Source organism: Gallinula chloropus (assembly GCF_964237585.1).
Source record: "Gallinula chloropus genome assembly, chromosome: 5".
Lineage (NCBI taxonomy): Eukaryota > Metazoa > Chordata > Aves > Gruiformes > Rallidae > Gallinula > Gallinula chloropus.
This window is the reverse complement of record NC_140090.1, coordinates 28551639-28618339: the sequence shown is the minus strand read 5'-3', so window position 1 is coordinate 28618339 and position 66701 is coordinate 28551639. Positions and strand designations below refer to the sequence as shown.

Below are 66701 nucleotides of genomic sequence, written 5' to 3'. Positions count from 1 at the left end.
CATCCCTGCCCTTGCCCCAGGGGAAGGTAAGAGCAAGGCCAGAGCATCCTCTTCCTGCACCCCTTCTGCACTGCTCCTGCTCCTCTGTCTGTGGGGGTGTCACTACCACAGCATCACTCTTCACAGCAATGCTCTCCTCCATTTCTGTAGCTTCCTCCACGACCATCTGACCAGAGGAAGGAAGGCTCGCCATCTCCAGAGGTGGGGAGGTCGAGGTTTCACCCCCTGGGCACTGCTCTTCCTCAGAGGCTGCCTCTCTCGCCTCAACGCTCACTGCTGGTGCTTCTTCCTGTTGCTCTTCAGTGGCTGTTTCTTCTTCTGCACTAGAGCTGGCAGACTTTTTCCTTTGGGAGTACAGCCACCAGCAGCCAGCAAGTGCCAAAAGATTTCTTTGCAGAAATAAGTGTCAAGGCATCCAAGGCATCGCTAGGAATCAAGCTGCTGAGCTAGTCCTCTTTCTACCAGAGCTCTGTTCACTGACAGCACCTAAAGAGAGGGGAAAGAAGTAGAAAGGCAAACAAGCCACAGAGAAGAAACATCAGCGAGTTGCTATTCAACAGTCTGCAGCATCGTCGTCAACTCTAACAGCGTTGAAAAAACAGGTATGTCACCAGACACACCTCATCTCCCATCAAGTTCCAGAGCTCTAGCAGTGGCAGACCTGTTGCACTGTCGTAATTTGTGGCCTGGAAAAGACAGACTGACATCAGCGTGCAGACAGACACCAGTCCTGATCCCAAGCGTGAGCGATTCTCAGCAGTGCCCTGCCCTGAGCCACAGAGCTCAAGGCCAGCGTCAGCCACTGCGCTGCCGATGCTGCCCAAGGAAGGTCTCAGCACCAAGGTTTCTCCACAAGAGCCCTGCCCAGCAGCTGGGTGTCCAGGCTGGGCCTTTGTTCTGTCCTGGAGCACACACAGGATGCTGGGGGAGAGAGGACCACAGCATCACTCAAAGCAAGGCTTTCCCAGACAGCTCCCACTGACCTGTGCCACCAGGACTGCGCCTTTGGTCCGCTTGGGATGAGGAGTGATCCTCGTCTGTGGAGAGAGCAGAGCGGGAGAAGGCAGATGAGATGGTGCCAGGCTTCACAGGCCAGGAGGGACTGGAGGCATTTGCAGGACCCAGCCTATCAAGCTGGAGGTCACACAAATATAATCCCTGCTGTGCTGCTGAATGGAAAGGATTGAGCGCTTTCTAAAGACAGAATCAGGGCTTGTACACAGCTGGCACCCCAGGGAAACCTGCTGGAGCAGCACCCAGGGTACGTCTCGAGAGCTCCGTTACCTGCCAGCGGGACCACGTTGTCCAGTACAACTTCTGCTGCTTGGAAAGGCAGCGATAAGAAGTCAGACCTGAGCAAAAAGGGAATAAACCCAAAGAAGTTGGATTTAAGTTCCTCCTGTGTCCTTGAAGGTTACAGCAATTAATCAGTTGCTTTAGCAGCAATTCAGTTTAAAAGTAACTCAGACCCCGCTCTCAGCAATCCAGGCGGCAGCAGCAGAGGAGCTACAGACCTGATCTTTCTGAGCTGGTCGGTCTTCACTCTGTCATAGCCTCCGTAGTCCACGTGGCGGAGCTCCACTTCACCGGTCCCTTCAAAGTGCCCGTTAACCTGAGCCCGTAACCATGCCCCGTCCAGACGCGGAGCCGCGCAGATAGTACCAGCTGCAAACCAGAAGAGCTCAGGGTGAATCCATTCCCAGAAACGAGCCCTTTGGGCGGATCAGCCGCGCTGTGCAGCGACCTCTTGAGAGCCAACAGCACTCCTGCTGCTGCTTCCATCTCCCTTCCACACCCCTGCCCCTCCATCACACCCGCCTGCAGCTGCGACGCAGCAGAGCTGCCTTGGACTCTCAACTCTGTCTGCCACCACCATGCTCAGGGGCATCAGGCTTTTGCACGACCCTACAAGTTTCTCAAGCAAACAGCGTGTGAGCAATTGAGTTACTTGCCTTCTACTGGAGCTGCCAGGGTGGGAATATCCCGTTGAGAGTAGCAGGCATTCATCTGCTGGTCTAGTCTATGCAGGACATGGAAAGTGGGGTGTGTATGCTGCTGTAAAAACATGTGGCCAGCATCGACTTGGTTTGCCACGACCACTTCTACAGGAACTCCCTCTGGGAGGTACAGCTGTCACATGGAAGACAGAAATTCTTGTTAGTGTTCACTGCAACACAAGCTTCAGTCCCAGCCACTCCATGGTCCACCAGCGTGGCCTGAGGCTGAGAGCCATGGGTGCAAAAGTCCTGCCACTCCAGCATTTGACTTCCAAAGGCTGCTCTGGATCAGGAGCATAAAGCTACTCCATGCTGCTCTCAAGGGCATCAGACTTGGGGCAAGGCCCTCCTTCAAACAGGGAGATCAGTCTCACCCGTTACAGTGACACAAGCCAGGCAAGAGTGAGCTACACAAAACCAGCCTGGCTGTGAGGGCCTCTCTGAACCAGCCACCTGCATGGAGAGTACTATGACAGCAGTGACCAACAACAGCCTTTGCCCCCGACATCAGCGCAGCCAGAAAGCTGGGACTTACCCAGCAAGTCGTTGGGAGAGAATGAGGCGTTGGTGGCGTTGGTGAAGGTGGAGCGTAGACGTTGGTGAGGCGCAGACTTTTGAACTTCTTTCCAATCAGGCTCAGTGCTGTTTCTACTTGCTGAGAGAAGCCTGCTTTCCAAGTGTTGGGCTAACAGATGGGGATGGAAGATAACAGGGAATAATGAGCCAGACAACCAGTGTTACACTGGGCGCAGCCCTGAGACGCCTCTTGCTTACAGCTGGGACTGGCTCTTCCCTCTTGTTGAGTCTAACGCTACGCGAAATGCTTCAATCCTTGTTATTGGCTGTTGATCTCCCTGGGATGGCACTGAGCCGGTACCAGCCTGGAAGAACCAGCAGATGGGTACGGAACGCAGGGCAGGGTGTGTGAGCAGGCCAGCAGCTACTTCCCTTTGGGACCTCTATTTCCCAGCTAACTTTGGGGTTGCATGGTAGAGAGGGCTGACAATGAGAATGTAGTTGCATTTGCCAGAAACCCACCGTGCCTAGGAAAGCTTGTGTCTCATTTTGCTTGGTCGGAGGAGACATGGCTACTATTTTATTAATAATGTCCATGGGGCTCTGAAAACGCCCACCTTGCCATTTTATTCCTAAAAACTGGATTTATTACTCCTCAAAACTGAGCAGGTCCCTTGACCTTACTTTGTTTGATGGCAAAACCAGATCTTAGCATCATCTCAATTATTTTCTTTCCTCTCGCAAAACCTTCCTCTGCCATGTTGCCCCATACAGTGATGTCATCAATGTACTGTGGGTGCTCTGGGGCTTCACCCTGCTCTAATGCAGACTGGATCAGTGCATGGCAGACAGTGCAGCTGTGTTCCCAGCCCTAGGGCAGTCAATTCCAGGTGTAGTGGATTCCCTTCCAAGTGAAGGCAAACTGTGGTTGCACTCTGCCACCAAAGCACTCAAGAAGAAAGCATTTGCAATATCCATTGTGGCATACCACTGCTGGCTGCTTTGGACTCCAGGTCATCCTGGAGTTCTAACATACCTGGCACTGCAGCACTCATAGGCGGCGTGACTTCACTCAGACCACGATAGTCCACTGTCAGCCTCCACTCTCCATTGGACTTCTTCACTGGCCACATTGGACTGTTGAAGAGTGAGCGGGTTCTACTGATCACTCCCTGTCCCCAGTGCTGGCTGCTTCTGGGGATTAACTGGCCTGGCCAGAACCAGGGCACAGGCCTTGAGCCGGCTAGTGTTTGCTCTGTGGAGCCTGCAGAGAGCTTCTGTTGCAGCAGCCACCCCTGCAGCCCCCCCACTCTGTGCCAGTACCCAGCTACGCAAAGCTGCAACAGGCAGTTGTGAGTGTGGCTTGGAGCCCCAACACAAAGGACTCCAGTCTCTGTTCCGAGCTCCAGGACTGGCCCCATGAGCTGGGTTTCAAGCCCCCAACACGCCAGACTTGGGCTCTGCTCTGAGCCTGTGGATGTAGGGCCAGTCTCTGCCTCCCATGGGGTTGCCCCGACCCTGTCGACCTGATCCCAGCCCCACCACACACAGCCGCTGTTCCCGTTCTGACCCCACAAAGCACGGGCTGGGCTCCTGCCGAGCTCTAAGTCTGGACCAAGGCTCCTGGGCGAGGCCTAAGTCAGCATGGGAGCTGGGCCCAAAGCCCCCCATGCCTGCTCTCAAGGCCCCGGCAGCCTGGAGCTCGCTCCCTGCCACCATCATCATCATTGTCATCATGGTGGTGACACCACGTTGGTCCTTTTCCTCCCCTCCTGACCCTGGGCCAGAGCTCAGTGCAGTGGGTTTCTGCCAAAGACCCCTCCCTGTGAGCAAAGCTTCTCCCCTCCTCCCTGAGAGCGCAACTCAGAGCAGCCCAGGCCCCTGAGGCCCAGCGCAGCCCACGGCTGCCAGCCCCCAGCTCAGGCGCAGCGACAGGAGAGCCATGTTTCATTTAGTGGCAGGCTGTGCTGTCCTGGGGCAGGCGGCCTCCGCTTCCTGGGGACTGCGTGCCACCTCCACGGCGCAGGTCCATCAACGGCTGGCAGGGTCCTGTGCTGCAGGGTGCAGACACTGTGCTTACATTGCTGTTGTCCTCCTCCGCCGCCTCATCCTCTGCCTGGGGGTGCAGTGGTGTAGGATGGAGCGGTGACCTGGGGAAAAAGGGAGTCTGTGAGTCCCTTGCCCCGCTTCCTGCTGCCTGGCTGCCTTTCCGTCACCCACCACCCACAGCCCCAGGACGTCCTGTGGCACCTGGGGATGGGCCCCCGTTTCCATCTCCTACCAGTGCGTCTACGCCTGCAGCTGGCAGTTCCTGGGGCTGCCTCCCTCTTCTCCGGGTAGTTCTGTGCCTGGTGTGCCTGGAGCGAGGTCTCCGCTGGTGGCGGCTCCAGTTGTGGCTGCTGTGGTACCTGGCCATGGCTGCTGCTACTGTGGCTGGTCTTCAGCTTCTGGTAGCCCCAATTTATAGTGGGGGTGTGTGTGATGTGTGAAGAAGCCAGCCCCGGTCCTCCAAAATGCCCCCAACCCCAAGATTTGAAAAAACCCAAGTGGAATAGTTAATTCAAATAAAGGTTCCTCCAAGGTGGTAAGGAACGGCCCTTCTTCATCTAGGAAGAGACAGAAGCTGGAAAGGGAAAGGCCCGACCCCCTGCCCAGGAATCAAACCAGAGGGAGACTTGTCACCGCTAAAGGACAGTCGGTTGGTTCTTGCAGTCGGGCAGCCCTCTGTAATTGTCAGGTCAATAAGGTACTCTGTGTTAGCACTGGGTGTGAGTGTAATTAGCCATTATTGTTCTATATTCATGGGGATTATTGGCAGTAAACTGTTCTTATCCCAACCTATGGAGGCTCTGCCTGTTTCTCTTCTGGGAGTGAGCGAGCGGCTTTGGTGGGCATTTGGCCTCTAGCCAGGGCCAAACAACCGCAAGCTGCTTTTTGCCCCCAGAGAATCATAGAATGGTCTGGGCTAGAAGGGACCCCAAGGATCACAGAGCTCCAACCTCCCTGCCACAGGCAGGGCCACCAACCTCCAGGTCTGGAGCTACACAAGGTTGCCCAGGGCCCCATCCAACCTGTCCATGAACAACCCCAGGGATGGGGCATCCACCAGCTCTCTGAGCAGCCTGTTCCAGCTCTGCACCACTCTCTCTGGAAAGAACTTCCCCCTAATATCCAATCTAAACCTTCCTTCCTCTAGCTTTAATCCATCCCCCTTGTCCTGCCATTATCTACCCTTTAACAAGCTGATTCCCCTCCTGTTTCTCTGCTCCCTTCAGGGACTGGAAGGCTGCAATGAGGTCCCCCCGCAGCCTTCTCTTCTCCAGGCTGAAAAAGCCCAGCTCTCTCAGCCTCTCTCCACAGGGGAGGTGCTCCAGCCCTCTGATCATCTTCGTGGCTCCTCTGAACCCTCTCCAACAGTTCCACATCTTTCTTGTATTGGGGCCCCAGATCTGGACCCAGGACTCCAGATGGGGCCTCCCAAGGACAGAGTAGAGAGGGACAATGTCCTCCCTGTCGCTGCTGCCACCTCTCTTCTGATGGAGCTCAGGATCCCATCGCCCTTCCGATCTGCCAGAGCACACTGCTGACTGCTGAAGAAGGCTGAAGAAGGGAGTGAGAAGGTGGAAGAGCCTGTTCTTTACTTCAAGTGCTCTTTAGAAACACACCAAAAGGAACAAGTGACGCTTCCAGGTGCTGTTTAGCTGCAGAGTATTCAAACAGGGGCATGCAGGCGGGCAGTGCGGCGACCCAAGAGCTTTGGGGCTCCATCACCCGGTCCCTCAGGCGCCGGCTCAGCGAGACCTACCCCGTCCGCCGGCCGGTTGCTATGGCCGCGCTGTGCCTGGCAGCCGCCAGCGCCGGCCCTGCGCTTGCGCGGTGGGGCCGGCTGGGAATGCTGGGAGCCGGCGGTGGCGGCGCGGCCCCGCCGCCGCTATGAACGAGACTGTGTTGCGGAGGACGCAGGAGAGTTTGGGTCGGGTGATCCGTAAGCCGCCGTTGACGGACCGGCTGCTGAGTAAGCCGCCCTTCCGCTACCTGCACGACGTGATCACCGAGGTGGGCCGGGGACCGGCCTGCGGGCCCGCTCGGCTGTTGCTAGGCAACAGGGCCTGCCTGTGGGCCTGGCCGCCCCGGGGCGGGGGGGGGGGGGGACGGGGGAGAAGCGGTCTCCCGGGCCTGGTGCTGGGGGGGAGCAGGGAGAGAGGGGGTCTCCCAGACCTGGTGCTGTGGGGGAGCAGGGTGAGACGGGGGCTCCGAGCCTGGTGCTGCGGGGTGTCAGAGAGGGGAGTCTCCTAGGCTTGGTGCTGGGAGGGAGGGGCAGGGACAGGGGGGTCTCCCAGGCCTGGTGCTGGGGCGGGGGGAGAGCTGAGGGGAAGAGAGAGGCTCTCTCAGGCCTGGTGCTGGGGGGTGGAGGTGAGTGGAGATAGGGGGTCTCCCAGGCCTTGGTGCTGGGGGGAAGAGAGAGGCTCTCTCAGGCCTGGTGCTGGGGGGTGGGGGTGGGTAGAGATAGGAGGTCTCCCAGGCCTGGTGCTGGAGAGGGGGGGAGAGGGTATCTCCCAGGCCTGGTGCTGGAGGGGGAGAGAGGGGGTCTCCCAAGCTTGGTGCTGGGGTGGGGAGGAGAGGGGATCTCCCAGGTGTGGTGCTGGGGATGGGGCCTTCTCCAAGGGGCACCCGGGGGCCTGAGGCTTGTCCTGGGGGTCTGCACAGGGCTGCATGGTGCACAGAGGTCACCGCTACAGGCGGTATGCTCAGAATAGTGGGTAAAGCTCAGGGGGTTCATGGTAGCAAGCAAACCCCAGGGGTTTTAGGGTGTCATGCAGGGGGCCTGGCTCCTGCCTTCTGGCTGCTATGCATGTGGTCTTCCCTGAAACCTACTCATAGGTTGTTGTTTCAATTCCTGTTTAAAAATAAAACTAACAAACAATATCTGCTGAGGTGCTGCTTTTATATGTAGCCACACATGACGATATCAGTGATGGCATCAAGCAGAAGTGGGTTTAAAACTGATCCGCTGGTGTTTGTACTGCGACTCTCCCAGGTTTGCCAGCCTCAGGGTTAAAGAGAGCATTAAATGGGAAGGAGGCCTGAGCCCTAAGCACAGATTAAGTCACGTTGTTCCAGAGACAGAGCAGAGCTCTGAACCTGCTCTAGAAATAGTACTAAACAGGGTGTCACCTCCAGGAACAAATAAGACTGATCTGTTTCCTGTTACCACCCAAGCTTTACTGAACAGGCGCCTTCAACTGCCCTCAACTTACTCCTTTCTTTTCTCCTCTGAAGGTAATTAGGGTAACGGGTTTTATGAAGGGACTTTACACGGATTTCGAATTGAAATCGGATAACATTAAGGTGGGTATACGGCTTCCTTATTTATTGAGCTTTAATATTCACAGAATCACAAGGTTGGAAAACACCTTTGAAGATCATCAAGTTCAACCATTCCCATCCTAAGCTAAACCATATCCCCAAGTACCTCTTCTACCCTTTTTTTTAAACCCACCCAGGGAAGGTGACTCAGCCCCTCCCTGGGCAGCCTGTGCCAGGCCCTGACAACTCTTTCAGGGAAGAACTTTTCCCTTACATCTGAGCTGACCCTGCCCTGGCACAGCTTGAGCCCATTTCCCCTTGTCCCATCTCCTGGCCCCTGGTTGAAAAGACCATCGCCCACCTCTCTACAACCTCCCTTCAGGTAGTTGTAGGTGGGGATAGGGTCTCCTCAGCCTCCTCTTCTCCAGGCTGAACACCCCCAGCTCCCTCAGCTTCTCCTCACAGGATTTGCCCTCCAGCCCCTTCCCCAGCCTGGTTGCCCTTCTCTGGACTTGCTCGAGGACCTCCATGTCCTTCTTCTGGTGAGGAGCCCAGAACTGGACCCAACACTCGAGGTGTGGCCTCACCAATGGCCAGTACAGGGGCACAAATATTGAGAAATTCAGAATATTAATATTTTTTGAAACTCTCCGTGGGGGTTTTGGCCTTTTGTGTGTTTGATGTCAGGTACCTGTCCTTGGTTTTGTGTGGAAAGGATGAAAGCTGCTGCCTGTTGTTTATGTTATGCATGAGGTGAGTGCCTATAGGTTGCAATTTTGGATGTGACACAAACTGGTGTATGTAAAGAACTATTTCTGTCCAGATTTTGAAATAGCGAGGGTTAATCTACAACCAGACCTAGGTTTCCAAAATACTGTTGTAGTACAGGTGAAAAGAACTCTTAGGTAGCAAGGTAGTACATGCCTTGAGTTAGTTAATCACAAACACTGGAAATCCGCACACAGCTTTTTATAGAGTCTTGGAATATCTTGGTTTGTATTTATTGCTTTATATGTGTGTGTGCCTACATGTACACACACACATATGTATATATACACATGGTGTATATATACAGTCAGTATTCTTGCCTCATACCCCAGGACTTGCCAAGGCATTTGTCTAGTATTTGCGTTCCTCGATAGCTTTACTGTTGTTTCCAAGTGGCTAATTAGCAAAAGATGAGGTTAATGTTACTACTGTAAAAAAATATTCCTGAACTACAAGGGTGACTTTAGTCTCTTGTTTGCTGCTCTTCTGCTGCCTTTTGCCTCTTTGCTCAGCCAGGGATGCTGACTTCTCCAACCGCTGACTTGCCTGGAAGCTTGGGCCGTTGTTTTGGCAAGCAGCCAGGTGTTTATGTGTTGCTAGTTAGGGAGCTACACCCCTGAGTGAATGCTTAACATAGCAACTGAAAGTTTGAAGGCTCTCTGAGCCTGGCTTGCCACCTAGTTGCGTGGAGGTTTTATGCTCTTCTTGCAGATAATTATAGTTCTGGTGTATATGTTTATTTCTGTGACTGTTCTTGTTGTTGGGATAGCTAAAATCTTTTTGGCACTGTCCCTGTTGAAGCTTGTGAGTAGGTTCTGTGATGGAGAGTGGCTTAGCACATGCTGCCTTTTCTTTGGAGAGCTCCTACCAGCTCCTAAGTCTTTATTTGCATCTGTATCCTGTGATAGCAGTGGAGTTGCACCAATCTTGAGTGTGTACCTGAATTTCTTTCAAAGTCTGTGAGGTGATGGTTTTCAAGAGCTCAGGTAGAAGAGATCAGAATGTGGTAATGTGGGGGAAAACATCTCTAGCTTGTCTTCCTCTTTTCAAAACATTCATTTGGAGAAAGACTTGGCTGTCACTAGGTGGTTCCTTACTGATTTCTGTTGGAGTTGTAGAAGGGTGAGTAGTCTTTATACAGAGACCAGAACTACCCACAGAGAGCTGGAGGCTGAGTGCAGCAGCAAGTGGCCATGTGTGAACAGCTGTATCTATGTCTATGGGAGGTTGTAACGCTAGGGAGTGATTCATCCCTGGTGTGATGATCTGGCAGCAGATGCAGGGACCTGCAATGGGCTTTGAGAGGTTTCTGTCCACCGTGAAACAGTTCTAGAGCTGTAGTCTGCAGACTGCTAGCTTTGGGCTGGGAAAAGTGGAGGTGTGGCTGCTCTCTGCAAACTGGCTGTGCTTTTGCAGGTCACAAGACTGAGATTAGAAAAGCCCAAAGGTGGCGGTCCACCCTCTGTGGAAGCTGGGGCTGGCTTTTGACCTGTGCACCCCCTTACATCACACGCAGCATCATGCACACGTTTGTGCAACATCTGCCTTTGTTTCTGGTTTCTGCACACCTCTTCCACCTGGATGTAGCAGGGGGGCCCTGACCTACCCACTGTTTTTCCCTGCTACCTTTTACGCCTCCACTGTTGGAATAATGCATTCTGCTTGGATAGCTTGTCCTCCACTCTTGCACAGAGAGATGTATCAGGCATGCTGGAAGCATCCCATGAGTTGAATCTGTTTTGCAGAGCATGCACATGGACCCCATAGAGTTCCAGTTTCTCTCAGGGATGTATAGAATCAATTGGAAAGAGATGTAAGTGCAATGTAAAGCATGAGGATCCCTTAATTGTTGTGCCTTCTCTGAAACAAATCTCTCTTATGTGAGCTACATTGGATGATACTGCTCTGCTGGTTTGTCAGGAAGGTTCATCTTGTTAAGTCTAGTGCAATATTGTTCTCTGACACATGGAGAGATTGGATAGCAGGCTTGCTCTTTTTCATCGTTCTCATCAGCTTTACACAAATGTACATGCACACCAAGTCTCCAGGGGAGATACTTTTTTTGAAATTACCCAGTCTATTAAAAAAAAAAGTCTTTTCTTAAGCACTCACACTGTTTTTTTCCCTGTTTAATGATGCAGATGGGAGATGCAGATCTCTCATTGGATTCATGAGGATTCTTGTACTGACAGAACACACTGATAACGGAACTGCTGAGTATGAGAAGGGTGTAGGAGGAAATTTTGCGTCTCTATTTGACAACATATTTGATTTGGAGCAATGTCCTGTCTCCTTCCTAAAGTAATAGATTGTGTATGTCCTCAGAAGGATTAAATCCTCATGGATTAAAGCTAAAGGAAGGATGGTTTAAATTGGATATTAGGGCGAAGCTCTTTCCAGAGACAGTGGTGAGGAGCTGGAACAGGCTGCCCAGATAGGGGGTTGGGTGCCCCATCCCTGGGGGTGTTGAAGGCCAGGTTGGATGGGGACCTGGGCAGCCTTGCATAGATCCAGGCCTGGAGATTGGTATCCCTGCCTGTGGCAGGGGATTGGAACTCTGTGATACTTGAGGTCCCTTCCAACCCAGACCATTCTATGATAAGGACAGACAACTATTTTAAAAGGAGGAGGTGCCCATATTTCCTTCCTTTGCGTTTTTAGTTTGGAACACACCAGAGAGGGTGAAGTGCTCCTGATGTCAATGTGGACGGTCTGAAAATCCCAGCTGTGCAGCAGCTGTTTGTTTTAAATCTTTAGGCAAAGATGGGAACTGCCCTGGCTATGAACAGTGTCTTCCCACGCCTTTAACTGTCCTTCATGTGCTCGCAGAGGAACCTGGCTCTTGTTTGTGCAGAGTAGCTCTGGGACTGGAAATGCCAACAGCTGCTCTGGTGCCCAAGGAATAGATCCTGGTCCCAGCTGCCCTGCTCAGCTGGGGAAATACGGGCTTCTTGCTTAGCCCTGTATTGGTGCAACTTGATCCAGGTCATTCTGGATCCCTGCACCTGAGATCCTAAGGGCAGGGCAGAGCCAGGAGCCTGACTGAGCAGTGACAACTGCTCCCTCCCTGCACTGACTGAATTGGCTCCGGTCTGTATTTCAGTTACTGGTTTGAGTGCTGCAGCTTCTGTTCGCTTGAACTGGTGCCTGTTAAATCACTGGTGCAGAACTCTTTTCACACAGGTTTGTTTTTTAACAGGCCAGTGAAATGCTTTTTTAATCGCCACTTGTGGGTGTAAAGAATAAGAGAGTAGACTTGTGTGCTGGGCCTAGTAACTATGCCTTGAATTTTATTATGATTTGTCAATAAAACCCTTTCTTCCACCTGAGTATCCCACAGCTGTGGAGACTTCACACCACGATTTCGTTCTCTGGGTCAGGAACCCTTCAATAAAACTTTAGTTGGTGGAGGTCAGTTTATTTGCTTCCTTTTTTTCTTGCAGCTTTGCATAATCACCAGAAGCCCTCCTCTCTACTGAAGGGCACTTTGGGAAAGCTGTTTGTAAAGTGTAATTCTAGAACCAAAGCACACTGGGTGATTGTGGAGATAAAAATATGGGCCTGTATCTCTTTCCCACTATCTTCTGCGTGTTTTCTTTACTCACTCTTAAGTCTGGTTTTGTGAAGTGTGTGTATGAGGATGCAGGTCCCTCAATTTACACTCACAGTTGTCCCATAACTTTGGGACTTCTGTGCTGAAAAAGATTCAAGGCAAGAGCTGTCCTGAGCAATATCTGCTCTAACCATGCCTTTGGAACTCAAGTGATTATTTTGGTAATGCTTAACAGGATCTGTTATATGATAAAGAAGATATTTGTTTAATCTGTGGAAATAGAATGCCAAACAAATTACAGTGGCCTTAAGTGCAATGGTGCTATAAAGATACTAACTTTGGTCATTCCGGATTGGATTTGTTCCATCATTAAAGCTGTCCATCCTTAATCAGAAATCAATAGCTAATTGTAAACCAGGCCACGCTCTTTCACAGAATCACAGGGGTTGGGAAGGACCTTGAGAGATCATCGGGTCCAACCCCCTGCCAAAGCAAAGTCCCCAGGATGGGTCACACAGGTCGGCATCCAGACAGGGGTGGAATATCTCCAGAGATGGAGACTTCACTACCCCCTGGGCAGCCTGTCCCAGGGCTCCCTCATCCTCGCTGGGTAAAAGTTCTTCCTATGCTCTAACTTGCAGCCACTGTCTCTTGTCCTGTCTCCACAGAGCACTGAAAAGGGGCTGGCCATTTCCCCCTGCATCCCATACTTCAGATATTGATAAACATTAATAAGGTTCCCCCTTAGTCTTCTCTCCAGGCTGAACAGTCCCAGCTCGCTCAGCCTTTCCTGACTTTACAAACCACGTGTTTCTCTTGTACAGATGCTTTTCACAGCTGTTCCTTCAATCAAAGTTCTTCTGGTCTTTAGGTGGTGTGTGGAATTCTTTTGGTGTCTTAATGTTATTTCTTAATTGTTCTTTCACCAGGATAAAGATGCCAAAATCAGGTTCCTTCAGAAGGCGATCGACACGGTTGTGCTGGTCACAGGAGAGCCGCTGGCAGTGAAACCCGTGCGCGTGGTGGCTGGGCATGAGCCTGAAAAGACCAATGAATTTCTTCAAGCCATTGGGAAGTGTTGCTTAGATAAAGTATGACATCACATCTGTATTTTATACACATGGTGAAACGGTGCCAGAGCTTATTTGCAACAGCGTTTATTGCCCCTGGTGCTGTTTTTAGTGAGACAGGATAACCATTGGGTCACCATCTCTCTGAATAACAGAGAGATAGCCTATGATCTTTTATTATTGGGTATTTTACTGCTTTTATCATATAATGGGTTTTATTTTTCACTTTATTGGTTGGTCATTTAATACCATTAGGTTTGAAGAAGAGTGTGAATCTTCCAAACTCTTAAAACTTTTGGCTGCAGACACGTTAATTAGATGACTTTATCATCCCTAATGTGTCAGTCAGATCTCTGACTCTGGAATGAAAGGACTTTTTCCAGTGTGCTGCTTTGTTGTGTTTGTTTGTTTTTTTACTTTTTTGAGTAGGTTAAATGCAGCAATTCCATCACCTGTTCAAAATAACTGCAGGGCAGTTCTTCAAATACTTGCTTCACTGAAAGGAGTGGGGATTCTTTGCTTACTGGTGTTCCAGGGGGTTTTGAAATATAAAGGAATTATCTAAACTACCTGAATTAATGATTGTGAAGAAACTGTTTTTACAGGCTGTCTGCAAATTTAGTTTGGATTGTCTTTGTCTGATAATCTACTCATTTAAATTTGTGTTCTATTTTAGTTAGCTGGCTGCTATGACCTGCTTCCTTATGAGTTGCTTCAGATCAGGAAGGAGGAAGCCACTGAGCATATACACAGAGCTGGAACGAGTTAGGAACTGTGCTTGAGGGAACAGCTTTGGAGAGTGTTGGGATGAGATTTAATATCCATAGGATGTAGCCTTACCTGCTGAAGCTAAGATAATTAGCTCCTTGGCTTTTATTGTGCTTGAGGTGCTTTGGAGGAAAAGATTTCCCTCAGTCTCTAGCTTGATACATCTTGTGCTGAGCTGAGCACGCTGCTTGGTGTCTGGTTCAGGCAGATGTTGGTCATGTTATCTCCCCCCAGCCCTGGTGAGACTGCGCTGGGAACGTCAGGTCCAGTTCTGGGCCCCTTGGCTCCAGAAAGACATGGAACTCCTTGAAAGAGCCCAGCACAGGGCCACTGAGATGATGAAAGGAGTGGAACCCCTTCCTTGTGAGGACAGGCTGGGGTAGCTGGGCCTTTTGAGTCTGGAGAAGAGGAGACTGAGGGGTGACCTTATTCGTGTTTATAAATATGTAAAGGGTGAGAGTCAGGAGGCCAGAGCCAGGCTCTTCTCAGGGATGGCAGTGACAGGACAAGGGACAGCGGGTGCAAGCTGGAGCAGAGGAAGTTCCATGGAAATGCCAGGAGGAACTTTTCACCTCTGAGGGTGCCGGAGCCCTGGGACAGGCTGCCCAGAGAGGCTGTGGAGTCTCCTTCTCTGGAGAGATTCAAACCTGCCTAGATGTGTTCCTGTGTGATGTAGTCTGGGTGGTCCTGCTCTGGCAGGAGATTGGACTGGATGATCTTCTGTGGTCTCTTCCAACCCCGCACATTCTGTGAATGTGCAGAAGTTTGTGTGCAAATGTGGAAAACCCACAAACATTTGTAGCTTTTAGAAACCAGGAGAGAATCAGGAGTCAGCCCCCAGGGCGATGTTGGTTTTAGTGATCAAAAAGCTGTTCCAGGAGGAATTCCCTGGCAATGGAATGATTTTTTTTTCTTTTTAATTTTTTTTCTTTTTGCCTCTTGAACATGAAAACATAATGTTAACTTGCTGCCTAAATGATCTAATTAATAACTGGCTCTTGTCTTAGCAAATGAACTAGGTGGGGAAGCCTTTTAAACAGTGTCTGGAGCTTATTCAAAGTCATTCCAGTGGTTACCTTTAGTGACCATTGCTGATTAAACAAGTACTAGGTGAAAGAGGGGTGGCTGAAGAGTGGGCAGTGGGGCTTTAAGAGTGTGTAACCAATCCAGCAGTCATGGTATAAGGCTTTGGCAGTGCTTTACCTTGCTGGTTTGAAAACTGTTTAAGTTGTTTCAGTGAGAATTGCTGTTGTGCTATAATACATGAAAAGCACCATATGTTTCTCTAGCTCTGGTACATATAATTATTCCAAGAATTACAAGGAGGTGTTTGAGGTAAAGGAACATTATTGTTACTGTGAATGTTTCCAAAAGAGCAGAAATACAAACTTTATTTAAACTGCTTTCCCCCCCGCCCCCCAAAACCCTCACACCCACGTTGATTACAGAGATGAGAAGAAAGAAATTATTTAGTCAAATAACTTCATCATTTCAACACTGCTTTTCGTTCCCTGCAGCTGTCCAGTGATGTTGCTGTGAAACAAATCTTAGGTGGGGAAAGAGCAGATGCTAAAGGCAAACCTCCAGCCTCTAAATCTCGAGATAAAGACAGCAGAGAATCCAAACCCGATGAACAAAAAAGCCATAGAGACAAAGAGGTAGGAACTTGCAACTCTTGTGGGGTATGGGGACTACTGCTCTTCATGGCTTAGGGACTGTTGGTTTGGGGTTTTTTTGTAGCTAGCATTTTTATTTGTGGAAAGTAACTGTGTGGTGGAGTTGCCATGTATTGGAATTCATTATTATTTTTTTAAACTTCCTTTTAGGGTAGAGGAGACACTGAAATTAAAGACAGAAGCTCAAGCAGAGACAGAAGACCCAAAGGAGATTTGAAAGAGAGTGAAGAAAGAGAAAAGGAAAGTGGTAAACAGAAGGATGATGAAAACAGGCACAAAGAGTCTGAAAGAGATGCCTTTAAGGAAGGAGAAAAACAAGAAAGGGAAAGAAAGAAAAGCAGAACAACCAAGCAAGGAAGAGAGACGGAAAAGCCCAAGGGAAAAGGAGACATAGAACAAGAAGCTGATCCTGAGCGTGACAAAGGACAGGAAAAAGAGAAAAAAAATGAAGGAGGAAGAGAAAAAGAGAGAGGGAAAGGAAGAGACAAAGATAAGGCTAGGGACAGAGAACGAGAGAAAGACAGAGAGAGGGGAAGAGATCGGGAAAGGGAGAGACGGAGGGACAGAGACAAAGATGGGGAGCATTTGAGAGGACATGGAAAGGATAAAGCAGAGCAAAAGGTAATTGAAATCTTATTTCAGAGAACAATGACATTTGGCTTGCTGTGGTGGGGCTGAACATTTGTTAAAATGACCATACATGTTTGTAAGGTTCTTATAATGACCTTGCATTGCTCACTGAACAGTGACGTGCTTTCTCTAACAGTCATTACTGTCATGAAGTGAAAGTGTCGGTGTGGATTTCATCTGCTAAGCGTGTGGCTGAGGCAGTGTGTGCAACTTCACCTTTATCTCCTGATACAGCTTGACTTGAGCCATCAGACTCAGCTGACTGTTTTTCCTGAACACCTAATAAGTAGTTTAATAGGATGTTTCTTTCCTGAACTCTGGGATCAGTGGGCTCTAAAAGCCCTTCTGTTAGGGGATCGCTTCATTTTGTTAAACGTGAGATGTTGGGCCAGAAGAATCCCAGACTGGAGAGCAGCCCTGCTGAGAAGCACCTGGGTGCCATGGTGGATGAGAAACTTCCCATGATCCAGCAGTCTGCTCTTGCAGCTTGGAAGAGTGATGGGATCCTGGGCTCCATCAGAAGAGGGGTGGCAGCAGGGACAGCAGGGACAGCAGTAGACTGACCCTCTCTACTCTGCTCTTGTGAGGCCCCATCTGGAGTCCTGTGTCCAGACCTGGGGCCCCAATACAAGAAAGATGTAGAACTGTTGGAGAGGGTTCAGAGGAGGCCGCGAAGATGATCAAAGGGCTGGAGCACCTCCCCTATGAAGAGAGGCTGAGGGACCTGGGCTTGTTCAGCCTAGAGAAAAGAAGGCTGCAGGGGGACCTCATTGCAGCCTTCCAGTCCCTGAAGGGAGCAGAGAAACAGAAGGGGAATCAGCTTTTTAAAAGACTAGATAATGGCAGGACAAGGGGGATGGAGTGAAGCTAAAGGAGGGAAGGTTTAAATTAGGTATTAGGGGGAAGTTCTTTACAGAGAGAGTGGTGAGGGACTGGAACAGGCTGTCCAGAGAGGGGTTGTGTCCCCCATCCCTGGGGGTGTTCAAGGCCAGGTTGGATGGTGCCCTGGGCAACTTTGTGTAGCTCCAGGCCTGGAGGTTGGTGGCCCTGCCTGTGGCAGGGGGTTGGAACTCTATGGTCCTTGGGGTCCCTTCCAACCCAGACCATTCTATGACACTATGAAAACATTTCCATCGGTATCTCTGCTGGCCTGAAAGATTCTCACCATCCTGTTTACTGCTGGGAAAGAACAATGCTTAACCATTGAGTTTGCTTGGTTGGTGTCCTGTGTGGGAGAGGTGAGGTAAAGAGGGCAGGTAGATGGGTAAGAATCCTGTTGTGATGTACTTGCTTTTACTCCGTGCTCCCATTCACATTACTGAGGGAAGTCGCTTGCTTCTCAGCACACCCCATCTAAAGCAGTTTTTCTCTTCAGTCTGCAGATTCTGAGGAATCCACACTCAGAAAAACTCAGAGGCCAATTAAGGACAGCAAGGGCCAGCCAGATAACGAGGTCAGTCCTACGGAAGGTCTGAGCAGTGAAGGTGGATGTTGAAAGTGTTGCATTGTAGAATGATGTGTGATTCTGCATGAAAGGAATGTAGGATCGAAAGGTGGGGAGGGGAGGAATTTTAGGGCTGTAAATAGGTGTTTGGCTGGTTGTGGGGTATTTTGGGGGCAGAGTTTGAACTAAAAAGTTCTCCAGATTTTATTTCTGTGTATCGATATGTTGGGTACTTCAGGAAAAATACTCATTTGTTCAGACTTTTCTATTTATTCCTCTGAATCTTTCTGGGAGAGCTGTTGGGGGTTTGGGGGGGGTTATATGATAACAGAAGTTAGTATTTTGGAACAAAAATGGGTCTGATGCTGTGTCTGGGCCCGTGTTGTGGAGCTGGGTGATGGTAGGACAGAATAGCAACTTGCTGCTTGCCTCTGAACAGTAGCCATTGCTTGTGAAGCCACTGTATCTGTGTCTGCTGCTCTGTGATGACCTGAGGCGGTTTGGGGAATTACAGTGCCGTATGGCTAAATGTTTAAAGAGTGAGACTTCAATAAATTAACCTAAAGCAGCTCAGCCTAGGAAAAAACAGGCATCATCCCAAGTCTGGCTGGAGTCTCCGTAAAGAGTCTGAGGGCCACTGACATCATCATGTCTTCTACGTGAGATGACAAATTTATAGCTGTTCTTTGACTGAAATCCAACCAAACCTTTTAAATTATTGGCACTTGGAGAAGAGCTTATAAAATAGGTTTTAGCCTGAAGCAAACGTTCTTGGCCAAGTTAAACATCCTGCAAATTGGGTCTCTAATGGAAATTCTGAGCCTCATCCCAAACTCTCGTAGTGCTCTTGGGCACCACAATAATACACAGGGGCAGAAAAGTTTCATTTCCTGTCTTAAGTGCTTTTGGGAGTGATTCCAAGGCATGTGGGTTTAGTGCCTTAAATCTAGATGACATTCTTTTCCTCTGCTTACTTGTATAACAGTAGAAGCGGGTTAGTTTTTAGGTAATGAAAACACAGGCTTTAAAGCAGTACATAACAATGGGTCAGCACCTTAAGGCCGTGGAAAGAGGAGTGAAACAAAAATCATAGAATCATAGAATAGCATGGATTGCAAGGGACCCCCAAGGATCACAGAGCTCCAACACCCTGCCACAGGCAGGGCCACCAGCCTCCAGGCCTGGACCTACACAAGGTTGCCCAGGGCCCCATCCAACCTGACCTTGAACACCTCCAGGAATGGGGCATCCACCCCCTCTCTGTGTAGCCTGTTCCAGCCCCTCACCACTCTCTCTGGAAAGAACTTCCCCCTAATATCCAATCTAAACCTTCCTTCTTTTAGCTTTAATCCATCCCCCTTGTCCTGCCATTATCTACCCTTCAAAAAAGCTGATCCCCCTCCTGTTTTTCTGTTGCCTTCAGGGACTGGAAGGCTGCAATGAGGTCCCCCTGCAGCCTTCTCTTCTCCAGGCTGAACAAGCCCAGCTCCCTCAGCCTCTCTTCATAGGGGAGGTGCTCTAGCCCTTTAACCATCTTCATGGCCTCCTCTGAACCCTCTCCAACAGTCCCACATCTTTCTTGTATTGGGGCCCCAAATCTGGACAAAGGACTCCAAATGTTCCAAATGATTTTTTTCAAGCTGGAGAGCTAAGACAGCTGCATAAAGTAGTTTAGAGGAAAATCCGGCATTAAATAAGTGGAAATTGCATCTAATAGGCTGGGGTTGGTCTTCCTGTCCTCGCAGTGGTTTTACAGCAGCACCATGCTTTTATTTCCAGGGATTTACCCTGATTTAAACTACTGTAACTGCATGTAAGTCATGTGGCAGTGAAGCAAGTGTGTTTAAAAAGGGAAGTGATTTAAGTCTTACTGCACATGAAGACTATGGAATCACAGTTTGTAGTCTCTGCTGTGTAACTGAGAGGCCTTCAGCATTTTATAAATACAAGGGAAGCAATTTGAAGCAGCCCCTCTGGAGTGGTAGCTGATATGCCAGTACGTAACACTTTCTTTTCTGCCCTGAGGATTGACTTCCTTTTCTCTTCTGGTTTGTTACTGTCATGCTCACTTACCCTGGCTCCTAGTTGTGCTCTCTTTATCCTCGTGCGCCCAGCTACAGCTTGTCTAACACAGCTTCACCTCGTAATGAGCTGTTTATCTTCCAGATGACTTTTCATCTTCCTCTGTGTTTGAATTTGGACCTTTCTTCAGACACATTGCTTGGCAGTGTAAGGACATGGAAATGTAGGGAAGTGTGGGGGGAAAAGCAGTAGGGAAATGGTAACTTCAGTTTTGTTTGATGGAATCGAGTGCAGCCTCAGCAGGTTTGGGGATGACACCAAGCTGAGTGGTGTGGTTAACACAACAGAAGGAAAGGAGCCATCCAGAGGGGTCATGACAGGCTGGAAAGCTGGGCCCAGGTGAACCTCATGAGGTTCAACAGTGTGAAGGGTCAGGTGTTGCACTTGGGCTGGAGGAATCCCAGACATATTTACAGTCTGGGAGAAGAGCTCCTGGAGAGCAGCCCTGAGGAGAAGGACCTGGGGGTTCTGGTGGATGAGAAACTTCCCATGAGCCATCAGTGTGCTCTTGCAGCTCGGAAGGCTGATAGGATCCTGGGCTCCATCAGGAGAGGGGTGGCAGCAGGGACAGGGAGGGGGTCTCTGCCCTCATGAGGCCCCATCTGGAGTCCTGTGTCCAGATCTGGGGCCCCCAATACAAGAAAGATGTGGGACTGTTGGGGAGGATTCAGAGAAGGCCATGAAGATGGTTAAAGGGCTGGAGCACCTCTCCTATGAGGAAAGGCTGAGGGAGCTGGGCTTGTTCAGCCTGGAGAAGAGAAGGCTGCAGGGGGACCTCATTGCAGCCTTCCAGTCCCTGAAGGGAGCAGAGAAACAGGAGGGGAATCAGCTTGTTAGAGGGTAGATAGTGGTAGAACAAGGGGGATGGATTAAACTAAAGGAGGGAAGGTTTAGGTGAGGTATTATGGGGAAGTTCTTTCCAGAGAGAGTGGTGAGGGGCTGGAACAGGCTGCCCAGAGAGGGGGTGGATGCCCCGTCCCTGGGGGTGTTCAAGGCCAGGTTGGATGGGGCCCTGGGCAACCTTGTATAGCTCCAGGCCCGGAGCTTGGTGGCCTTGCCTATGGCCAGGGGGGTTGGAACTCTGTGATCCTTGGGGTCCCTTCCAACCCATGTGATTCTGTGATTCTATGATCTGTGGAATTTCAGGCTTCTGTGCTGCACTTGCTTTAGTGAACTAATTTAGGGTGGGTGGTTTTCTCGTAGTCCACATGTGCAGCAAAGCTATTGCTTAATGTTTAGTTCCTGGCTGTGCTCTTGTAAGATCTGAAGTGTAAATAAGATTCTCTCTATAGTCATGCAAGTCTCAGTTTTTCTTGCTGCTGGTTATCCGAGGCCAACTTTAAAATGCTACTTAAATCCTGACAGGTTGGCTTCTTTTTAAAACCTAAACGTATTTTTCTAGTACTAAAGAAACTCTGTAAGTTACACAGCATGTAGTTCTCATCACGTGGGTATCTGTAATTTTCTGGTACTAAAATCAAGTGTAAGTAGGAGTTAAGAAGAGACATTTGGCCAATACATGGCAATTGGGAAAAGGCAACTTGTTTTTTCAAGGGTAGCTGCTGGCAGACAGCAACACTGTCATCAGAGTGAGCTGAGTTGTGTTCTGTTAGATCTCACCATCTCATGGAAAAGTCCACTTTAAACAAGATGCTTTGTAGGCTGACCTTCTAAATAATAAAGATAACTTTGTTTTTGATGAAAGGTGGCTGAGGTCATAGATCTTCTGAGCATATGGTGCTGTTTATATGGAAGTGGCTGCAGAACAGGTATGCCATTTATCCCTGAGGCCAAACACGTTGGAAAAGTCTCTTCCGTTTTACAGATGGCTGCTGAAACTTTTGGCTAAAGCTTTTTGTAATATCCTGTCACTTCTGGCCACATCTTTAATGACTTTCATTTTTGCCCTACAAACTGTACTGCTTTGGACCTGGTCACTTGAATCAGCCTCTAAGTCACATCAAATGAACTTCTGTTTCTGTTGGAACTCATCTCGGCTATATAATGAAGCAAATATTGCATGAAAACAAGACTTGACTGCCCTAGAATTAGTGAAGATAATCATTCCCTGGAAATCTGCTGGACACTGTTCAAGGGGTTTTGTTTTGGTGCTGTCCCTCTCTTTTTGGTGTCAGTTACTCATGTTTGTTGTGCTTGAGCAGTTTTCATTAGCCAGTCCCTACAGGACAGCACCATGTGAGCCTTCCTTGGAGGAAAAGAGAATGATTGATGTTGTCATACAAGTTTTGTCACCACAGCAGTCAAAGTGACCTTAGCAAATAAGAGATCTTTCCTTGTTGCTACTGCACACAAATAAATTATGCCTGCTAATGATGATAGTCGTTTTAGGAGGAAATCCTGGGAATAAAGATAGTTTGAGGGGAAAAAAGGAGAGAAAGGCTTTGAGGTGTATGTAGCTTGCAGTGAAAGCATTAGAAATGAGCTGTGCTGATTTACTGAGTAATAGTCTGTTACACAGAATTAAGTGTATTAGTTTCTTGTAGTTTGATTTATATCAAACCCCTATATATACATACTACTTATATGTGGAAATTTACCTCCTATCACATTGGACCTAATTAGAAGTTATCCAAAACATTGTGGAGGGATGATTAAGTTATGTTCCTATCCACAGACTAAGTTCTTGTTTACTAGTAACAAATTATTGGTGAATCTGATTAATTAGAGGGGGGAAATCCCAGTGGTGTGTTTATACCTGAAATTCTGAGTGTGTGGGGTTTATTTCCATCATGGAGGAGGAGGAGATGTAGTTTCTAAGGGACCTAAGCTAACAGTGGAAGCTGATTTTTGTGTAGACTGCTCCCTTTCCTATAAAGCACCTCCAAGTAGTTGAACTTACGTGTTGATCAGTTCATGTACTGTGATTCTCTGTTGTAAGTATTTCCCCTGTGCCTTCAAAGCAAGCTCAGCCCCGTGCTCCTGACACGTAAACTTTGTTCCCCTTCATACAGCTTTGTCTCCAGGGCCAGTGGGTACATTGTTGTAAGCTTGTAGAGGTGGGATGCTTCTCTTGAGTGGTCACCTGGAGGAGGCTGAGTAGCTTTGCTTACTAGCATCCAGTATTTTTAAACACCTTGTCCTTTGTCCTTTACACAAGGTGTCATAGAAAATGAATGTTTTGCATCCTGTAATCTGACAGTTTTCTCTTACAGGTTGTGGGAACTTCCCATGGAGTAATTTGCATAGAAATTTGTAATCCTCATTTATGTTATTGATATGGTCTTTATCAGCAGGGTTGAATCTTGAAGGCAAACTGCATGGCCTGTTAATTCACATAAACTTCAATAAAACAGAGAGTGTAGAAATCCTGTGAGGTGCTAAATGTCTTTCAGGCATTTGAATGAGATGCAGAGATACGTTAGAACATAGAGAGAGCATAGAAACACCTCATCATAGTCTATACATGCCTGTACTTCATCTGTTGTGGACAGAGCTGGTGGCTTCCACATGTTGCTGATGAAATCAGGGAGTTAGGTAAAGAGTTGGAAAAGTTGTCAGAAGTATGAATGGCATGTTGGGAGCTACTGGTTTATTAGTATGCCCAGGACTATAAGAAGTGTGAAGCCACGTGTGTGTATATAGTGGGTCAGATCCCATCACTGGCTCCATACTCTACATGCAAGTAGAAATCATAGAATTGTTTGGGATGGAGAAGACCCTTCAGATTGAGTCTGTTACCCTAACACCTGCCCCTTCTGCTAGCCAAGATGGGTGTCAGGGGATGGACTGCCTGCTTCCCACCCTCACCCATACCCAGGAGTTTTGTTGAGCTGCCAGGAGTCCTCCTTGACATCTTGCACCTTCTCTGGAGCCCTTTGGGTCGCAGCTATGGTTCAGGTAGTAGTAAATTTGTAGTATACCCTCATTATAGTATCTGACAGCTCTCATGGGCCTGCCCTTTGCAGAGAGTACCGCCAGTCAGGTGTTTCTGACTGGGAGCTGTCTGCAGAGAAACAGAAGGATTCTTGTGAGCGCTGGCCCACTCTCATTCCCTGACCTCCGGGAATCTCTGTCAGACTAAGGTCAAAGTCTTCAGAGGTGCCTCAAATGTTCCTCCAGTTTGGGGAAGGAGGAACCACCTCTCTTACGTAGCAGAAGCAGATGATTGCAAACAGTTTATTCTGTGTTGGTGGTGAAGCCGTTACCCGAGGTGCAGAGGCCTGTACGTGCTCTCCAGGTGCTGCAGGTCTGCTCTGCGCTGGGTTCTCTCAGCTGACAGTTGGAAGTTGTCTTTGCAGAAATGAAATCAAATCATACAGGTTCCTTCAAAGAAAACAGCTGGCATGTATCCAGGAAAAATCCCTGCAGCCTTAGAGGAAAACAGACTTGGCATCGTCTGTTACGTGTGGGTCAGTTGTGGAAGTGGGTTTTTTAATGTATAATACTTACAGATAAAAAAAGCAACACGTGTAAGTAGATTTTATTTATAAATAAATATATAGATACAATTTTTATAGACAGTGATATACATTTCTGGGCTTTCTGTTGTTTCTTTTTTAAGAATGAAAGTCCTGCAGGAATATCAAGGCAGCCTTCAACCAAAGGATCACGGCAACGCGCCAGACCCGGCGGAGAAGGTAACTAGAGGGAGGATATTATTTCTAATCTTATGCTGGAGGGCTATTGAATAGGAATAACATAAGGGCTTAAATATTCACATTTATTATTTTCAGTGCTTGTTTTATGCTCCCAGTCTGCATTTCTGAGTTCAGTAGGCAGGTTTTCTGCAGGGACTTGATAGGTAGAAAGCAGTGCTCAGGTCAGTTTGCTTATGTTCCTTGTGTGCAACTGCAGATAGAAATTCAGCTGACTCTTGATATTTATTATGTTCTTTCCAAATGGGCTGTTTGAATTGGTCTGCAGCTGTTTCTGTTAGCTTCACGAGAATCATAGAATCACAGACTGGTCTGGGTTGGAAGGGACCCCAAGGATCACAGAGTTCCAACCCCCTGCCACAGACAGGGCCACCAATCTCCGGGCCTGGATCTACATAAGGTTGCCCAGGGCCCCATCCAACCTGGCCCTGAACACCCCCAGGGATGGGGCACCCACCACCTCTCTGGGCAGCCTGTTCCAGCTCTGCACCACTTTCTCTGTAAAGAACTTCCCCCTAATACCTAATATAAACCTTCCTTCCTCTAGCTTTAATCCATCCCCCTTGTCCTGCCATTATCTACCCTTTTAACAAGCTGATTCCCCTCCTGTTTCTCTGCTCCCTTCAGGGACGGGAAGGCTGCAATGAGGTCCCCCTGCAGCCTTCTCTTCTCCAGGCTGAACAAGCCCAGCTCCCTCAGCCTTCCTCCGTAGGGGAGGTGCTCCAGCCCTCTGATCATCTTTATGGCCTCCTCCGAACTCTCTACATCTTCCTTGTATTGGGGTCCCCAGCTCTGGACACAGGACTCCAGCTGGGGCCTCAGTGCTTGTTGCACACCAGTCTCTATAGTTACCATGATGATGATGATCAAAGCTCTCTTTATTTTCTAATACTTAACTGGAGAGTATTCACAACAGGAGAACACAAAAAGGCTGGTGGCACCACTAAACTCCTAAGCAAAGCTGAAGCGGTGAATGAACTAGCAAAACCAGATATATTTGCTATCCTAGTCATTAAAAGGAGTTACTCCAGCATCTGCTCACCTCTAATAAAAACAAATTTCTGATGGTATTGGAGCAAATCCATTTTGGTTTTTTTTTTTATAGTTAGTGTAACATTTATTACTGTGCAAGCAATGATGATTTTATAATTGCAACATGCCCTGTAGCACAACTGGCATCGTGCAACTGAGATAACTTTTGCTAATTTAAAAGTTGATGGATAAATTGAAGGTGAGGGGGGTTTGACATGTTTTGTTTGGGTTTTCTTTTAAAAAATAAACCCAAACAACACAAACCCCGAAGCTGCTCTCAAAAAAGATCTGAAGAGGTGTCCTTTTGGACACTGAATTGGTTTCTACGTAGGGACGATGGAGAAGTTGTTGATTTGTCTTTTCTGCTAAGACCTTGTGGGTAACTTGCAGTGCTGCTGTGTGGGTTGGTGGTGAACACTTGTTTCAGTTTTATTGAAGGACATTTCAGCCTGGTCCTAATTAGCACAGGTAAATTAAAGTGCTGATTGGCCTTTCTCTGCTGCGTATTAATCTTCTCCAAATCTAGCAGAAGTCAGTGCTGCCATGGGCCATACATCTCTCTGTGTGCTTCTGGTGACACGGATGGACGAGTAGACCCTCTGCTGTTGATCTCTTTGTCCAGAATGCTCCAGCTTTGTGCTGCAGACAGTGGTTTCATTGCTGCTTTTGGAGGTTTTGGGTGTTTCAACCCAAGAGTGAGGCAGGACTCTCTCTAGTAAATCTTTTCCTGTACTGTCAAAACTGTTTGCTCATTCGCTTTGGTGGTGGAAGTACTACCTGAGGTGTCCTGGCTGTGGACAGTGGCCCTGTGGATCTGTTCCTTGCCTCTGTGTTAGGGTTACTTGTTTGCCCAACCGCTGGGTGCGGTTCCTGGGTGGTGCTCTGGGTGCCTCTGTTTTAAACCTGTGTGTTCATTCTATGTCTGTAGCCCTGCCCACTTCTGGGTTCGTGCCTCTGTGTTTTGGGGTGTGATTATAGTGCTTCAAGTGAAAGGGGGGGGAGGGGGCGTCTGTGTCTCTTTAATATAAGGCTAAAGATAAGCATTGTGCTCATGTTGTCCTTATCTTGACAAACCCTATGAACAGTTTAAATTCCAGGGCTGTGTGTCAGTGCACAGGCTTATTTTCCAGAATGGTGCCAAATCCTTTCTCCCTTGCTTCCCTCCACCCTGAATGGCTCTTTTTCCCAAGGCAGATAATTTAGAAATCAGGTGTACATCTGAATAGTTCAGCTTTTTCCCCAAAGTGTGTTACTTTGCAGCATTGGCCTCGTTGTAACTGGGGGGATTAATTTCAGAGAATCTGTAGATGAAATGGTCTTTCCATTTTTAAATTTTATTTCTTCTTAAAAAATAAACCTGCTTTAGGTAGCATCAAAAGTGAGCAATGCTTGTGGACTGGGATTTTCTGAGACATTACCAGCAAGTGGAGGAGTTCAGATACATCAAATCATTTTTTCTTGCTTGGAATTTGCTTATGGCTTCAGTATGAAGTGTGCTTAAAGCCAAAGCCTCTGAAACAGACTGAAGTGTGTTATATGTTCCAAGTAGTATGCAAACAATATTGTGTATTTTAGAAATTACTTAGACTTTATTAATGTTTATCAATATCTGAAGTATGGGATGTAGGGGAAATGGCCAGCCCCTTTTCAGTGCTCTGTGGGGACAGGACAAGGGACAATGGCTGCAAGTTAGAGTATAGGAAGTTCCACCCAACACGGGAAGAACTTTTACCCAGTGAGGGAGCCCTGGGACAGGCTGCCCAGGGGGTGTGGAGTCTCCTTCTCTGGAGATATTCCAGCCCCATCTGGACGCCGACCTGTGCAATATGAGCCAGAGAGCTGCTTTGGCAGGGGGTTGGACCCAATGAGCTCTGGAGGTCCCTTCCAACCCCTACAATTCTGTGATTGGTGAATATTGCTGTGTTTCACCAGCTACAGGCTAATAAAGAATATCTTTAAGCTGTTGCTGGTTTGAAGTAGTAGCTGTTTGTTTGTAGTAACATAAGGAGTTCAGTCAGTGGTCATACAAAAAGTCTTTGTGAACTTTGGATGGTCTTTATGCTAAAGAGGGTTTATTAAACAAGGATAGTTCTTAAATAAATAGTAACAGGTAACATGACTTTTACTTATTAACAGGAGGGGGATCAGCTTTTTAAAAGGGCAGACAATGGCAGGACAAGGGGGATGGATTAAAGCTAAATGAGGAAGGTTTAGGTGAGGTATTAGGGCGAAGTTCTTTCCAGAGAGAGTGGTGCAGAGCTGGAACAGGCTGCCCAGAGAGGAGGTGTTTGGCCCATCCCTGGGGGTGTTCAAGGCCAGGTTGGATGGGGTGCTGGGCAACCTTGTGTAGATCCAGGCCTGGAGGTTGGTGGCCCTGCCTGTGGCGGTAGGGTTGGAACTCTGTGATCCTTGGTGTCCTTTCCAATGCAGACCATTCTATGATTCTATGATTCTCCCTTACATTTTTGTTGTATCTTTAGTTCCATTTGACTGTAAAACACTTTGTTACAGGACCCGTGGAAGTAAAAAGAGTGGAAGAGAAGATTCCAGAGGATGATGTTGCTAAGCTACAAGAGAAAGCTGACCCAGGACCTGCAGTACAACAGAAAGGTATGGAGAATTAAAACTTGACTGCCTTGGAAAGTTGGAGAACTTCAGGGTGGAACTTGAATCCGTACAGCTAAAAGATTTAAGGATAGTGATTGATGCTTAATCCAACTGCTGCCTTGTGTTTTAAACACATTGTGTGGTCAATGTCCTGGCTTGAAAAATGTACATTCCTTGATAAAACAATTCTTTGTTTTCTCTCCTTCCTTATGCTTTAGCAGGTTTTCAGAGATGCTGGTACAGGGCTGCTGCACCTGAACCCCTTGATGACTTTTGTTCTATGAGAGAACCAAATCATTTTGCATCGCCTTTTGGTTACAACTGTTTGAGAGCCTTTTATGTTTGCATTGGTTGTAGTTTAGCCCTGGCTGGAGGCCAGACACCCACCAAAGCCGCTCTGTTGCTCCCCTGTTCAGCTGGACAGGTGAGAATGTATCTGTTGGGAGGCTCAGGACTGGAGATAAGGCCAGGGAGAGATCATTCTGCAATCGGCGTCACGGGCAGGACAGACTCAGCATCGAATAAAAAAATTAAAATCTAATTTCTTACACTACACATTCAGAGGAACCAGGAGTAGGAAAATGAGAAGTAAAACCAAATCTTAAAGCACCTTCCCCCACCCTTCCCTTCTTAGCAGGCTGCACTTTAGTCAGGATTTGGCTCCCTTCTCCCCTCCAGGTGTCACAGAAGAAGACAGGGATGGGGGTTTTGTCAGTTCCTCACCAGTTGTTTTCCTTCCTCATACTCCTCCCCTGTCCAGCATGGGGTCCCTCCACGAACTTCTCCAGCCTGAGTCCTTTCCCATGGGGCTTCAGCTCTTCCCCAGCTGCCCCAGCGTGGGTCACTGCTATGAGTGCAGTCATAAATCATAGAATGTCTCTCAGTCCCTCAGGCCCAGACTGCTCGAGTCTGCTCCCCCATGGGGTCACCCCCTGCCAAGCAAACCTGTTCCAGTGCGGATCTCTCCCTCGCTCATCTCTGTCTCTCTGTCTCTCTCCATGGGCTGCAAGTGCTGCTAGGGGCTTGCTCCAACATGGGTCACAGCATCTCCTGTGTGTCTCCCACTGCTCCAGCGTGGGGCCTCTCCATGGGCTGCAGGTGGGGTCTGGACCTTGTCCATGGGCTGCGGGGGGACACCCACTCTACCATGGGTTTCTCCAGGGGCTTCAGGGGCATCTTTCTCCCCAGTGCCTGAGGTGCCTCCTCCCCCTTCCCTGCCCTTGGTGCCTGCACAGCTCCTCACACCTTCTCATTCCCTTCTCTGGGGACACAAAGCAGCTGCTGGTGGGTTTTTTTTCTCCTCACTGTGACTCCCAGAGGTGCTGTGACCATCCCTGATGGGCTCAGCCTTGGTCAGCAGTGACTCTGGCCTTGAGCCAGCTGCTGTTTGCTCTGTGAGGCCTGCAGAGAGCTTCTGGCTGCTCCTTGCAGCAGCCACCCCTGCAGCCCCCCTTCTCCACCAGAACCCAGCCACACAAACCCACAACAGCATTTGACAGGATTTTAGAGGAAAATTCCAGCTCTGCATTTTCTCTGCTCTTGTATTCCAAGCTGTACATGGCTCCCCAGGCAGACATTGTTACTGAGGTTTTTGTGTCCAACTACAGCAAAAAGGGAACCATAGAAGCAAAATGTAGGACGAGGAGTAGAGATTTAAGCAAAACGCTGTGGGTTTGTTTTTTCCAGATCCAGATGCTTGACCTAGTTGTGAGAATTGATACCATGTCTGTGGGAGGTCAGAGGCTGTTTGCCAGTCCACCTGTGGCCTTCAGGGCCTCATAGCTCTGGCAGTCTAATGAATTGTAGACGGTTGGCCAAGGCATTTGTGTGACCTTATGCAACTGGGAGAACTTCCATGCTAATTCCTATTAATCTTTTGGAGATGTCTTGTCTATTGGAATGTATCTGGTATGGAATAGAAATTTATATTCCTCCATTTCTAATTGCAGTGCTTGTAAGAGGAGTATCCCTGAGACTGGCAGGAGAACTGTCAGGCAGAGAAGGACCTGGGGGTGTTGGGTGACTGCAGGTTGAATATGAGCCAGCAGTGTGCCCAGGAAGCCAGGAAAGCCAATGGCATTCTGGCTTGTGTCAGAAATAATGTGGCCAGTAGGTCTGGGGAGGGGATTGTGCCCATGTACTGGGCACTGGTGAGGCTGCACCACAAGTGCTGTGTCGAGTTCTGGGCTCCTCACCATAAGAAGGACGATCAGGTCCTTGAAAGAGTCCAGAGAAGGGCAACCAGGCCTGGAGGGCAAATCCTGTGAGGAACAGCTGAGGGAGCTGGGGGTGTTCAGCCTGGAGAAGAGGAGGCTGAGGGGAGACCTTATCACCACCTCCAACTACCTGAAGGGAGGGTGTAGAGAGGTGGGCCATGGTCTCTTCAGCCAGGGGAGAGGAGATGGGACAAGGGGAAATGGCCTCAAGCTGCCCCAGGGCATATTTAGATTTCCTTTGGTTGGCTGGGCTCCTTGCTTGATGGCAGCTGTGCCTTTGAAAACAAAAGGAGCCATTCTTGCAGGTGTTCCTGGGAGCTGGGTGTATATACAGGCAAAGGAGAGCTGTATATCCTGCCAAAAAGCCTGTAGGCACCTGCTGCACTAAAGATGGGTGATAGCTTTCCAGTACAATACATAGAGCTGTACATTAACAGGCTGAATGTGACATACAAAAAAGTCTGGGTCAGATAAGAATACCAGTAGAGGAAAATAAGAATTTAAGGTAAACACAAGTTAGGTTTAATCCCCCCCAGCCTAAAGAACATGGGTTCTGTCACTATGGTTTTTCCTCTTGTAATTTGGTATAATGAGAGCCTTGAAATACTGCAAATGTTGTAAGGCAGCTGTGGAAGAACTGAGGGGATGTCATTATCACAGGTGAGGGAATTTTGCAATATTAAGAAATTAATTAAAAAAAAAAATTCCAGTATGCCTTTTGAATTAAGAGTACAAAGGTGTTTAAAAATTAGAAGATGGAAAGCTATTTAACTTTGATTAAGCTTAAAGAAGTTTATTTCTAAGTTTAAACCTTTGTCATGTGATGCATTTCACGAGCATTCAAATGCAGTGGGGATCAGGTTTGAAATACTGCTTTAAGAAAAGTTGGATGTGCTTGGCCAGCTAAGCCAACATGGGATCCTTGTTTCCTTTAACAGAAGCAGAGAACGTGGCTCCTGAGAAGCCTGCAGTATCTGAGAATGGTGAAGTACCTAATGATATTCCACCTCAGACTATCCAAAGGTTTGTTCCTTATCCTTTATTCTGTGGGAGGTGAACTGTGACAGGACTGGGGCAGTACAGTCCCTCTGCAAAGAGCAGGGATCCCCAGAGCAGGGTGTTTCTGTGTGTGGGACCAGTTAATAAATATTATCCCAAGTCTGGTTCCCTTCATTCACTATTCAATAAAGAAAACTTTAACTTTCCAAAGTGTTTGGATTTCTTATCCATAAAGTGCTTCAATGTAATGCTATTAAAATGAGGAGAGCCTGATGAGGAGAATGCTGCACTGTGTACCTGACTTCCCTACGTGGGGTGTTACACGTAAGACAGACTTACCTTTGAAATCCCCATTTACTTTTCCGTTGCCCAGCCAAGGCTTGTGTGAGTGTATCACTTGCCAAAAGCATTTTCCCCGCTTACATTGTGTGCTGTTAATGCTGAGCCGCTTGTTAATGGTAACTACCTGTGCCACGTACAGGTTATTCTTTAGTGAGACCAAGCAAGAGGTGGATCTACAGAGAGTGGAGTCCTTTTTTTGTGATTTTTTTCTTCTTGTACACCTTATAGAATCACAGACTGGTCTGGGTTGGAAGAGACACCAAGGATCATAGAGTTCCAACCCCCCTGCCACAGGCAGGGCCACCAACCTCCAGGCCTGGAGCTACACAAGGTTGCCCAGGGCCCCATCCAACCTGGCCTTGAACACCCCCAGGGACAGGGCATCCACCAGCTCTCTGGGCAGCCTGTTCCAGCCTCTCACCACTCTCTCTGGAAAAAACTTCCCCCTAATATCCAATTTAAACCTTCCTTCCTTTAATTTTAATCCATCCCCCTTGTCCTGCCATTATCTATACTTTTGAAAAGCTGATTCCCCTCCTGTTTCTCTGCTCCCTTCAGGGACTGGAAGGTTGCAACGAGGTCCCCCCGCAGCCTTCTCTTCTCCAGACTGAACAAGCCCAGCTCCCTCAGCCTCTCTTTGCAGGGGAGGTGCCCCAGCCCTCTGATCATCTTTGTGGCTCCTCTGAACCCTCTCAACAGTCCCACATCTTTCTTGTATTGGGGCCCCAGCTCTGGACTCCAGCTGGGGCCTCCCGAGGGCGGAGTAGACAGGGACAATCCCCTCCCACTTTGTCTAGATTTTCCCAGACACCTTCTAGGACAGCAAGCACTGTGATACTGCATTGTATGCTGGGGATGCTTTCAGGGGTTTTGTGAATTGGCTGATTTTCTCAGGTTGTGTATGTGTACCTGTCTGTTCCCTTGGAGGACTTGTGAGGTCTCCTTTGGTAGTATAAATGAACAATCCTCTTCGTTATTGCAGGCGTGTTCCCCGCCCCAGCAGCGCCAGACCGGCACCGCCCCGAGTCAAACGCCAGGAAAATGCAGAGCTCTTAGTTCCAGAAAGGTAAGGAACGTGGGAGATGCAGAGCAGATGTTTCTGGCTCTTGTGCTAGATCTTTTGTGCCTCACCTACTGCTCAGCAGCTTTAGGAGGATCACCCTACCACTCATTGATTCAAACTGGAAAGTTCAAGGCAGCTTTGTTTATAGTGCTTCTGCAAATCCAGTGTGTTATCTAAAAGTTAGTGGTGGTGGTTCAAAAATAGAATCAGAGAATCACAAGGTTGGAAAAGACCTTTGGAGATCATCAAGTCCAACCATTCCCATCCTAAGCTAAACCATATCCCCGAGCACCTCATCTACCCTTTTTTGAAACACATCCAGGGAAGGTGACTCAGCCCCTCCATGGGCAGCCTGTGCCAGGCCCTGACAACTCTTTCAGTAACAAATTTTTTTCTAATGTCTAATCTAAATCTGCCCTGAGCCAGTTTGAGGCCATTTCCCTTTGTCCCATCTCCTCTCCCCTGGCTGAAGAGACCATGGCCCACCTCTCTACAACCTCCCTTCAGGTAGTTGTAGGTGGGGATAAGGTCTCCCCTCAGCCTCCTCTTCTCCAGGCTGAACACCCTCAGCTCCCTCAGCTGTTCCTCACAGGATTTACCCTCCAGCCCTTCCCCAGCCTGGTTGCCCTTCTCTGGACCTTCTTATGGTGAGGAGCCCAGAACTGGACCCAGCACTCGCGTTGTGGCGTCACCAATGCCCAGTACAGGGGCAAAATCACCTCCCCAGATCTACTGGCCACTCTATTGCTGACACAAGCCAGAATGCCATTGGCTTTCCTGGCTTCCTGGGCACACTGCTGGCTCATATTTAACCTGCAGTCAGCCAGGATTGAATAGGATTGAATTTCTTTGCCTTTGGGGTCTCTGAAACAGATAACCCTAGAACATTCATCTAAACTGGAGGAGATCTGTAAAACACGCAGTGACCGTCCCACGTGGGACAAGATGCCTGCCTTGATCTCTGACCCGTGCCGGTCACTAAAATAAATGTGTTTAGAAGGAAAATGAAGCTCTCTTTGTGAGAGAGGCCTGGCTACCTGTTGGCAGAGTTGGGCAGCAAGTGGGAATGACAGAATTTGATGTGCTTGTTCTTGGTGCTGCTTTATTTTTTGGGAGGGAGTAAGTGCTCTCTCTTCTCTTCTGCATCAGTCTTAATGGGTTTGGACAGATGGTAACATGTTTGAACTTTCCTCCTCTCTCTTACAGGAGCGGGAGTGGGAAAACAGTCTCCAGTGTCATCGGTGACCAGCAGGTTTCTGATGATGATGATGACCAGTTTGTGGTGGAAGCAGCACCGCTGCTGCCGGAACCGTCAGGAGTGGAAGGGGTCTGTTCATGTTGCAAATTAGAAGACTTTTCCCCATGCTTTGTTTGGAACTTCTTTAAGTAGCTGAGTATTTCTGAGTAGTTGTATGTTAGAGGAATGCCAGCTTGTTGAAACTAAAGCTCTCTTCTTCCATGTGTAGGAGCCAGAAGTGGAGCTGATTGAGGATGAAAAGCATGGTATGTTTGCTTTTATATAAATATATATATATATATTTAGAGAGAAGGAAACCACAGCGTTAAACGAAATGCCAGACACCTAAAATGCTGAATAAAGGAGCAAAATCCCTCCTTAGGGGTTAGGAGCTTGCAATCTTTGCAAGAAAATCAGGTATTATTGATCATATACAGTCTTGTTTAGTTGAGCAGCTTTATTTGCAACTAATATGAAGTACAGGTTTTTCTCTACATCTTTAATGTCAGCAGGATTTTAAATTCTGCATAAAAATCATAAATTAATGTTTTCTTTGAGTGTCAGCTAGAGCTTCTCAGCTCCAAGATAGCAGATGGTATTGGCTGCTTAAGGCAAGTTCAATACAAGAAAGATGTAGAACTGTTGGAGAGGGTTCAGAGGAGGCCACAAAGATGATCAGAGGGCTGGAGCACCTCCCCTACGAAGAGAGGCTGAGGGAGCTGGGCTTGTTCAGCCTGGAGAAGAGAAGGCTGCAGGGGGACCTCATTGCAGCCTTCCCGTCTCTGAAGGGAGCAGATCAACTTGTTAAAAGGGTAGACAATGGCAGGACAAGGGGGATGGATTAAAGCTGAAGGAGGGAAGGTTTAAATTAGATATTAGGGGGAAGTTTTTTCCAGAGAGAGTGGTGAGGGGCTGGAACAGGCTGCCTATAGAGGGGGTGGGTGTCCTGTCCCTGGAGGTGTTCAGGGACAGGTTGGATGGGGGCCTGAGCAACCTTGTGTAGCTCCAGGGCTGTAGGTTGGTGGCCCTGCCTGTGGCAGGGGGGTTGGAGCTCTGTGGTCCTTGGGGTCCCTTCTAGACCAGACCAGTCTGTGATTCTCCGATTCTATGAAAGTTTTCAGAAAAATCGACAGACCAGTCCTTCAAGACTCTTACTGGTGACTTCGTGTCTCTCGCATCGGGGGCTTCCATTATGGTTGCACATTGCTGTGATTTGGACAGGTATACTTACCTGCATCCAAAAATCCACAGCAAAGGAATCTACCTCTCTACCTACCATGTGCAGTTCTTGAATTCTTCCAGAAGAGGGGTGCGAAGGAAAAGCCTTTGAGTTAATACAGCTCAAGGATCCGGTTCCTTACCAAGAGTTGTTCAGTAAAGTGTACTGAATGTTTGAGGTTTAATTAAGAGGACAGTGGGGAAAAGACATCAAATAACCTTGGATATCAATAATTAGAATCGGTAATAAAATGGTGTTCATGTCGGTCTAAAAACTGTATACATTTTAAAAGAATGAGCTGGGTGGTTTTGTTTTTATTATTTAAATGTTTAAAATGATAATTTATTGCCAAACAGTGCTGAGAAATAAACTGTTTTTTTCAACAGGTGGACTTGTAAAAAGAATCCTAGAAACAAAGAAAGATTATGAGGCATCACAGCAATCATCAAAGACAACAGAGAGGGTAAGATGGGAACTGTAAATATTAAATACTGGAATTGTGACCCTTTTTTCTGCCTTAAATGTGGGGTTTTGCTCCATTTATGATCAATCTTTCCTCCTCGATGTCTTAGGCTGTTTTTTTTTCTCTATTAATCTGTCAGACACTGTTAATTTCTCTGGGTAGCACTCTGTCGCTCTCACCTTGCATTTTTGTGGTTAGGATTTGGTTTCTTTCAGACCTGAATTTTTCAGGGAGCCTTCTTTATTGAGCCTGTTCTGTTGGTTTCCAGAACAAGGTCTACCAATTTCAACCTTGCCCTAGATGTGGTAGGGCACGTTCTGCATTTGCACAACTGCCCCATTATTGTTTCAATCTCACATAGCCTCAGGGCATTTGAAAAACAGTGTCCTATTGCCCAGCAATCATTAGTGTTGTCTGAAGAGGGAAAAAACAAAAAGAAAAATAACCTCTGGTGCAGTTTGCAGTTAACCGTATAAAGCATTTTTGTACCTCTAAATGTTTCCCTAGTAACATCCTAGGCTTGTTCATCCTGGAGAAGAGAAGGCTGCAGGGGGACCTCATTGCAGCCTTCCAGTCCCTGAAGGGAGCAGAGAAACAGGAGGGGAATCAGCTTGTTAAAAGGGTAGATAATGTCAGGACAAGGGGGATGGATTAAAGCTAAAGGAAGGAAGGTTTAATTTGGATGTTAGGGAGATATTTTTTACAGAGAGAGTGGTGAGGGGTTGGAACAGGCTGTCCAAAGTGCAGGGAAGGGTTGTTTGTGTGTGCCTGTCTGTTCCCTTGGAGGACTTGTGAGGTCTCCTTTGGTAGTATAAATGGACAATCCTCTTCGTTATTGCAGGCATGTTCCCCAAGGATCTCAGAGCTCCAACCCCCTGCCACAGGCAGGGCCACCAATCTCCACGTCTGGAGCTACACAAGGTTGCTCAGGGCCCCATCCAATCTGGCCTTGAACACCCCCAGGGACAGGGCATCCACCAGCTCTCTGTGCAGCCTGTTCCAGCCCCTCACCACTCTCTCTGGAAAAAATTTCCCCCTAATATCCAATTTAAACCTTCCCTCCTTTAGCTTTAATCCATCCCCCTTGTCCTGCCATTATCTACCCTTTTAACAAGCTGATTCCCCTCCTGTTTCTCTGCTCCCTTCAGGGACAGGAAGGCTGCAATGAGGTCCCCCTGCAGCCTTCTCTTCTCCAGGCTGAACAAGCCCAGCTCCCTCAGCCTCTCTTTGTAGGGGAGGTGCTCCAGCCCTCTAAAAATCTTTGTGGCCTCCTCTGAACCCTCTCCAACAGTCCCACATCTTTCTTGTATTGGGGTCCCCAGATCTGGTCACAGGACTCCAGCTGGGGCCTCATGAGGGCAGAGTAGATTGAACCTGACTCACTTGATATTCGTCTCTACAGTCTGCAGCAAAACTGACAATGTTAACTATTAGGACTGGAATTTTGGGAGGGTGCTATCAACAGAGATGCTGTCATATGTGTCCATTGCTAATGCGTTTTGCTGCCACACAGACCTACCTTTCCATTCCTCCCCCAGTAAGTTAGGGAAGCTGGGATCAGATCCTTGTGTTGCATCTTCCTATCTGCAGGGACTACTGGCGCTTCGGCCTGCACTCAGCTGGAAGGAAGTTCCCTTTGTGTGTTGCAAGGGCTAAGATTATAGAAGCAAATGAATTCTTGCAATAGGAAAATGCCTTTAGTTTTCCTCTTCATGAGCTGTTGTGAATAGTTACACCTTTATCTTACTTGCTGAATTGTCACACCCTGTGTATAACTACTCATAGCATCAGTGTGCTGCTTATCGAGAGCACTCGGCTGTTTCTCATGGATGCGCCTGGTGTGAACGTTTGCCTGCTTAAATCAATTGTTTCAGGTCACTGGAGAAAAGGAGGGTTACAAGGCGATACTGCTCCCTTTTGGAGGCGCTCTGGGGCCGGTGCTGTGAGAAGCGGTAGCGCAGCTGTTGCTGTCACAGATTTTGTCACTAGGTGGTGCTGTTGCATCATGATTCTGAAGACTGATTTTGGGGACAGCGTTAGTAGTTCGTTTAACCATGCCTTTTGCTAGTTCGTAACTGCACTGTGGGCTGTGCTGTTTGGAATTGTGTCCTGTCGACTGGAGCACTGCACATAAAGGGACAATGGGCGAGGTGAAACCGCACCGATTTTGTGCTCGGGAAGCTTCCTCTGGTGCTTGTGCAAAGCTTTCTGGGTTAGTTTTTTCCAAATAAGAGTAATTAACTAAACCAATTCCCTTTTAACCTCTTAGATTTTAATTTTCTTTTAAATGCACATGGACAATTGTGTCCTCCTACAATAACCTCATAGTCTCACTGCCCGATTTTAGTCTCTAAAACATTCATGCAGTCCTTTTTTGTCTTTTGTTGGATCTTTTAAAGGACTGATCTGCTTTAGCAGCACTCATAATAGATGACTAATTCTGGAAAAAAACTGTGCTGACTTCCCAGTCCATCACGTGAAAACGTGCATACAAGGCTAAGCTCCTGGAACATCATCCGAGCTCATATCCAAGCAGCTGGCTGCTACTGCAGTAGGGTTCTTTACTGCTACAGCTTTTCAAATTATGTTGTAGAAGTTGTCACAATCCGGAGGGGAGAATCAGTGGAAAAGCTGATTAAAAATGCTTGGAGTCAGTGACAGGAACTTGACAGATACAGATCAAAAAGCTGGAGATGTTACTGAATTTATTTTAGAGGACAGAGACAGAATCACAGGGGTTGGAAGGGACCTAAAGAGCTCATCGGGTCCAACCCCCTTGCCAAAGCAGCTCCCTGGCTCATATTGCACAGGTCACCATCCAGATGGGGCTGGAATATCTCCGGAGAAGGAGACTCCACAACCCCCTGGGAAGCCTGTCCCAGGGCTCCCTCACCCTCAATGGGTAAAAGTTCTTCCCCATGTTGGTGCAGAACTTCCTATGCTCCAACTGGCAGCCATTGCCCCTTGTCCTGTCTCCACAGAGCACTGAAAAGGGGCTGGCCATTTCCCCCTGCATCCCATACTTAAGATATTGATAAACATTAATAAGATCGCCCTTTAGTCTTCTTATTTCCAGGCTGAACAGTCCCAGCTCACTCAGCCTTTCCTCACAGGGGAGATGCTCCAGGCCCTTAACCATCTCCGTAGCCTCCTCTGGACTTTCTCCAGGAGATCCCTGGCTTTTCTATCCCAGGGAGCCCAGAACTGGACACAATGCTCCAGGTGGGGTCTGACCAGGGCTGAGTAGAGGGGGAGGATCCCCTCCTGTGATCTCCTGGCCACACTCTGCTTGATGCACCCCAGGATCCCATTGGCTCTCTCAGCCCCCAGGGCACACTGCTGGCTCATGGTCACCCTGTCATCTACCAGGACCCCCCAGTCCTTCTCCACAGAGCTCCTCTCCATCAGGTCACTCCCAGCCTGTACTGATTCCAGCAGTTATTCCTTCCCAGGTGCAAGACTCTACACTTGCTTTTGTTGAACCTCATTTTGTTTCTCCCTGCCCAGCTCTCCAGCCTGTCCAGGTCTCCCTGGATGTCAGTGTCCTGCGTGTCAGCCACTCCTCCCAGCTCTGTATCAGCTGGTACTTGCTGAGGGTGGATGCTATTCTCTCATTGAGGTCGTCAATGAAGATGTTAAACAGATGCGGTGAGACAGGCAGCAGGAAAAGTAAAAAATACATTTCCAATGTGGCATTGCCTCTGGGAACATTTTGGGGGGCAGCAGGTGGGGATCTGGAGTGCCGGTGTGGCCCTGGCATCAGGAGCATGTCTCATCCCTGTGGGATGTGCCTGACATCTGAGAACAGGGTTTTTTCCCACAAGGCTGTGGACCAGCAGCTTTGAGAAGAAAAGTTCCTGCTCTGTGGAATCTCTTTGGAGGGAGACAGCAAAACATAATTACAAAGAAGGCAGAGTTTCAACTATTTTCCTGCCTGCCAAGTGGTTTAGGCAAGGCAAATGTAACCACGCCGTGTTGTGGGGATGGGGCTGGGAGAATGGGTCGGTGAACTGTGGCCGGTGTTAGCTGTGTTCAGGTGGCCCCGGGTTTTGTGCCAGGTCTAGCTCTGTGGTCTGCTGGGAAGCAGTATCGCAGCACGCATCAGTCGGGATTTCACTGTTTCTCCCCAGACGCTCAGCTCTTCTATTTAAGTTGTTTTCCATCAAACTCTCCAGAAGAAATATCTCCTACATCAGTATGCAACTGTATTCCAAAACCTGTTGGGCATTAGAGAGTAAAAAGTAATTGTACTTCTGCACTCTGGAGTCAGGTAATCAAAAGTCTTGCAAGGATACTTGCTTTGGGAAATGGCATCTGAAGTGAAGGCTGTCCTTGTGTCTGTCAGTGAGGGCATTCATCTTCCTTCATCTTGTTAAACTATTCAGTGCCTATGAAATAAATGAAATATTTTCCCCGGTTATATTCACTGAAGTCCTGTTCTTCTGCCAGGGGGGCAAATGAAGGGAGAAGAAAAACATGTTTGTAGTCTGAGTGGCAGAACTCTTGGTTAATAAAGGATTAAGTCAAATGTTCAGTCGAATATTGGTAGATGAGAAACTTCCCATGAGCCATCCGTGTGCTCTTGCAGCTGGGAAGGCCAATGGTATCCTGGGCTCCATCAGAAGAGGGGTGGCAGCAGGGACAGGGAGGGGACTGTCCCTCTCTGCTCTGCCCTTATGAGGCCCTGGAGTCCTGGGTCCAGACCTGGGGCCCCAATACAAGAAAGATGTGGAACTGTTGGAGAGGGTTCAGAGGAGGCCATGAAGATGGTTAAAGGGCTGGAGCACCTCCCCTACAAAGAGAGGCTGAGGGAGCTGGGCTTGTTCAGCCTGGAGAAGAGAAGGCTGCAGGGGGACCTCATTGCAGCCTTCCAGTCCATGAAGGGAGCAGAGAAACAGGTGGGGAATCAGCTTGTTAAAAGGGTAGACAATGGCAGGACAAGGGGGATGGATTAAAGCTAGAGGAAGGAAGGTTTAGATTGGACATTGGGGGGAAGTTTTTTCCAGAGAGAGTGGTGAGGGGCTGGAACAGGCTGCCCAGAGAGGGGTTGGGTGCCCCATCCCTGGGGGTGTTCCAGGCCAGGTTGGATGGGGCCCTGGGCAACCTTGTGTAGCTCCAGGTGTGGAGGTTGGTGGCCCTGCCTGTGGCAAGGGGGTTGGAGCTCTATGGTCCTTGGGGTCCCTTCCAATCCAGACCAGTCTGTGATTCTGTGATTCAGGGGGAAAAAAAAAATGTTTAATGGAACCATGTGATTTATTGTGGATTAATCAACTGGAAATGAGGTGAAGTGGGTGACTAAATCCAAATGTAACACTGGTGAGCTCTTGGGGATATTTCACACCTTGACTTCTAACTGCTGATTGCTAAGGCGCATTTATTTGTGTTAAAAGTGTTTCTCTGAAAATTCTTTCTGTGCTGCTTCTCCCAACCATGCATTTGCTTTTTAAGAAGTTTTCATGAAGAAAAAGAAGAGAAAAGGAAAGACAACTGGGACTGTCATCATCTAGGTTATGCATGTGCAGGAACTTAAAATAATATACACAGTTTTCAGGTCAAACAAAGAGGTCATTCTGGAAATACACAAGACTTCTGCTGTCTTGATTAGCTGTGTTCAGCCTAACAAATTCCTAAAAAGACTTCCTAAATGTATTTGTTTAGAATCTACCCCTCTAATGTTAAACAGAGAAAGAAACAGATGTTACATTTTGTATTCCACTTCATTCATTTGATCTATGGAAAATGTAGGCAGGTTATTAAATAGTTTAAGCAAGTGGGATCACAGAATTCCCATCTTTACACTACCAAATACAGTTCACAGGCTTCAATAAAGAAACGGCTCTGAGGTTTGTGCTAGGAACAAGTGATATTAAATAGCTTAGCACCTGGATAATATTAACTTTAATTACAAATGTGATAAATTAAGTATGTACTTCTAAGCTTAGAACAAATATAATCACTGCTGATTCTGTTTGTTTAAAGTTCTTCAGGTCATTGCTTTTTATATTAATCCATCAGCTGGATGACATTGTGTGTCCCCTTCAGTCGATGCAACTAGTAACATGTCACGTTAACCAGATGTATTCATACATCCCACCATGCAAGTGTTTGAGGAGGCTCACCACCCTTCAAGGCCACGGCTTCTCAGTGTCCTGACAGCTTAATTTGTCCTAAGAAATACCGAGAGTAAGTAAAATCTAATAGGAGTTACTCGCAGACAGGCTTTAATCTTTGTGTGAGAGCCCTGCTCATGACGCTGATGCTGGGATCTGAATAGAGCTGCGGTGAGAAGCATGCAGTTCCTTCTGAACGAGAGCTGAACCCAGCAGCCTGGCTATGCACAAGCACCACAGGAGCCTAAACGGGTGTGCACTTGAGTGTCCTTTTTACAGAATCATAGGGGTTGGAAGGGACCTTGAGAGCTCATCCGGTCCAACCCCCTGCCAAAGCAGCTCCCTGGCTCATATTGCACAGGTCGGCGTCCAGACGGGGCTGGAATATCTTCAGAGAAGGAGACTCCACACCCCCTGGGCAGCCTGTCCCAGGGCTCCTTCACTCACCCTCACTGCGTAAAAGTTCTTCTGCATGTTGGTGCAGAACTTCCTATGCTCTAACTGGCAGCCATTGCCCCTTGTCCTGTCTCCACAGAGCACTGAAAAGGGGCTGGCCATTTCCCCCTGCATCCCATACTTCAGATACTGATAAACATTAATAAGGTCCCCCCTTAGTCTTCTTTTCTCCAGGCTGAACAGTCCCAGCTCACTCAACCTTTCCTCACAGGGGAGATGCTCCAGGCCCTTAACCATCTCCATAGCCTCCTCTGGACTCTCTCCAGGACATCCCTGTCTCTTTTATACCAGGGAGCCCAGAACTGAACACAACACTCCAGAAGCCACCAGCATTTACTCGTGCTTAATTTACCCTGGTTAAAGTAATTAGGATAAACACTGCAGCACACAGAGCTCCGTGAAGCGCATCATTCACACAACATCCGTTCCAGACTGCCGGGCTGTTGAGGGCATCTGAAGTGCCTGACATCTACTAAGCTGAAGAAGTGAGATTTTGTTTCCCCCACCACTGGCAAAGCTTATTTCAAGAAAAAGCATTTGCTTACTTTTATACAGCTTCTCCTTTGTTTCCTTTTTTTAAATTAACAGGTTTTAAACATGAGTCGAATTAGGACAAGCATCCATCAAGCACTTAATAGTTTCTACAGCCTCTTTTAGCCACCATATTATGCCCCACTACAAAAACAGACCCAAGTAATCATAGTTTTATTGAGCTATACCATTCCCCCCCTACCTCTTTCTATAGGACAGGGCAGAAACTTCATCTTGGACAAGTAATTTTGATACATTCAATGCAGTGGTGTGGGGTTATTTTTTATTTTACAGAATGTTTTTTGATCATAAAGGGTGTTTTCTTTTCCTGTTTTTTACAGAGTCTGCATTTTAAGTAGGTTGTAACTATCCACTAGGGATCACTGTAAGAAACTCTTTCACAGAAACACAGGGAAAACAGCAAATGTTAAATCATTTTCAAGTGAACAGGATGCTTTTTCTGCTTGTGCCAGGTAGAGAGTTCAGTAACAGGCCAAGAAATCAGAGACACAATGTTCTCCACCATTCGCTTTACCAGAGTTGGTCTGCCCCACATCTGTGTTGGACAGCACCAAAAGGAAACAAAATTATAGCTCTTTCCTTTTTTTGGGGTGGGGGGGGAGGGTAGATGGAGGCAGTGGTGGGATTCCCTCTCCCCCCCCCCAGTTCACATTTGATACCTTTAAAAAGCACTGGACTTTTCAGACATAGATAAACACCCCACATCAGACCCAGAGCCAGCCTGCCTTCACCTTCAGCACAAGCTAGGGAGAAGCCAGTTCATAAAGCCTCTTGTACTGGGCACAGTATTTGGCAGGCTAAGCTTGGACTCCTGACTTTGACCACACATGGCAAGAGACAACTCCAGAGGTAACCAATGCTAGCAGATAGTATTTAACTCAACTGTAATGGCACAGTGGGTGCCAGTCCTGCCCAGCTTTCCTTTGCTGCCCGTGCTGCTGAAACTCTGCTCCTCTTGAAACAGCAGCCTTTCCCCCGTTCAAAAAAGAATCTGCAATAAACATGTTCTCTGCATCGACCAGCTGCTTGTATGCTGGTCTGTGCCCAGCAGAACATCCCAGTCAAACTCACTGATAAGCCTCTCAAAAACCAGGAACACCACCCATGACCTCCAGCACCGTGCTGCTACGCTGCACCCTCTCCTAGGAACAGACACCACGGCTGCCTCGCTTCAGGGACCCACCTGCTGTCCTGTGTGGGACTCACACCCACCCACAGGAGAGGACAGTTGGTGGCTTTGTGAGCAAGGGCCACAGAACAGGAGCTGCCATTGCCGGGAGCATGGCAGGAGTGACACAAACCCTCTTCCTGTGTTCACAGCTGGTGACATGGCTACTTGAGGTGCACGGGGAGGGGTGAGGGGGGTGGTTTCAGAGTCAGTAGTAGCACAACCAAATGAGGTTCAACAAAAGCAAGTGTAGAGTCTTGCACCTGGGAAGGAGTAACTGCTGGAATCAGTACAGGCTGGGGGTGACAGAGAGGAGCTCTGCGGAGAAGGACCTGGGGGTCGTGGTGGGTGACAGGGTGGCCATGAGCCAGCAGTGTGCCCTGGGGGCTGAGAGCCAATGTGATCCTGGGGGGCATCAAGAGGAGTGTGGCCAGGAGATCACAGGAGGGGATCCTCCCCCTCTGCTCTGCTCTGCCCTGGCCAGGCCCCGCCTGGAGTGTTGTGTCCAGTTCTGGGCTCCCTGGTATAAAAACGACAGGGATCTCCTGGAGAGAGTCCAGAGGAGGCTATGGAGATGATTAAGGTCCTGGAGCATCTCCCCTATGAGGAAAGACTGAGTGAGCTGGGGCTGCTGAGCCTGGAGAAAAGAAAACTAAGGGGGGACCTTATTAATGCTTATCAATAACCCAAGTATGGGATGCAGGGGGAAATGGCCAGCCCCTTTTCAGTGCTCTGTGGAGACAGGACAAGGGGCAATGGCTGCCACTTAGAGCATAGGAAGAACTTTTATGCAGTGAGGGAGCCCTGGGACAGGCTGCCCAGGGGGATGTGGAGTCTCCTTCTCTGGAGATATTCCAGCCCCGTCTGGACGCCGGCCTGTGCAATCTGAGCTAGGGAGCTGCTTTGGCAGGGGGGTTGGACCTGATGAGCTCTTGAGGTCCCTTCCAACCCCTGTGATTCTGTGATTCTGTAAAAAGGACACTCAAGTGCACACCTGTTGAATTTAGGCTCCTGTGGTGCTTGTGCATAGCCAGGCTGCCAGGTGCAGCTCTTGTTCAGAAGGAACTGCATGCTTCTCACCGCAGCTCTATTCAGATCCCTGCATCAGGATCTGGGGCCTGGATCATCTCTGGCTGCCAGTTAGAGCATAGAAGTTCTGTACCAACATGTGGAAGAACTTTTTCCCAGGAGGGTGAGGGAGCCCTGGGACAGGCTTCCCAGGGGGTGTGGAGTCTCCATCTCTGGAGATATTCCAGCCCCGTCTGGACGCCGACCTGTGCAATATGAGCCAGGGAGCTGCTCTGGCAGGAGGTTGGACCTGATGAGCTCTGGAGGTGCCTTCCAACCCCTATGATTCTGTGATTCTGTGAACCCTGTTGGTAGTTTGCCCTTTATTGATGAAAAAGAAACGTCCTGCTTTTTAATTTCTCAGGTCCCTGCATCTGAGTCCCTGTGGTGCTCTGGTCACGTTGAGGTAATGGGAAAGGCAGGCTTTTCCCTGGGAATCCAACATAAACATTTCTCTTGGTGCCTTATGAAAAACACGAAGGGAAGGAAGCGTGTTGGCCCTACAGAATGATGGCCTTTTATATGAGGATAATTTATTGGTGCTTGGGCTTTTGTGAAAGGAGAGTTCGTTGAGGTGTACAGCCTAATGAAATAGACTGGAACAATGCTGATTTTTCATAGAATGGAATATATCCTGTCACATGTGTGTGCGCAGTGAGCCGAGGTGGCATTCAGTACTCTTGCCACCCACGTTGCCTGGTGTAATAAACCATCTGCCACAATTCTTGGTGATTTAAATGTGTCCCAGCATAGATTTTAACCCGTAACTGTGAAACTGAGAGCATGCAGTAGGGCTTTTTTTGACCCCCTCACCCCCTCCATTTACTCAGAATCAACAATAGACTTGGCTAAGAGAGCCAATGGGATCCTGGGGGGCATCAAGAGGAGTGTGGCCAGCAGGTCACAGGAGGTGATCCTCTCCCTCTGCTCTGCCCTGGTCAGGCCACACCTGGAGTATGGTGTCCAATTCTGGGCTCCCTGGTATAAAAAAGACAGGGATCTCCTGGAGAGAGTCCAGAGGAGGCTATGGAGATGATTAAGGGCCTGGAGCATCTCCTCTGTGAGGAAATGCTGAGTGAGCTGGGGCTGTTCAGCCTGGAGAGAAGAAAACTAAGGGAGGACCTTATTAATGTTTATCAGTATCTGAAGTATGGTATGCAGGGGGAAATGGCCAGCCCCTTTTCAGTGCTCTGTGGAGACAGAACAAGGGACCATGGCTGCAAGTTAGAGCATAGTTCTGCACCAACATGTGGAAGAACTTTTACCCAGTGAGGGTGAGGGAGCCTTGGGACAGGCTGCCCAGGGGGGTGTGGAGTCTCCTTCTCTGGAGATACTCCAGCCCTGTCTGGACGCCGACCTGTGCAATATGAGCCAGGGAGCTGCTTTGGCAGAGGGTTGGTCCCAATGAGCTCTGGAGGTGCCTTCCAACCCCTGTGATTCTGTGATTCTGTGATAACTGGCAAGTCCCAAGTGCCTTGTGGTCATGATTCCCTGTCATGAGCTCAGCTTTCTGTTGGCTAAAGCAGCTGGAATGTGGCAGCATTTTGTAGTCCAAGTGCCAGAGGAAGGAAAGAAAGGCTTGGTGGTTTATTTTTTAGCTCCTGTGCGGAAGGACAGCAATTTGCTAGCATAGCTACTGCACCTTCAGGTGTTGGGGAACTTCGAAATGTAAGTGCTTCTCTTTAAGAGGGACATGACAGGTGGAGTTTTGCATGTTCTTACATCACTTTGATATCTCTCACGTGCTTTCCGAGGGCTGCTGAGTTTTTAACAGCCCTGCACCTGCATAACCTGGATTTGTATTGAGTGGATTTTTAGTTGTAGTATGTTTCAGTACTTGAAATGGCTTTGGATGGGATCATTTTCTGTCCTTTTAGGTCGGTTTTGAAGAACTGCGGTATGCATAGAGCATGCTGGAGTTACAGGGACAGCAAAATTATTCCTGAATATTTTCCTTACACACTTTAAGGGCATCTTCCCAATTCATAGGAAATATTTCATGGTGGTTTATTTCCACTGGAGTTTTTTCAAGGAGCTGTGTATTTTAGCATGGTGATTGCAAATCATTAGCTGGCTCCATGTTTATACAATCCTGCTTGGCTTGTTTACCAAATTGTGGGATTTTCAAGGCTTTTAGTATTATTTTGTTTCCATACCCTGCTGGTGGGTGCTGAGAAGTGTGGCTGCTGGGATTAGTTATCAAGGAGGTTGTGCCACCCTTGCAGGGACGCAAGGCAAGCAACTCACCATTTGGGAAATAAAAATGAAGTGTCCTTTGTGCCTTCATGCACCCAGCTATCTCCTCAGCGAACGGGCTGGCAGCTGTGTGAAAGCTCAGCTCTCTGGGGAGCCACTGGTTTGGCAGGGAGAGGAGCCTGACTGTGCCAATGGGGACAGTGTTGGCCGTTGTGCTCAGAGCTTGGCCACGGAGTAGACCCAGCGGTGCTCAGAACCAAGGGGCTCACCAGCTGTTGGGGTGAAGAAGCAAAAGCAGTGCCTTCATCTCTGCATCCTAAAGGATAGCAGCCACATGGATGGCTCCAAAAGTATCAGGATACTGATACTTTCAGGATACTGAAAAAGTATCAGGATACTCCAAAAGTATCAGGTTTATGTCATGTAGAGTAACAAAACACCTGCTTCTGTAAGGGGACTGTGGGCCCAGTGAGTAGGAATTACCCTGAGTGTTATTTTTAACAGTTTAGCCAGCACTCAGGGATTGACTTAGGAAGCGAAAGGTCACAAGTTCAACAGCATTTGTCACTTCAGCCTAGTTCCTAATTAAACCATTTTAACTTTATAAAATTGCAGTGAACTCAGGAGTCCCAGTGTTTTCATGCACTACGTGTGTGGCAAAACGCAAGCATCAGACTTAAGTAAATCTCTGCCTTCAGATCTTCAGAAGTATTTTTCTTTTATGTACACACACACACACATATATATATTATATATATATATATCTGAGTTCATCAGTAAGCCCAGGGCTGCTGAAATGTGTTTGGCAGTAGTCCCTCCTGCCTCCAAAGGCAGCTGAACAAACAGCCCAGAGCTCACACAGGAAGACAGACCCGTTGGGTAAGAGGGCAGGAGGGGACGACATGGTAGGTTTGGTGTCCCAGCATGAAAGAAGCATGCTGCCACTTCTGTGTTTATCTTGCTGGTAGGAGCTGTGCTTGGGAGTTGGTTGATCCCGTGGTTGGGGTGGTAGAGAAAGACCTTTCCAGTCTGCTGGTGACCAAAACCAAACTTCACCAAAAACATTTTGTGTCTTAAAGAAAAAACCCAGCACCTCTGTTTGGGAGTTTGACCTGTGGAGAAAGAAAAATCAGGATGTTTTTCTTGAAGCAGCGAGCTTTAATGGTGGTTGTTTCCAGGGAAGGCTTTCTGGGAATAAGGCTATTACAGCAGATTTGTAATGTGGTATTGCTGTGCTCTCTCTATGGTGCCCTTTGGCTCCCCGTGACTCCACCGCTTTAGCAAACACTTTCCCTGTATTTAGCTTGCAGTAAGCTGGGAGCTTCCAGGAGATTGACCACAGAGACTTTGCTGGCTACACATGAGGGAAATGCACACAAGACCAGATTATTTTTGAGTAGTGGAGTTTATTGAGGCCACATCTGCAGCCTGCATGATTTTACAACCACTGTTAACAGAAGTACAAGGCACAGAGTAACCGCTGTCTATTTTAGCTGTGCGGCTTGAAGAGCTATTATTAGGACCAGCATTAGGGGCTGGAAATTTGGATACAGGCAATGGAGAGGGAGAAGCATCTTTAAGGGGCTGACTTGGAGAACTTGGAGATGGCTGTGTGTGGGGATCAGCGATGGGCAACACGCAATTCGATATGAATTTTAGGTGAAGCCATTTATTGGGTGAAATCACACAGATTATAGACATTTGTTACTGCAAACGTGGCAAGCTAAAGAATTGCTAATTGGTTACATACACTGTTTACACCCCACTGCTTGGTTAGTGATTGTAACGAGTTCTGATACCATATCTTATAGCCAAATAGCGTTAGTTTACCTTTGATGCCTAAAAGCATCCACACACCTGCTGTTTGACCATCTTATTATGGCTGGTTCTTGACATGTTCCGTTACTCCCAAGTACCTTCCCACACCTTCTTCTTGGTTTAGGGCACTCTGTACCCCTGTCATCAAGGCCACTGTGTTTTGAGAATGTGATTATCAAAATCCTCTCAGCATGAGTAACTTCTCCTGTCTCATGGGAACATGTGGATACAAACAAGAGGGGATTCAACTTTTTAAAAGGGTAGACAATGGCAAGACAAGGGGGAATGGATTAAAGCTAAAGGAAAGAAGGTTTAAATTAGATATTAGGGGGAAGTTCTTTCTAGAGAGAGTGGTGAGGGGCTGGAACAGGCTGCACAGAGACGGGGTGGGTGCCCCGTCCCTGGAAGTGTTCAAGGCCGGGATGGATGGGGCCTTGGGCAACCTTGTGTAGCTCCAGGCCTGGAGGTTGGTGGCCCTGCCTGTGGCAGGAGGGCTGGAACTCTGTGATCCTTGGGGTCCCTTCCAACCCAGACCAGTCTGTGATTCTATGATTCAGTACTCTTCCTGCTCATTTGTTGCTGGACTGTTGCTTTGCTTCTTCTCTGTCACTGCAGACTGTCATGCACATTTCTCTGGATATTTCAGTGTTAGCAGTCTCTAAAACAGTCTTTGCTCAATGCTTCATGTGCAATAAACGTTTTTTCCTAGTTCTGATGCTTGCTTTCTTGTCCATCCTTTCTTTTAGGAAAAGCCCCTTGTGTCAGAAGCAGCCAGGAAGAAAGAGAGAGACGTGGTAGCCAAAGAAATTGAGAAGTTTCAGGTCTCCATTCAGACTCTGTGCCGGAGTGCCCTTACGCTTGGTAGGATCATGGATTACATTCAGGAGGACGTGGATACCATGAAGAACGAGTTGCAGATGTGGCGGCACGAGAACAGGCAGCATGCCGAATCTCTGCAGAGAGAGCAAAGGTGTGTGGGGAAAAGTTTGATTTATCTCTTGAGGTGGATTTCTGGCTTCAGGAGAGGAGCTTTTCAAAGCAGATTCATCATCAGCCATTGTTGTGGTTTGGGGATATTTATTTGCAGACTGAATTGTGGGGTTTTGAACTGTTAAAGTTTAAGGTCTTTTCAGCTTCGTTTTAGGCCTGCTGTTCGCCCTTGAAGCTGACTCCCTGCGGTATTGGTGTGGTTTAATGCGGCAGGAGCTAAGGCAACCCCATAGACATTTGCTCACACCCCCACCACCCCTCCTGGGCTGGGGGAGAGAACTGAGAGGGAAGAAAAAGGTAAAACTCAGGGGCTGAGATGAAGGTAGTTAAAGACAGTTTAATAGGTAAACGTTTACATTACAGCAGAGATGCAAGTGTTTGCGCGATATGAGAGGGCTTGATTTGCTTTCATCCTCTCACAAATGTATAAGGACTGGTGGAGGAAGAGCTTAGTAAACAAAGCAGCTTAGTAAATCCAAAGAATGGATTTCTTAAATCACAGCCTGCTCTCTTTGTGCCTTTGCGTTCGGTGAGCTGTGGAGTGGTGGGCATGACAGTTGCGGTCACCAGCGCAATGTTAAAAAGCTAGGGGGGTGAAGGTGACGTTCAGGAGAGGAACATGGAGGTCGAGCCTAGGAGCAGTTTGTTTGGCCTTACTTGCTGTGTCTTTATGCTCCTTGAAAAAACAGCACATCCATTCCAGTTGTGTGTCCTCTAATCTTAAACATGAACTAGGTGCGGTTCTCCCCGGCTTTGCAGGCAGCCCAGGTAGACGTGCTGCTTCCTGCATCCATATACTGTGATATTCCTAGCCAAGTCCTATCTGGGTAGGTAGTGATGTGTTAAACATTGGAAACTTACTGCTGCTGGCTTAGTCTGCTGGCTGGGGTGAGAGTTAGGGCTTCAGTTCACCTCTCAAGTGTAACGATGTTAATTTCTTACACTGACGTAGGGCCTGCTGTCCTGACAGGTTTTAGAACTCTGTTTGGCCTCAGGATGCACCATCCCTGCAAAGAGAAAGAAAATGTTGTTTGGTTTTATTGTGCGGTTGGAGAAACGGACGCATGGACTTGCTTGCTTCTGCGCCTCACCCAGTGATGGGGAGCAAGTGTTGGGCCTTGCTCCAGGCACCTGCTTGCTCAGTGGCTCCAGTTTGGCCCTGCCAAGCTGGTGTCACTGGTTTCCCAGCACAGGGACTGAAAGTGCCACACTGGCTTCTGACATCCCCTGAGCTCCCAGGCAAAGTGTGCTAAGGACAAGAGAGTGTCCTTGATACCGGTGCAGGAGGAGAGAGGGAGTGGGAAGAGGGAGCTGCCCAGCTGATTTTGGTTTCAGATTTACGTGAAACCGAGCTTTACAGTGGCCAGCTGTTCTGTTCTGTGCAAGAACGAAAGAGCAGAGCCACTCAGCTCTTTCAAGAGCTAAGGCTGCCTCAGCATATCCCAGCACTTCCCAAAGTTCCCTCTAAGATACTAATCAGATCAGTGTAGTGCTAAGGCATGTCCAACCCTTCAAGAAAGCATTACAGAGCATCACGCGCGAGGAAGACAATTCTTCCCATATGGACTGGAATTTGGATGCCTGTCTCTGTTTTCTTTGCTTCTGTGAAAGACAATTGAAGGATCCCTTTGGGGAAACATTAGTGCAGTTTCTAGCTACGCTTCTGGTGATTGATGCTAATGCAGCAGAAAGGAGGAGAAAGCTAAATTGGTTTTGAGACGTGGACTTTTAGCTAATGAGTCCTCAACGGGACTGGGTAATTGAGAATGACAGCGGGCTGGGTCAGTCTGTCGTTTCCCTGGCTGCTCAGCGTTCCCAAGGAGCAGCAAAGCACCATGGAAAGGGGCATGTTTGTTTCAAAGTCAGACAGCCCCCTTGGCTTCAGGCACATCACCGTACCTGTGGTTTATTAGCACAGGATTGGTTCTGTGTGCTGTTGGGGTGGGATTGCTGGTCCTTGTCAGCAGCTTGGTGACGGGTTGGCGTTCACACACCTTGCCTCTGCTCAGACATCTGCCTGCTCAGTGCTGCTGGCAGCTGCTGATGGCCTGCTGCTGGCTTTTGGTGTTTCTTGTCAGATATAGCTGGTAGCAGGCCAGCAACCATCACAGCAGCTGTGCTTGTCCCTCCCTGCCATGTGCTGCTCTCCTTTCAGCTCTGGTGAGTCACAGAGGGAGGCCTGGTACCAGGGTGTCACAGCAGCACCCAGCAGCCCCTGTAAAGTGTGACTGTCCTTAGAACCCCAGGCTGCTTTGGGTGGGAAGGGACTGCAAAGCCCCCCGCAGTGCTTCCCTGCCACAAGCAGGGGGATTCACCCCCCAGCCCAGGGTGCCCAAAGCTGCATCCAACCCGGCCTTGGACCCTGCCAGTGATCCCTGATCAGAAGGATCGACAAGGACCATGGAAGCTACAGATGGCGGCCCTGACTGATCCATCCATAGCTTCCATGGTCCTTGTGTTACCTTCCACAGCCAGGTGCTGCTGCCTCCCTGGGCCGGGCTGGTTGCAGCTTCTGGCTGGGTACACAGCCACACAAAGCATAGTGTGGGGTGAAGTAACCACAAAGCTGTTCACAGTAGAAAGCAGGACTACAGCAGAGAAACCAAGCAGTGACTGCTTGCTGTTGAATCTGTTCTGCTCCCTCCCTGCTGCTAGCTTTGCCTTTGTGCTTCTTACTCTAAACTTTCTTCCAGGAAGGGCGGGCACAACTTACATTCTTTGCAAACTTTCAGGTGCTGAATATACTTTTCACAGAGGCTTTAAAATATCCCGAAGCAGCATAATGTTTCCAATAACATTACGCTCTTTGTGTCTCTTTCAGCATCACAGACAGTGCCGTAGAACCATTAAAAGCTGATCTGACTGAACTGGAACAGTTGATTAAAGACCAGCAAGACAAGATTTGTGCTGTAAAAGCTAATATTTTAAAGAACGAAGAAAAAATCCGGAGGATGGTTCTTAGCATAAACCTCTCCTCAAGAAGGTGAAGAGGAGGGAGATTTAAAAAAAGCCTTCAGGACTGACTGACATTCCTACCAAATAGAGACAATATTGCAGAGAAAACTCCAACATGCCTTGTTTTAGACATAAATGTTAAGGGATCAGAAGCCTAAAGATAAGATCAAATGCCATTATCGCGTTGGTTGTTAAGTGTTGCTATTACCCAGGATAAAATTATATTATTTTGAATGCTGGAGTTGCAGAGCTATTAAAGTAATATGTTTGTTTAGACATGAGCTGCTGTTACTCTCTCCCCGGGTCCTCTCAGCCCCCTTACTCCCTGGCCTGTTTTCTGAGCCAGTTCTCTCAGCATTTCTTTCACCTCAGTTCCCCTGAGGTCAGTTTTGAAGCTGTTAACCTGAAAAATGGGTGTCCAATACTTCTTCTGCCCCTGTAGAGACCTATTTGGACTCCTGCGGGTGAGAAGGTTCCCGAATCCTGTTTGTTATTAACAGGGGAAATAGAATCATAGAGTCATTGGAAGGGACCTCCAGAGCCCATTGGGTCCAACCCCCTGCCAAAGCAGCTCCCTAGCTCATATTGCACAGGTTGGCATCCAAATGGGGCTGGAATAACTTCAGAGATGGAGACTCCACATGCCCCTGGGCAGCCTGTCCAAGGGCTCCCTCACCTTCACTGGGAAGAAGTTCTTCCTCAGATTGGTGGGGAACTCCCTGTGCTCCAACTTGAGCCCATCGCCCCTTGTCCTGTCTCCACAGAGCACTGAAAAGGGGCTGCCCATTTCCACCTGCATCCCATACTTCAGATATTGATAAACATTAATAAGGTCCCCCCTTAGTCTTCTTTTCTCTAGGAAGAATAACAACCTAAAAATCAGTGCCACGAGCTGACAAAGGCAAGCCTCACATAACTTGCAGTTCTCTGCACTGCTGCAGAGATGAAGTCATGTTTTCAGAGCTATCAAGGATCTTGTTAGGAACAACTGCGAACGCAACATCACCGTGTCAGGGAGCAGAAGTATTTTATCTGCCCAAGTGTTAATTCCATTTTTATGGCACATGTTCATTTGAAAAGGATTAATTTAAGTACCTGTTTCCTCCCAAATGCATGTTCTTCTGACTCCTTGTATGTGAATCATTCCATGGGTTTCTTTATTTAACTGCAGATGTCTGTAATGACCTCTTGAGTGTACCGCACCCCAGAGTTCCTAAATCTGCAAAGCATGTTAGCCCAGCCTAGAGAAGAGAAGGCTGTTGGGAGACCTCATTGCAGCTTTCCAGTACCTGAAGGGAGCAAAGAAACAGGAGGAGAATCAGCTTGTTAAAAGGGTAGATAATGGCAGGACAAGGGGGATGGATTAAAGCTAAAGTAAGGAAGGTTTAGATTAGATATTAGGGGGGAAGTTCTTTACAGAGAGAGTGGTGAGGGGCTGGAACAGGCTGCCCAGAGAGGGGGTGGATGCCCCATCCCTGGGGACGTTCAAGGCCAGGTTGGATGTGGCCCTGGGCAACCTTGTGTAGCTCCAGGCCTGGAGGTTGGTGGCCCTGCCTGTGACAGGGGAGTTGGAACTCTGTGGTCCTTGGGGTCCGTTCCAACCCAGACCAGTCTGTGAGTCTATGTTACGACTCTGCGACACAGCACAGAGCGCAGAAGGGCTTTAGTTCCCTGCCAGGCTGCTTTCCCTCAGGATTTTTGTAATGTGTGAGCACATCTCCTCCTCCCATGCTGTCTGGGTTGTGGATGAAGCGCTGGTATTATCGTTTTTTCCCGTTCTTTCCCTTCTTTGCTTGGCAGATCTGTGGGGGTTTGTTGGTGGGATTTTTCCTCGGTTTCTTTTTCTGGTGTCTAGACCTCAAAAACCCTACCAAGCGGGGGTCATCACCAAATAGCAAGAGTATTTAGTGTGCTCAGTATGGGCATTTCAGAGGGAAGGATGCTTTGCTGCATGGGGTTTTGGTGAGGGTGGGGAGGAAGTAGAGGACTTGCGAAGGACTAGGAGAAACAGTCTGATACGCTATGCTTCTCTCTTTGGGATTGTCTCTGGAATCATTTTATTTCAACACGTGAATGTAATGGTGAAGCAGCTATTCTGAGTAGGGTGCAGAGTGGTGGAACTCCTCCTGTGACCCAGCCCTGCCTTGTCACCTTCTTCTGCTCTTCATTGATTCTTGCCCCGGGGCTGGAGCCATCCCCCTGCGTCCTGGGTCTCACCACGTGAAGGGAAACGTTCAGGATCTCCACTAGCATCCCCATGTCCCAAAACTGGTGGTGAAAGCCTGCATGGTCAGTAGGTAACTTCAGAGCGGTTTGAGAGGCCCCTTCCCTCTCCCTTTAAATACACTCAAAGGACTGGCCTTGCTTTGGAAGTGGCTGTCCCCTGAAAGCCAGGGGCGCGTATAAACCCAGGGCTTGGAGGATGTAGTTCCTGGAAGGATAACCTCTCATGCACCTGCTTTCTTGCGCTCTCTGCATGCAGTATCGCTTCAAACAAGAGATGCTCAGCGTTTGGGTTTATTAACATGCCGATGGCTCCTGTAGCCTCAGCTGGCTCACCTCCTTGGCTGGTTTGTTTTCCAACATGATGAAACAGAGCCGGTGCATTGGTCTAACTTTAAATGCAGGTTGAGGAGGCAGCACCCAGAAGGCAAATAAAGAGCCGTACCACGGGAGAGGGAAAGGGACTGCTCTGAGAACAGGGAGAGAAGAGTGTCTGTGCATGCCTGCCCGCATCCCTCCTGCACAGAATCACAGACTCACAGAATCACAGGGGTTGGAAGGGACCTCGAGAGATCATCGGGTCCAACCCCCCTGCCAAAGCAGCTCCCTGGCTCATAGTGCACAGGTCGGCGTCCAGACGGGGCTGGAATATCTCCAGAGAAGGAGACTCCACACCCCCTGGGCAGCCTGTCCCAGGGCTCCCTCAACCTCACTGGGTAAAAGTTCTTCCACATGTTGGTGTGGAACTTCCTATACTCTAATTTGCAGCCATTGCCCCTTGTCCTGTCTCCACAGAGCACTGAAAAGGGGCTGGCCATTTCCCCCTGCATCCCATACTTCAGATATTGATAAACATTAATAAGGTTGTGAGGCCTTGCACTTGCGTTTCGGCTTGTGGGTGGCTTGTTAGCAGGGGGAACTTTGCTAGCGAGGCAGTTTGGGGTTTACAACCCTTACGTTGTCAGTCCCTTCCGGTGCTAATGGAGCCTGAGGGTTCTGGGAAGCAGAACTTGTGTTTCATGACATGCCTGACGTTCATCTCTTGTGTAGGTTGGAAGGTGACTGCCAGCAACTCCAGGTTAGGGCTGGGGAATGTTCCTTGGTGGAAAAAGGTACAGCTGTTGGCATGATGCAGAGATGCTATGACTAGCCAGCGAGTGACAGACCAGTGGGATGACAGGACCTCCTTGCATCAGAAGGACCCAGATCCAGGGGCAGAGAAGACAAAAGGTGATGGTGAGGGGGAGCTTGGAGGTCTCCATCTGAGGACATTGGAGGGTACTTTGGCTATTGAAGACTGTTCCTTGGGGTGGGAACAGAAGATGCCTAGTTCTGTGTTCAGTGGCACAGGGGAGAGGGAGCCTGAAGGGTTTAAGTGTGTGAATGGGGCTTGGATGTGGTTTAGATACCAACTGTGGTACTGTGACACCCTGCTCACCTGGGACCTCACCCCTCAATTCCAGAGACACCGGTTAGCTGTCCTGCATCCAAGTGCAGTGGCAACCTGAGCTGCTTCTAGATCCAGACCATTTCTTGAGTGTTCTTCCATTCACCTCATTGTCAGGCAAGTTAAATTAGGGTTCCCTGGAAAAGCCTGTTTCTCTACACCACCTGCGAGAGTAACCCTGGGCAAGGGTGGGGTGCTCCGGTACAGCTGTTCACTTTGCCAGTGTCTGAGGCAGTGAGATTTGTCTCACCCACTAATCAGAGATGAGTCCCTCGGTCTCAGACCCCACACCTGAAGGTGTCTCTTCCCACCCTGTGGATGCTATCTGTGAGGGTTCCTCATCCGTTGCATCAATAGATGCTCTGGAAACAGTATTAGGCTCTGCAAACCCCTTCTCCCCAAAATTCTCAGTCCCCACTGGTGCCCTCCAGGTGGAGACAGCTTCTCTAATTCAACCAGCTGACCCCAGGCAGAGCTCACTCTCGTTTTGGTCCTGATGGGACATGGTTCTGCTGGGAGACACATCCATGGGAAATTAACAGTTTGGCAAATGAGTGGCTCTCACCCAGGCTGGCACTGGGGTGTTTGTGTTTCAGCCTTGCAGGTCCATGCCAGGAGATGGTGGTTTGTTTCTTCCCGAACTGCCTGCTGACCTGGAGAGCTGGCTCTGCCACTGTTCATCCTCAACAGCAGCTTGGGCAAAAGGAATACCGCATCGAAGGCCAATGGTATCTTGGGCTCCATCAGAAGAGGGGTGGCAGCAGGGACAGGGAGGGGATTGTCCCTCTTTACTCTGCCCTTGTGAGGCCCCAGCTGGAGTCCTGTGTCCAGATCTTGGGACCCCAATACAAGAAAGATGGGGAACTTTTGGAGAGGGTTCAGAGGAGACACAAGGATGATTAGAGGGCTGAGGCACCTCCCCTGCAAAGAGAGGCTGAGAGAGCTGGGCTTGTTCAGCCTGGAGAAGAGAAGGCTGCAGGGGGACCTCATTGCAGCCTTCCAGTCCCTGAAGGGAGCAGAGAAACAGGAGGGGAATCGGCTTTCTAAAAGGGTAGACAATAGCAGGACAAGGGGGATGGATTAAAGCTAAAGGAAGGAAGGTTTAAATTAGATATTAGGGGGAAGTTTTTTACAGAGAGGGTGGTGAGGGGCTGGAAAAGGCTGCCCAGAGAGGGGGTGGGTGCCCCATCTGTGGGGGTGTTCAAGGCCAGGTTGGATGGGGCCCTGGGCAACCTTGTGTAGCTCCAAGCGTGGAGGTTGGTGGCCCTGCCCTGTGGCAGGGGGGTTCTGGAGCTCAGTCATCCTTGGGGTCCCTTCCAACCCAGACCATTCTGTGATTCTGTGCTTCTATGATCCTTGAATCCTTAAAGTCCTGGTTGCATGTGCATAGGACATGCTGCCTCCAGCACAGGCATGGTGTGTGAGTCCCCAAGCCAGGTCCAGGTTTCTCCATGCCGCTGAGCTGATGATCCTGCTGTAGCTGCCTCTGAGCTGGCTCAGCAGTGCTATGGGATCTGCAGAGCAGATAGAAACCCCTTCTGCTTTTCACGCCAGGGCTGAGTGAGACACGTTGCTTCCTTCATAGCCTGCTCTGGTCTTTATGCCGTGTAGGATTTCTTCCTTCACCAAGCCAGCATAATGCAGAGGCCTTGGAGACAGTCTCTTACCTATTGGGTTACTTCCCAGGAGCACATATTGGAACATAAAGGGGAAAACATGAATTACTTCAAATACTTTAGAGTTGCAAAGCTCCAGCCGTGCTTCTGGATCAGTACAGAAAAGCGTGGCATCTGTAAGCCAGCCACCCCTACTCGATTGAGGGGGATGCAGCCCATTGAAGCTAATGGAAACTGGCCTCCCAAACAGCTAGGCTTTAAAAATTAAAAAGCCATATTGATACTTTTTTTTTTAACCCCCCTTCCCCAACCCAAGCACCTTGGATGCACCCACTGAGGAAGCCATTGCCACAGCCTGACACCGCTGCTGTGGCTGTAGAGGAGGGCAGGAAATCACAGTGAATGCAGAGCTGTGACTCTTCTCTACCAGAAGAGTCTAAAAGTCCAGAGGCAAGTCCAGTACCATCTACTTGTCCCTCTCTACTCTGCCCTTGTGAGGCCCCAGCTGGAGTCCTGTGTCCAGAGCTGGGGCCCCAATACAAGGAATATGTGGAAGTGTGGGGGAGGGTTCAGAGGAGGCCACGAAGATTTTTAGAGAGCTGGAGCACCTCTCTTATGAAGAGAGGCTGAGGGAGCTGGGCTTGTTCAGCCTGGAGAAGAGAAGGCTGCAGGGGGACCTCATTGCAGCCTTCCAGTCCCTGAAGGGAGCAGAGAAACAAGGAGGGGAATCGGCTTGTTAAAAGGGTAGACAATGGCAGGACAAGGGGGATGGATTAAAGCTAAAGGAGGGGAGGTTTAGATTAGATATTAGGGGGAAGTTTTTTCCAGAGAGAGTGGTGAGGGGCTGGAACAGGCTGCCCAGAGAGGGGGTGGATGCCCCATCCCTGGAGGTGTTCAAGGCCAGGTTGGATGGGGCCCTGGGCATCCTTGTGTAGCTCCAGGCGTGGAGGTTGGTGGCCCTGCCTGTGACAGGGGAGTTGGAACTCTGTGATCCTTGGGGTCCCTTCCAGCTCCTGCCATTCTATGATTCTATGATCTGATGGACTTGAAAGCTGCTCTTGAAGAGCCCCCAGCATGTCCCACAGCACCCTGGGTTGCTGCCTGCAGCACCGCGACATGCCTTTCCTGAGGCACTGCCTGCACTGATCGGTGAAAACACATTAAGAAATAACATTCCCATTTTCCAGTGAGAAATTTCATTAGAAGGAATTAAAAGGCATAGTTTATAGTTTAATTTAATGTGATGAAATAAAGGATTAGCTCCCTCCCTCTCCTGCTCAAATCCCAACCTAAGACATCGGCAGCCGGGCCTCCAATGGCACCCACCAGCAGCAGCAGGGAAACGCTTCCCGAGAAGTGAAGGGAGGGAAATTCCACCCTGGATTTACAACTTGTGAAGCAGAGATTGTGTGGGTTACCATCATTTTATGTTGTGCTGTGTCCCACAGGCCTGACTTTGTTGTGTGCCTGGGAATGGGCTGAAAACCTGATTTTGGGGTGGGGGTGGGGGGTGTTGGCTGTGTTTGCAGGCCACTTGTGTGCTCAGGTGCTTCTTTTAGGCCACTGAGGCCCTTGGCTGTGTGTATGTGGCAAAGTGGGTGTTCAGACACGTGGGGAGGGTGTGCTTGTCCCTGAAGGGTGGTGGTGGGGGTTCCCTCTCAGACACTTTCTCCTTTTTTGGATTTTTTTTTTTTTGTGTGTCATGATGGCAATTAGTAAGCAGACAGGAATGGGGGAAGGGTTTGTCCTCAGGGACTTTGGCATCCCAGAAATGCTCTGCCTGGTGGTCCCCACTCCAGCCCTTCTCCATCATCCATTTTCCAAAGCAAACATCTGCTCTGTAGAGGAAGAACGTGGCTTCTTCCTCGTCTTTCAGGATCTTCCAGGCTCAGGATGCAGCCCGATGCAAGGAACCTTTCCATACCCTCCCAGTCCCAGTGACTTTTCCTCAAAATGAGCCCTGAGGTGACAGGTAGTTACAGAATTGTCAGGGTTGGAAGGGACCTGCAGAGTTCATTGGGTCCAACCCCCCTGCCAAAGCAGGTTTCCTAGGACAGGTCACACAGTTCAGCGTCCAGACGGGGCTGGAATATCTCCAGAGCAGGAGACTCCGCACCCCCCTGGGCAGCCTGTCCCAGGGCTCCCTCACCCTCACTGGGAAGAAGTTCTTCACCAGATTGGTGTGGAACTCCCTGTGCTCCAACTTAGAGCCATCGCCCCTTGTCCTGTCCCCACAGACACTGAGAAGAGGCTGGCCATGTCCCCCTGTGTACTACACTTCAGATATTGATAAACATTGATCAGATCCTCTCTCAGGGTTCTTTTCGCAGCCTTTCCTCATAGGGGAGATGCTCCGGGCCCTTAATCATCTCCATAGCCTCCTCTGGACTCTCTCCAGGAGATCCCTGGCTTTTTTATACCAGGGAGCCCAGAACTGGACACCACACTTCAGGTGGAGTCCTCCTTTCATCATGGTCACATCATGTTTCCTCACCAAGGGCTGAGCTGATCACCAGAGCTGGGACTGGGATTGAGCTCACTTCGAAGTGAGTTTGGGAAGCAATGTGGCAGGGTCTGAATGGGTCAGCTGGGAGGCTGGACCAAGTGACCGATGATCCTAGAAAGGCTGATATCCCTGCCTGTGACAGGGGGTTGGAGCTCTGTGATCTTTGGGGTCCCTTCCAACCCAGACCATTCTATGATTCTATGATTCTGACATGGAAATACCATGAATGTGTGTACTGACAACCTGCTCCTTGATGCCAGGGAGCGAAAGGACTCCCCTTCTCCAAGGAAAAGGGAATGCCTTTATCTTTCCCCATCTTTTACAGAAATGGGCACTTCTTTTAAAGGTATCAGTGGATTATTTAGTCTTTTTCTTCTTTTTCTTTTCTCTTTTACAACTTCTCTTCCCTGTATGTGGAAAGGCCTGATGATGCCCTTCCCTTGGCACGTCCTGGAGAGCCAGCTGCACAGAGGGACAGGACAGGGCTGGCATTGCCTGCTGCCAGTCTCACACTCTGCAGGCGAGAGAGGATGTGGTCTTCTTGTGTGTGCCCATCGCCTCGGTACCTCCCTTCTGTGAACTAGAGCAGCCCACAGAAGGAATTGTGTTTTCCTGGGGGAAAGCAGCAGCTGCAGCCCACGTGCCCGGAGTGTGCCAGGACAGAATCACACACAGAATCACACAAGGTTGGAAAAGATCATCAAGTCCAACCATTCCCATCCTAATCTAAACCATATCCCTAAAGTACCTCAACTACCCCTTTTTTAAACACACCCAGGGAAGGTGACTCAGCCCCTCCCTGGGCAGCCTGTGCCAGGCCCTGACAACTCTTTCAGGGAAGAACTTTTCCCTCACAGCTGAGCTGACCCTGCCCTGGCACAGCTTGAGCCCATTTCCCCTTGTCCCATCTCCTGTCCGCTGGCTGAAGAGACCATCACCCACCTCTCTGCACCCTCCCTTCAGCTAGTTGTAGGTGGGGATAAGGTCTCCCCTCAACCTCCTCCAGGATGAATACCCCCAGCTACCTCAGCCGTTCCTCAGAGGATTTGCCCTCCAGCCCCTTCACCAGCCTGGTTGCTCTTCTCTGGACTTACTTGAAGACCTCAATGTCCTTCTTATGGAGAGGAGCTCAGAACTGGACACAGCACTCGAGGTGTGGCCTCACCGATGCCGAGTACAGGGGCACAATCCCTTCCCTAGACCTACTGGCCACACTATTTTTGATACAAAAAATATTTTTGATGACCTGTTGTCTCTGTCTCCCGCTGAACCACGTGTCTCTGGTGCTGCGAAAGCAAGTGGCCCACGGTTTCCATCCCGTGCAATTGTTTTCATTTGAAAGGCTAATTATGGGTGTAAATTCCTCCCTCCCCCTCAAAGGCCAGAAGATCCGGGGATATAAACTGAAAGGACTTGCATTAGTTTGGTGGGAAAGGTGTATTCTAACAGACTTCTTCTTGTTTCAGAAGACTGGCTGTCTAGAAGAAAATGGATGGGAAGTGGCACAGGTGAGTGGTGTGGAGGAGCTGCAGAGTGTCTGTCTGCTCCTGGGCTGGCAGCCTAGCCACAGGGACCATTTCCTGGCCAACAGCTTTGTGTCAGGTCAGGTTGGTGGCAAGAGGTGCTTCATTTCTTTTGTGCCTTCAGGTTCCTCTGCTCTTTGGAACAGCATCTGCTGATGCTGGAGACCAAGTGTCGGCTGTGCTTGGGAGGAGCTGGGGATACAGGGTGTGTTGCGGAGCTGTCTGGGAAGGAGAAGCTGTTTGGATAGGAAGTGGTTGCCTTGAGTGAGAGGTTCCTGGCTGGTCTGCTCAGGGGTATGTGGTGTCTCCTTCTCTGGAGATATTCCAGCCCTGTCTGGACACCGACCTGTGCAATATGAGCTAGGGAGCTGCTTTGGCAGGGGGTTGGACCCAATGAGCTCTGGACGTCCCTTCCAACCCCTGTGATTCTGTGAGTCTATGACTTTCGAGGGCTCTGAACCCACCCTTAAGTACTGATGTGCCTGCGGACATGACTCAAAGTCCACCTTGGCAGAACGGCTCCCGCTGGCTCCGGGAGATGCTGGGTGCAGCCTGGCTGTGTGCTGGCTAATGGAGGAGCCGCCTTCATAACGCCGGCACAGCTGGCCGCGCCACAGGCAAGTGGAGCTGCATCAGCTGCATGCCACCCGCTGCACGACACCCAGGAAAGGAGAAGGCTCTTGGTTTTGAGTCTTTGGGGTGGGTCAGGGTTTTTGGCCCATGGCTGGGCTCCAGGCATCTTCCCCAGAGCATTTGTGGCAGCTCCTGAGCATCAGGTTTTTCCCTGTGAGCTCAATGAGAAATGTGGTTAGAAATCATTTTGAACAGGGAAAGTTTCTTGCCTCGGGCCAAGCACAGAAAAATGTGGAATGGATTTGGATCAAACTTTTTTTTTTTTTCTTTTGGAATTTTATTTAAAGAAAGAAAGAAAAAAAAAGTGCCTTGGGCAAGAGCTGAAGTGTGGAAAATTTTATCCCTCAAGGTGGATGCTTTGTGGAATTGTGAGCGTGTGAAAACAGGTGGTTAAACTGAAATGGTTTTACAGATTTAAGTACAGAGGGTGCTACCAAAAACCTGTTATAAATCCTGGAGTGAGCTCTCCTTGAAAGGCAGGGGTAGAAGAACAGGCCATCAGCAAGTAACCTGAACCACTACCAAACCCACAGGCGGCTCCAGAACAGGTAAAGAAGCCAAGCAAAACGAGAGGAGGCTTTCTGAAAGGTCAGCAAGGGAGCCAAGTCCAGGCCTGGGCTTTGGTATTTAAACTCAGCCTCAAAAACTACACCCTAGTGACTGGTATCTGGCTGGGACAAATTTTACTAGCAGCACCTGATCCAAAACTTGCTCGAGTCAACGGCAAGCGCTCTGCGAGCTTCTCCGAGTGCTGGATCGGCGCCTCAAACATGCAGCCAGGAGGAGGAACGTGTAAGGGCTGCACTGCAGCACGTCAGAGACCGGGGGCTGCTCTGGGCAGGAGCCGGGTCCCCACTGCTCCTTGCTGTGAAAACCGGTGGGGGGTACTGCTGAGGTGGAAACGGGGTTCCGGGGAGACGACAGTCGCAGTGAAGGGGAGGTCTGCAGCTGTGCAAGAACAGGAGGAGAGGCTGTGCAGCCGTTACCGGTGTCATTACAGCTAAAGGGGCTAATCACATCAAGGCGTTGCTGCGCGAGGTGCAGGAGCAGGACCCTGCCCCGTGCTGTGTTTTTGGCACAGAACAGGGGTCGTGGCGCTCTTCAGCAGCCTGGGTGGGTCCTGGTTAGCGTGATGTGTGGCTGTCACTGTCCTCTGTGACAGCCTCTGTGTTTCTGCCCAAACCTGGGGCTTTAGAAACACATCTCCTGCGTGGATTGAGTTATATCAATTCAGGAAATACATCTGCTCATTCAGCTGGTGGAGCTGGGGAGTGGAAGTCCCCTTTCTGTGGGCAAGTATACCTGGGCGTGTGCTGTGAAGGATGCCTGACTCCAGTTTCTGTGCTGGCAGGATTTCTTCCTGTGTCTGGACTGCTGCCCTGTGCACTCATGAGATCAGCAGCACCCAGGTTTGTATCATCCCTCACAGGCAGGATGCCCCCGGCTCATCCCAATGATCAGCCTCAGAGTCCCGCCAAGAAAACACGCACTGGGAAGCACCCTCCTTTCGTGCAGACCCGGTGTAGCTCAGCAAGGACCTGTCAGGTAAGGTGCTGCTCCCAGTCCCCCAGCTCCCTGGGGTTCAGCCTTGGGGGACCACTGAGGATGGCGTCGGGGGCAGCGGTGCTCCAGCTCAAGGCCGTGCTCCCAGCTTCATTAGTAACACGTGCTGAAGTTCTGGTTTGAGGCTCCCCGTGTCACTGGGAGCAGGCTGATTCCTGCTGCGGTGCTACAATGTAAGCATGATCAGGAAGTGTTACTATACAAGGTCTGCAGAATTTTACAGCTGGGTCTGCAAGGAGATGCTTAAACTGGGAGCTTAAACTGTACAGTCAAATTAAGGAGTACAATGACAATGCCAATTAAAACCCCTTGTTGAGAAGAGGGGCCAGGGAATGACCTAGGTCCCAGCATTGTCACAGCGTGGTTATTGCCCGGGGATAAGGGAGAGGCAAACCAGAGGCTAGAGAGATGCTTGGGCGGTGGGAGATAAAGCCTTAATGTCTCCTCTCTCTCCCCTCACAAGCAGGTGGGTGTCCTTGCTTTGTCTGCAGAGTCAGCCATGGAGAACTGGTCTGTTGCCTCAGGGCTTCGGTGCTCAGAAGCTGCTGAAGATGACCTCGGCCAAGGCCAAAAAGCTGCAGCCTGAGGCACTTTGTCCAAAGCATTTCCACTATTTCTTTTCACATTAGGTGATAAATCTTTTAATTGTCCACAGAGGAAGTTGGCTTAGAATGTTTCTCTGTAGTTCTTACCTCGTGTGACCATGGGTGCAGGCTCTGTGCTCCCAGCCCTGATAAAGTAGGGTATGCTGGCATCTTTCTGGCAAGTCCAGGGACCAGGAGGGTTCTTTTGGGCCCTGCAGAGTCAAGCTGTGAAAAAATTAGTAACTCAGCAGGGCGCTCATCTGAACAAAAGCTAGAGTACTGGCATGGGAACACAGTAACGTTCACTGCCTTGGCTTTGTTTCCACCACAGATCTCTGTCAGTCTGGGGCAGGTCATTTCCCTTCCGAACTTTGGTTTAAATGGCTCAGAACTCATAGCATCATGTTTGTTCATTCCTTTTCAGCAGGAGTAATGATAGAGAACAATTCATAGGGGCTGATAATAACTATTGATCCGTCTATTGAAGACTTGCTTTCTGACTTTTTAAAAGGGCAGACACTGGCAGGACAAGGGGGATGGAGTGAAGCTAAAGGAAGGAAGGTTTAAATTAGATATTAAGGGGAAGTTTTTTCCAGAGAGAGTGGTGAGGGGCTGGAACAGGCTGCCCAGAGACAGGGTGGGTGTCCTGTCCCTGTTCAGGGCCAGGTTGGATGGGGCCCTGGGCAACCTTGTGTAGCTCCAGGCGTGGAGGTTGGTGGCCCTGCCTGTGGCAGGGGGGTTGGACCTCTATGATCCTTGGGGTCCCTTCCAACCCAGACCAGTCTGTGATTCTACGATTCTATGACATGGCCAGGTACAGCTCTCTCCTGCTGTGTTACTGGCCTGTTTCCATGGCTTGGGCAGTGCAAAGCGCTGCGCTCTGCGGCAGTGAAAGGCTCGCTTGCTTGCTTCCTCAGAGCTACAGACCCTTGCAGACTCATTTGTGGTACTGGTAACACACTGCCTCAAGTGCCCAGTGAAAGTACCCTGTCACCGCAGGATAGGTTTTTATAGTTCGAAAAGCTGACCCACTGTGTTCTGCATGTGGGAAAGCTTGTTTGTCTGGGTTGGGTTTGGTTTGGGTTTTTTCTACGTCTAAAACAACTGAAACTCTTTCCTCTGTGTTCCAGAAGGATGTAATTTTCAAGGTGGTGAAACCTCACAGCAAGACCTGAATAAGTTTACAGAGAGCTGATCACACCTCCTTGGAAGAACCCTGGCTACAGTTCCTTCGCCTGGTTTAATGACAGAGAGGAAGAGGAAGGAAGAGGATGTTGCTGACAGGGGTTCTGGCAGTGCAGCATCTAAGGTAGGACTGATTTGAAGGCCGTGCCCAGTCCACCCGAGGCATGTTGTCTTTTAAGCCGAAGGGCTGTCTTTTATTAGGACAACTGATAACTACCAGAAACTTTTAGCTATGTGGGCTTTTCTTCAAGGCACATGCATAAACTTGGACTCTGTTTCCAGCTGTACAGCTGGCTGCTCTTATGGAGCCCAGAGTCTGGGAACAACAATTAGCTCTTCCCTTGATTAACCTGAGCCTATTTGCACGCTGCTTGTAACTGGGACGTGGGTGCCCAGCAGCAGTCCTAGTTTCAAGCCTTGAAGAAAACTTGAAGGTTGGAGAAGGTGATGCTTACTCTGCGTGAAGCTGGGCCCTTTTCCTTGGGTGAGGTAAGGTGCTGTCC

The 66701-nt window shown here is 48.9% G+C and overlaps 1 protein-coding gene across 3 annotated transcripts; it reads left to right on the top strand.

The window, feature by feature from the left end:
* The first annotated feature begins 6432 nt into the window (after nt 1–6432).
* TRAF3IP1 (TRAF3 interacting protein 1) lies at nt 6433–53193 on the top strand. 3 transcript variants are annotated; one of them, XM_084264864.1, is made up of 15 exons: nt 6433–6569; nt 7794–7862; nt 13071–13232; nt 15497–15637; nt 15806–16276; nt 17661–17738; nt 24334–24409; nt 27971–28069; nt 31221–31305; nt 32606–32689; nt 33893–34013; nt 34153–34189; nt 35529–35605; nt 49720–49943; nt 52785–53193. In XM_084264864.1, exons 1-15 carry the CDS (start codon nt 6447–6449, stop codon nt 52948–52950), a joined length of 2013 nt encoding a protein of 670 aa, XP_084120990.1. In that variant the 5' UTR covers nt 6433–6446; the 3' UTR covers nt 52951–53193. The 3 variants fall into 3 exon arrangements, with proteins under 3 accessions (XP_084120990.1, XP_084120992.1, XP_084120991.1); XM_084264866.1 differs by lacking the exon at nt 13071–13232; XM_084264865.1 differs by lacking the exon at nt 17661–17738.
* The last annotated feature ends 13508 nt before the right edge of the window (nt 53194–66701 follow it).

Bases quoted from the DNA above. Each gene is read 5' to 3' on its own strand.
- TRAF3IP1 (XM_084264864.1), top strand. From the start codon at position 6,447: ATGAACGAGACTGTGTTGCGGAGGACGCAGGAGAGTTTGGGTCGGGTG. The intron at 15,638-15,805 runs GTAGGAACTTGC...ACTTCCTTTTAG, and splicing joins AAAGCCATAGAGACAAAGAG to GGTAGAGGAGACACTGAAAT. The intron at 16,277-17,660 runs GTAATTGAAATC...TTTTCTCTTCAG, and splicing joins AGGATAAAGCAGAGCAAAAG to TCTGCAGATTCTGAGGAATC.